At 45.7% G+C, this 72,089-nt stretch overlaps 1 protein-coding gene across 1 annotated transcript; it reads right to left on the reverse strand.

Annotated features, from left to right (window-relative positions):
* Window positions 1–2,617: 2,617 nt before the first annotated feature.
* Window positions 2,618–52,632, reverse strand: LOC117234831. The gene is given in 6 exon segments (XM_033496405.1): window positions 2,618–4,770; window positions 6,969–7,280; window positions 9,564–9,867; window positions 10,749–10,890; window positions 50,999–51,224; window positions 51,227–52,632. Coding segments are annotated over 6 exon segments (1,203 nt in total). The 5' UTR covers window positions 51,288–52,632; the 3' UTR covers window positions 2,618–4,612.
* Window positions 52,633–72,089: the final 19,457 nt, after the last annotated feature.

Here is a 72,089-nt window from a genome sequence, read left to right on the forward strand (position 1 = left end):
GAAGACTAATCTTAACGCGCGATCTAATTAATCGTAATCTTCAGGTTCATCGACCTTATGATTATTCCTGTGTGTCTCTGTTATATCGGTGTCGTTAAACTTTCTATTATATCGATTATCTATGTATACTTTCTACTAACGATTTAAATACCTTTAAATGGTACGATGCTTGTCCCTTGTTCATGATTACAAAAATAACTTTCGAGGAGCAGCGTTTCACGTTGTGGTCGGTAGTAGTGGTGGTGGTGGTGGTGGTGGTGGTGGTGGTGGTGGTGGTTGTGGTGGGGGTGGTGGTGGTCGGGATTGGTGTTACGGATGGACCGGAGGGTGCTTTCGGAGCGGATCGGTCGAAACGAAAAAAAAAAAAAAGAAGAAAAGAAGAAAGACAAATGAAGGAGAGAAAAATAAAAAAATATTGCAGTGAGTGACCTTGTCTATTTTCTATCGATAGTTCGAGTCTATATTATTGTTATACCGTATCATCTATCGTCCGTAAGAATGAGTACCATTCACATTGGATCTATGTAACTTTGCTGCATTGCTATTGCATTTATGTTTAATTGATTACGGGCTTTCATGCTGGCTCTGATTAATTCGATTAATTCGAGTCGATCGATAATTCGCCGCCCGGAGCAGTTCTATCGATACATCCACGATTCAAGACGTGTGTGCAACCGTGTTACATGGATCGTCGATCATGCCGATCGAAACGTAAACGCACTCTACTATTTGCGTCCCTTTACAAATGTACGTTACTGTATGTAATATCCTCTGAGACCCGCAAAGCGAACTTGTACGAGAAACGTTTTGTACAATCGTGTGTTAAATTACTTCTACTTCGTGTGAGAGGGTTAACGAATCGTATATACCTAAATGATATCGTGACGCTATAGTTGACGACCGATCTACGCAGAGGCGCTTCGAACGCTTTTCCTTACAACGGTGCAGGTGATTGTCTTTGGGTTTCGTTTTGCGGGTTGATCAGCGGCTCACAAACAATTCCACGTGTATACATGTGTGTGCGAACGAAAACGACTAGAGAGAAACTAAAAGAAGCTGTCATCGTAGCAGCTATAGTTAACGAAACGAAAATACGATCATTTGTGAGAAATCTACATGCTAAGAATCGTGGAATCGTAGGTATCGTCGCGAACTGCTTTCTCGTAATCGATCGCTCGTACGTGTACGAAATTGCTATTGCGGTTAACACATGGGTAAAAAGTACAAACTGTAGACAGACGAACGGACAGACAGACAAACAGACGTGGATCGGAGGCATGTAATACTTAGGCTTACAATACTGTAATGGATAACATTATACACGCATTTAATTTCCATCGTTTCCCTCAACATTCCCGGCTGATCGTGGTCATTGATTTCCATTTTAATTGTCGCGTATAATTAAGGACGATGAACCATCAATGAACGATGAAAACGAGTCGGTCAATCGAGCAGCCATCAGAATACATCTTTTCTTTATTATCTACGATTCGGAATTGGGGTCTCTTTCTCTCTCTCTCTCTCTCTCCCTTGCGCTCTCATTAATCTTTCTTACATTCTCTCGCTCTGCCTTATACAATACGTAATTCTCTCCGCATATTCGTATTTACAATAATTCGTTACTCTAGTTGCCGTTCGGTCGAACTCTTTTTCTCGTGGCCAACGTGAAACGATCATTTGCTCGTTGTAGTTTCTTCCTTTCGCATCCTCGTGCCACGAACGCTTTTCGGTCGCTGTGTGTGCATTTTTACGCGCGCGGTAACAACTATGTGCACTTATTGAAGCTCCATTCACACTGGTGCTCACGGATCCATTTTTAAGACCAGGTTGTATGTAATTATATTACATACAATCGGTAGATACGTTTGGTATATTGTGATCGGTCGATCGCCAAACTAGACGTCGGACGCAAAAACGATAATTTTGCATTCTGGAAGATGAAATGCGCGTAAATAAGAGTTGTGTAAGTACGCAAGCAATAAAATAGCGCCGTCGTAGCCGTGCGGCCAATCATCGAATGTATTGGCGGGAACGCAATTTTAAAGATTACAAGTTACGTTTATACGATACGATACGCGACATGCGCAAGATGCGCGCGCACTATATAATTAATTGCCGGTACAACGTATTCCGCGCGATAAAATTCGAGATACATAGTTGACGTTTGTCGTGTGATTATGGTAAAATTGTGTGATCGATAGAAATATGGATCCGTGATCGTGATCGAGCGAAACACGGGCTTACGGATACGTACAGGATACGTGCACAATGTTATATACGTTAATGGGCGTTCGTAACGTAAAATCGGCTGCGATCGCAGCGTGAACAGAGCTTGAACGTTAGCGAAGAGGGCGTCGTTATCGACGTACGCGACAAATCAGAGCGGGATCGCGTGTAACGATCGTGACCACTGTGCATGTATACATGTAATCCCGTACGTTTTACAAATAAATGCGATTTGCATGCGCGTACGTTCGTCAGTACGCGGATGTAAACGAAATCTGCGTGGCGGTGAACAATAAATAGAGTATAAAAAAAAAAAAAAAAAAAAAACAGGAGAATCATAGGGACAACTGAAAAGAACGATGTACATAGCACAAAAGACGATACCGAAATCGACGAAATGAAACCGACCATCGCACGGCCAATTTATTGAAATAGCGAGCACACGTCGAAATAAGCACTCGAACGCGCGTGTTCGACGTTTTCGAGCAATACAGCACGAGAAAAAAAAATTAAAGAAAATAGAAGGAAACAACAAATGGCAGATCCGATGATGACAGGGGTCGAGAATTCATCGTTTTGCTCGCGTCATGTCGTTTCTTTTATCATTACCCCGCCGAATACGCAATTTATTCGCTATTAAATTTGATATTTTTTACTAGTAAATATAGAATATCGAGTGTGATTATTCGTAGCGTAATGATAGCGGATAATAAATATAATACAGATCTATAGATAAAGTTCGGTATGGTACAACTATGATACAAAAATTGTTATTTCGTTCGCTCCGCGATCAGTCTCTCTCACGCATTACATACCATACTTTCGTTCGTTCGTTCGTTCGTTCGCCATTTTCCTTCGACGAACTCGGTCGAAGAGAGGAATTTTCGAATTTCTTCGCCGACAATACTTCACGTGTTCGCGAAAGTGTCACGATTGCGAGAATCGCGGGCGGAACTTACAAAAGTTTATCGCACCTTACACAGTTTTGTGTCCTAACCAAATGGGCGATCTTTGTGTTCACGAATGTTCACATACGCCTCGCAATACACCCACACACGTCATACTCTGTCACACTCGGAAATGTTCACTCACGCTGTATCGCACTCTTCCGTGTGTCATATATAAGATTTTACCTAGTATACGGCACTCTCTTAAATTCCTCTGCCCCGAAGACGAGGCAAGAGCCACTTGTACATATTCATTAGGAATTTATTTACACGCGTGCTAATTATCCTGCTCGCGACTGTTTACGCAAACCGAACGACCCTCCGCCACGACTGTTTCCTTCGATAGATTTCGATCCGAATATTGGCGCGACCATCGCGACTAATCGCGGATTAACGTTTGATTCGATTATCGCAATAAGTCACGTGATTGATCTGAAATCTTTAGTTAAACAAATGACGTATCTACATTTGCGCGGGCGTGATACTGAAAATATTAACGGAAAAACGAGTGCTAAGTGATACATCTACTAAGATGGCAAGTTTTAAATCATACTAACCTAGTAAGTAATTGGTTCTCTATATACATATAAGTTTCTAAGTTAACTTAATCGTTTGACTTTTCAAGTACGATACTAATTCTCAAGCAATCGAGGCATAGATGACAGAGGACCGTTCGTCAACCAACGTCGATGTCAGTCGTACGATATCATTATTATTCGAAATCCTCACGCGCGAGGTTATGATATTTAAACGAAACAACTTTCGCGCTTCTCTTTGACGGACGTATTTATTCACTATGCGGCGTATGCCACGCTCGAGGATATTTAGCACGCTGTCCACGACTTCGTTCTCTTTCCTCGTATTTCCAATAAATACCTAGAATTAGCGTAATGATAAGAAGGACAACCAATACGACTACCATTTATAGTAGTGATAATAGTGGGCATACTATAATAGTGTCTAATAGTAGCGTTTCTCCTCGTTTCGTCTTTCTTCGTCTTTGTAATCTTACTATCTACGTCTTCGTTCTTCGTTTTCGAATAGTTTCAATATGGCGTTGCTGCTCGTGTGTCGTGCGTGTCTCTTCTCTTGACATTTACGTTTATTTTCTTTTTTATTATTTCTGCCGACTCTTCGTTCTTCTTATAACTCGCATCCTCTTTTATTTTCATTTAATTTTTCTTTTTTCTCTAAACCATTGTTGTTCGTTTTTGTCTTCGTTCCCTCCCGATTAAATTTTCTCGTTCTCTTTCTCTCTCGAGGCAGTCCGACCATAAATCGTGCGCGTTTTATTTTTCATTTATTTTTCACGATTGAGGGGCGGCCACGCGAGCGCGCGCGCGCACGCGTGCCTCAAGAAATTAATTAAACGTAGGATAATCACAGAAAAAGGGGTTTCGACGTATGGGATATACGTTCTCGTCGGTAGTGTTGTCGCTTCACCGTAATAATTGCGGCATGATCGCGCTGATAAACAAGCTTCCCGTCAACACCATCACCAGCTGGTAGTACCGATCTTGAACACGGCTGGAACTCGCCCCGTTGTAGGTCAATTCTTCGTTCTTCACAACTTCGTTCGGATGGTCCGAATATTCCTCTGTAGACAGAAAAAATCAATTGTTTATTTCCGGACAATAGCCATTTGATCGTTTATCGTAGTTATTAAAAAAAAAAAAAAAAAAAAAAAACACGTTTATCCGCCAACTTAATTGATTAACGTGGATTAACAAATGGAAATTTTTAATTGGGAATTCAGTTATCCGATGAAACAGAAGCAAATAGAAGTGCTTCTTGCATAATTTGGACAATATAGAAATTAATACTTTACAGCGAGTAATTCCAAGATCCTGGATTTCTGTTAGCAATTATTAATACTTCGAGCTCTTGAGATTAATTTTATTTTTCTTTGTTATTTTTCCAATAAATAATCACGTTATTCTTCCAGAAAGGAGGTCAACGACGTCTCTAAATTTCTCCTGTTCGAAATGAAACTTCCATGAGCTCCGTGGGAAAAAGTTGCTTCATTACCAGGGCTAGGAAACGCGGCGATATCGGAGCGGAAGCTTCAACTTCCATCTAGGTTCCGGCTTATTGGTGAGTACTTGGAGATTGATGTACTTTTTGCTTCTGCTCGATGCGAAACGCGTCGTAACGGATATACATCGTCGGTCACGAACCAAGTTGTAAATTTCGTGGGACACGATTCGATTTCGAAGGGACGATTTTAATACAGTGGAGAAATTCGAATCGTTGTTACAAAGGAAGGCGGAACGGGGCCGACTCGAGTAATTTCAATTCAACACCTCCGGAACACGAATTCCCTGTTGCGTTTCGAGCCAAGCAGGTTGCCTCGTTAACGTCCGTGTCCTGGCTATCGATGGAATGCAAATGTGTGCATATCCGTGGCGCATTTTCATTTGGTGGTGGTGAAATTATCGTAGGTGACAACACAAGAAGGGCGACTAGACGACAGATGGTTGTCGAGAGAGTCACCTAGAATCGAGTCGCCTACCGCGTTCGATTGTTCTCCATCTGGCACGCGTTTTGGGGACCAAAGGTGTTCCTTCGTTTATTAAGTTTTTTACTCTTAATTTTGTAAATAATTTCCTTCGTTCGCGGTATTAACTGATCTAACTTTTATACTCGATACTTTTCTAATTATACGAGAATGAGTATAGAACGTTTGATCTGAACGCGAAAGATAAAGATAGGATGCTCGAGGTATGTTTCGGAAGTTTTACGTCCGGTCAATCAATGCAATTTTCAACGTATTACCCTTTTCGATATTATTTGTAGGATGCATTAGTAGCGATAATAAGTAGAATAAGACATGACGAGGGACAATATAATTTTAAAAGCTGATAAAATTTATTTGCTCGTTACTCGTTTATTTACTTTATCCGTTTCAATACGAGCAAACGATAAGCCAAACGAATTACGTAAAATGATTGTTTGGCACGCAGTGCACCGCCACGTTCAACTACATAACGGTAATTTAATGACCGAAGCGACGACGACTCTTCTCTTTGACTTTCGCACTCGCGTCCAGCTATCGTGAAAGAACGATGGAAAAGAAAGACTTTCGCGCGAATATGGACTCACGCTTGCTCCGATCGAAAAGAAGAAATATCAATTATGCGATGTTAATAACGAAGATGTAACGATATAGCGATGTAGCGATACAACGCGGTAAATCCTTTATCCTGAAAAAACGATTTACACGACGATAACGAGCGGTAAAATCGTCGAGTACGAGTGGTTTATCTTAATTTTATGCAACAGTAATCCCGATACGAAGCGATAATTATCAGCCGGACAAAACGAAAGTAACGATAAGGGACAAGGGATTTAGCGGCACAAGTTAGCGGCTAAGTTAGAAAACGCGTTCTCGCAAAATATAGGCGCGATCTGACGCGATTGTCGTCGACTATTTTATTCGATGATGTTCGAATTTCTCATTACTCTATTCGATAATTAAATTCGAGCAACTCGGCGATGCTCGCAGATACATTATAGACGATCTAATTCGCGTCGATTAATAAAATGACCCTCCTCTTGCATGATTAATTTCGACAAGATGCGACGACGACGAGAGAGATTTGGCGTAAGAAAAGAGAATGAAAAAGAAGAAAGCAACGAAGGAACACAGAATGGTAGAGAAAGAGAGAAGGATAAAGAAAAGAAAAAATGAAAGAATCATTGGCCGAGATAATGGTCGCGAGGAGCATCGAGAAACTCGTTTCGCGGCAAAGAGAGCAGGTGGCAAGAGGCGGTGGGGCGCTGTGTTATACGTACTGTTCTTCTTCTTCTGGCCGATCGAGGTCTTGGGCGGCGAGGAGGACGGCGGTCCATTGTGAATCGGAGGCTGATGCGGATGCACAGGGTAGATGGCCGGAGGGGGTACGTGGGGCAGGGTCGGCGCCGCCGTGGCCGGTTGATGATGATCGTGATGATGATGAATGCTGCCCCCTGGGTAGAATCGATCTGGGCCGCCGTTCTTGACGACGCTCGGTGGTGGCGGGGGTGGTATTCCGACGGCTCCTCCACCCAAAACTGCGGTGCTGGTCGAGCTGCTGCTTGGCACGGTGCTGCTGGTTACAGCTACGGCTGAAAAATGACATAGATCAACGTAAACGTATTCCTCTTTCTCTAACGTTCTTATTACATCGTCATGTTCGCGAGGCACGACGCGACGACGCGACGTGCTTTCGAGAGAACCGTACGTACGACGTAGTCTCGTCTGGGCTGCATCGTGCGGCCAGAGCTATACTTTGTTGCGGCTATTGAATTTTAGCGTGTAATCTCCGCCAGTGATTTTTTTCCGCTGGTTCACGAGTTGCGTGCAATTTTCAGCCAGTCTCGATTACTGTTGTTACGCGCGCGCGAGCGCCCGTCCAACATCGTCGTTCACCGGCATTTCCAGCCGGATGATTTAGGATAACGTCGCGTCGACGAGCGTTTCGATTTTAACTCCGCAATCGCGGTCCAAATCGCGCATCGGTTTTGCGTAATTTTCAACGGGGGGGATTCAACGACGGAGAACGCGACCGCCGTTCCACGATTGCTCGTAAACGGGACCGAGTGTCCGGTGAATCGACATCGATTTCAATTATCTATGTACATACCCGCGTTCGCCAGAGGTCGATATTTTAAAGCCGGCCCCCGAATCGAAATACAGGCGGTTATGATTGCGTCCGTTAAATTTTATTTAATCGCTCCGGCGATCATTCGCCGATGCCGATCGTACGTAATAATAGAATCGCGCGCAAACCGTTACAATCATAACCGTAAACGCGGTATCGTAAAAGTTTGATCGAACATCCGCGATGATCGCCACGGGAGAACGATGGGAACGTGAATTCTTGTTACTGCGTCCGATGTCCGTTTAAAACGTTTATGCGATATATAAAAGAAAAAAATAATCTTCTTTATTACGCGACTTTAAATCGAAATTTACGCAATTTGCGGTCGAAGTTCATTCCTGAAACCGATCGACTTTCGGCGATAAAGCAAAGAGAACAAAAAAAAAAAAAAAAAAAAAAAAGAAAAAAGAAAAAAGAAAAAAGAAAAGAAAAAAAAAATAAAAAAGAATAGGAATAAAAGATTGAAAGAAAACACGATAACCGTAATGAATGACAAATGCTTTATGTTCTCGGCCGAAATTCACAGGCACAAAGACCTCGGGGAGAATGAACTTCTACCGGTGGAATAAAGTCGAAGATTAATTTCGCATTTTCGTCGGCTAATTGCCGGCGTAAATGTCTTTCGCCGCGCAAAGCGCTCGCGGCGCAAAGCAGAGGAGCCAGCCTGAAATTTTCCGCGAGATTAACATTTCTCGCGGTTCGTGGCCGCTGATAGTAATCGTAGGGCATCGTACACGAGCGTCGGTGCTCACGGTCTGATCCCGCAACACGGCACGGTAGAAAGCCGCGGAAGGATTTCGAGGTCGGTGGAGAGCCTGCTGGAATCTTGAATGCCCGAGACACCGAACGGTGAAAGAGGGAAAGAGAGAAAGGGAGTTCAGAGTTCTCGGCCGGCGAAATAGCTAGTCATTACGGCGCATGAATCGTCTCCGACGAGTGTTGGGTCGGTGGTAGCGGGTAGGAGGCGGAGGAGGTGTTGGGAGGACGGTTGGAACGAATTAGGGAGAGAAGAGAACGGGCTAGAATGAAATAGTGGAATTTATTGTGTTCTGGGTCAGCGTTGGTCCTCTAACCGCAACAAATGGTGTGCACGGCTAAGAATTATAATTGATAGGGATTATTTAAGAGGGGAGGAGCACGGGCTGGCCGTCTGTACGAGCGGGAAAACAGAGAGGGGGATCGAGGGTGGATCGTGTTCGCAGCGGAAGATGAAGGAATCGGCGTAGACCGTCTGTCGTTACGAGTAGTCCTTCCCTTTGTAACTGATTAGGGGATAATGAATTTATGACACGGCCCTTCTTCCAATCGTTTCATCCACGAGCGTGTACGAAGGGAGCTCGCACGCTCAAGCGAAACCGTGAAGCTTTTAAACGTGATTTACACGCGAAATGAAAAGGCGGCGTAGACGACGTATACAACGACTATAATTTCAGATTATGATAATCGGACCCCATTAGAATACCGGTCGTACACGCGAAACGCGTACCTTTCGGTAGGACAAAGGTTTTCGCACGTCGAAACGATTTCGGAATAGGAATATTTAAGGAATGCTCGTAAATGGGACCGAAGGTGAAAACGTTGGCAAATTCGATCGTTTCTTTAATGCATGTGCATCAAACGTCTTTAAAAATGTCGCGTCGATGCGAATAGAAAAGAATATCTTCTTCTGGTTAAACGAACGAATCGATATTAACAAGAAAATGGTGATATTTGTGTCGGTGTTTACAATAAAACGAAGGATACTCACAATTGTTGCGCGATGTAGCCGAAGACGACGAGGTGTCAGCCTCGTTGCGGCAGCACACCTTGAAGACCACCTTCATGTTGTTACTGGTGCATCGTCCACCGATGCGTTTATGAAGGTCGTCCTTGGACGAAGTGCTGATGAAATAGTAATCGTGGCCTGGCAGGAACTCTAGGCCTTCAGGTTGCGGTGTGAACGGCCTGAAGGTGATCGTGAAGTACATGGTCTTATACGGGTTGTTGCAAACTGCTATCACCCGTGGATTTGGATTCGTTATCCGACATGTTTCGTATTCCTCTTTAGACACCTGTGAAACATACGATGCAGCTATAAGTTCCCGGTACCAATCGATTCGTCGCGTTAGTTGTTTGTTACGTACGAGTCGAACGTCCTTGAACGTTTTCTTTATCGTTTTGTCGAGTCTATACAAACAAAGATTCTTTACAAAGATAAAGACAAAGACATTTCTTTGCCATTCTTCCTAACGACTAGCCGTGAAAAAAGCTAATTTTCGTTCGTTCACTAGTTCCTCGCTACCTAAACCACCCGCCCTCTCAAGATACGATTAGGGGGTAGAAAGTATCTATCGTCGAGTTCGAACGAGACAATACGAGAAGGGTAGGATAAGATGATTAGATCTCGGCGATGATTGGCGACGTTTGCGTTGCAGCTTTTGGAAACTGCGCTGGAATCTCCGATAAAAGCAAGAACAGGGACGAAAGATTTTCACGATGCTAGCAACGATTTGATTTATGAAACTCTGTAATTTTCGTCTCAAGAACAAACATCGTTATCGGTCTCGTATATACGAGTTTCTCTAATTCGGGAATAACGGCGACACGGTAGTTTGTCATGAATATTTTTAAAAGCGGGTGAAATAGAGTTGGAACAGCCCCTCGAGGGCAACGCGATGTCAAGAGTTGGCTACGAGGCGGAAGTCGTTCTTGGGGGTCCGATATGAGCGAGTTAACGAACGAGTTTCGAGTAGCAGCAGCTGTCTAAACAGCACGGAACGCCCTTTGACAATTTTTTATTTCGCATAATGGGTCGACAGACGTGTAACTCGATTTATCTGTTGATCCCACTATGGATGGCGAGACCGGGGTACACGCTCGGACTCGTGACAATCTTTCTACCAATGTCGAGGGCAAGATTCTTAGCATTACGATTCGATACGAAAGTACTTACGTTGTAAATAATATACTTCTCCGCGTCCTCGTCATACGTTCCTGGCTGGTACACAGGACATATTATGTTCACTTGATCGTACTCGAACGCCGCGTTGTTCTTGTTCACGTCTATTATGTGGTCTGTGTTGTCTATTCGAAATCTGTAACAGAAAACATTAATCATCGATATATATCTAATAATTCGACTCTCGTATCGCTGAATGAAATATAGGAAATCGTATACGCATAGTAAATAGGCGCAAACGTTCATAGATACATACATACACGAATACAACGAGTAAAGAAGATCGAACGAAGTTGGAACAATAGTCGAGGGAATCATTTATATTTCCAACGCCTGGATCTCGACGCCGCTCAAAACGCATCAAGTAAAAAATTAATCGTCGGATATCATCGGCGCGATTAAACATATTAACAGTCACGTTTCACTCAGCGGTGTTTCTTTCGCCGCGGGATATCCTGCCGTTGCGAGTCGAGTACAATAGAATTCTGACTGGGTTTCCGCGTATCGGAAACAAGGCTATCCGTGAAACGCTCGCGAAATTCCAACGCCCCCGGAGGGTCCTCGGAAGGAATACACGGTTGCCCAGGGTCCGTCCGTCGGTAGCCAGGTCAGTAAAGAAAGAAAAAAGAAACGTCGCGGACTCGCCCTCGTAGGCAGGCACCCAATGTCAGATAGGCAGGCGCCCATGGTGTCGGGACCTCACGTAAGTGTACACTGTACATACAGAGAGAGAGAGAGAGAGAGAGAGAGAGAGAGAGACAGACAGACAGAGTCTCTACACGAGCACGCACACACGCACGTGCTTGTTTGTATGTATAGAATCGCTTGTATTACGTAGCTGAGCTCGCTGGATACTTGGCGAGGATGGAACGAAAGGTCGGCGAATGAGTAGGAAGGAAAGTAAGGAAGAAGGAGAAGAACAGGCAGAAGAAAAGGAGGAAGAAGCAGAAGAAGAAGTAGAAGAAGAAGAAGAAGAAGAAGAAGGTGGAGAAGGTGGAGGACGGTTGCTATATAACCGGTTCTTTCCAACAGCACTCACACACGCCAAATACACGCGTCTCTCCTACTCCACGTTGCACGGTGTATAGTAAAGTTTCCTGCTGTTCACACCGCCCTATTTTGGGTCTACGAATCGCCGCGCGAACTATTTTCTTGCTTCTCGCGGACGTTCCACTTGTTCCGTCCTGTATTTATTTTCTTTGCTTCTACCACGCTTTACGTACGCGCCGTACGCTACCACGAGTATATTTGTTCTGTGTTACATAAATTAGGCGCGCGGGCGTATGTGATGCGCGCGTCCACGCGGGAATGTTAAGGCACAGACTGAAATACGGTTTTCCCTGTTTTCTCAGCGTCCAATCGGAGACGCGTCGTTCCTTTCTTCGACGTTTCATTTAATTTTATCGCGATGCTCTCCGTCATACGACTCTGCCCTTGCTCCGTTAACGTTAGACTATCCCAGCGTTATCAGGTTGTACGCGCGTACACGACGCATTTCGTGGGACCGTTATCGATGTTAAATTCGCGAATACCCTTCCTTTTTCGTAAAACGCCTCTTGTTATTCCTCTTGTATTTCGCCTGTCGTCTTTGAAATTCTAATTACAGGCTATCTTTGACGAAAACCTTAAAAACTTTGAATTCCTTTTGTCTAGACGGCTTCTGCTCGTAATTAGACCTCTAGTTAACAGAGTCTAACTTAAAAGCATGCTATTTAAAGTCTTAATAGCTGCAGTTCTAAACTCTAAAAAGTTCTATACGTCTAGAAATGTCCAACACCTGCAGATCCACTACCCTTTATCTCTAAGACTTGCCGCTCGAGTTGAACTCTATTTACCCTTTCAAGTATACACATACGGTACTCTGGCAACACGTGTGTCTCGTATGCAAAGGCTGAGAGCGTCTAAAGTCTAAAGAGAAGCCTCGTCCGAGATGTACCCGTCGGCCGTACGCGAAGTCCGTGAAGCTCTCCGTGGCGGTAAAACGCGGGCGTCGAAAACGCGTCCCGACGTTTCGGAGCATTAACGGACAATCTCGTAAGTGGGCGTGTAAGGGCTCGAAAATTGGAAGGTAGGCCGGGCCTCGACCAAATTAACGTTTGGCGATAATATCCGCTCTCTCTTGGTGCCCCCATGTCGGTTCGTCGGCTCGGTACCCACCCTAAGCGCGCAACCAAACGCCAACAACCTCGGGAATCGAGGCACGCGCGCACACAACCATAGACGAAACCCATAGAAAGAAAAAAAGGAGAGAGAGAGAGAGAGAGAGAGCGAGAGCGACCGTTGCACGATGGCAATTCGTGTGCGTTACGCGTGGGTGTATAGAACATTTCAGTCGCTGGCTGGCCATTCACGAATTTATTAGACACCGTATACGTACGATCGTGGCCCGAATTACTCGCGATAAAAGCACGGCGTGGCTCCTTTTGGTACTTTGGACCGGGCAGCTCGGTTTCCTCACGAAGGTTGATGTACCATGGCCGTCATGTTCCCCGGTCGTCGACGCGTTAATGGCCGCGATGCGCGGTGAATTGTGATGTATAAATTTACCGGGGCATTCGTTTTGAAGGGGGGAAAAAAAGATTCGCTTTGTATCTACCTTTTATTTCGCGTTCCAACTGTTCCAGTGAACGAGCTGAGATAAGAAGAATACGGTGGGAAGGAGAGAAATTTAAATAACCGAGATCTGTCTGAAATTTGTCCGTGACGGTAATTTGCTCACCTATCTGCATCGTCGGAGATTTTCTAATTCTTGTAAAAGATCTCTTTTTTTTTTGCGCGCGCGCGCGCGAACGTTGATTTCGAATTTTTCATCTTTCATTTCATTTACGCATAATAAGATACATATTCAACGGTATAATGAGATATCGCGTGAAACTTAAAAGTTGTTACTCGATTGTTCGTTTGGAACGAGACATCGATAGCGTGTCCGGTGATTCTATGCGAGAATCAGGTCCCCTGAGAACGATTAACAAACTTCGTTTCTTGTAAAAACTTGTTGCTCCACGTCGAACGGTGTATGTTAATTACGACATGCAACACGCGTCGCTCTCTGGTCTATTTGTTATTTTAATCCTGGTACGAATTATATCCGATGAAAGGCTGTTATTGCATGTTACGGTACTTAGAACGTGATCCTTTTAAAGTCGAGGACGAACATCTTGCTACTCTTGCTGGTACAGCGAGCATAAAGGCGGTCTTGTATTATGATCGTCGACGATGTTATTGGTAGCCTCGATGTGTGATTTAAAGGTTTCCTCGGCGGGAATGGTGTCATTTGCATATACCTACGTATTCGTAGGATCTTCGAGGACCCTTGCATTAATGCGATACGTTGCTTTCGTTCTTGACAGTTCTTTTCTGGCCTTAGGTAAATAGTCGGTATGAATATGTATGGGGTGTCTTCGATGACCCCTCCGAACCTAAAAACCTATACGGTTGCGAATATCGCAGGTTTGCTTAGAAACACATTTTGCTTTTACTCGATACAGACGATAACGCTATTTAATCATAGTTATCGTTGCTCTTCTTTTTTACGAATTTTTTCGAACGCTGATATCGGTATTTCTTTATGTACATTGAAAGATCGAACCGTTCATAAACCATGTTGAAGATAGATAGAGAAAACTGATAGTATAAGAAATATTATTTTTAGAATTTATCTTTGGAACACACGATACTTTATGTTATTCTCTTGTGCTAAAAAAAAAAAATCGAGGAAGTAAGATATCCATTTTCTGAGAAACTTAACGCGCATTATATCTAGGTAAAGATGAAAAACCTACAAAATGTCGTAATCGAATTTCGTAACATTTTACATGAACAAAAATGGCGCTTAAAATTTTTGCATCTTCTCAATTTTTGCCCACCTCGATCGTCGATTTACTCCGTTCACATTCCTAATTTCCGTCGATCGTATAAACACGTGTATCGCGGATATCCTATTAGCAGTCTAGTGGACCGTGTTGCTGCTAATTGCATTGTCGACTAAACACCTGTAAAATCCGCGAATTTCAGCGAAATTATTCGAGGGCCAATAACTGTTCGGCATATCCTACCCCGAAAACCGTCTTCATTAATTTCCACTACTGTCTGCTCGACACCAATCAACTAGCGAATAAAACGTGCGCGCAAGGGTCCTCGCCTAATTGGAACAGCGAAAAAGTGGGCGTGTACCGATCAAGGACCTCCATCGTTTCGGGACCTCTGGAAATTCTCGTCGATCGTTCAGCCAGACCAATTTTATACGTCACCCTTTCCTTTCCCAACTTCGTGTCCCAATCGACACGGTTCATTGGTCGGCGAACATATCCGTGTCTAACTTTTTTCTCGTTTCTCGACGAACGTTGGATCAAGCTCTATCGACACCTTCCCTCTTTCCAGCCATAGGAGAAGAAAATTAGCCACGATGCCTAAGAGTTATTCCAACCACGTGAATTATGCGAGATTCTTATCGACGTAATTACCGGCGTTCTTCGAGGAATCTAGGAATCTTGGAGCGTCGAGGAAGCAACGGAAACCGCGGGAATTCGCGTCAGCGTGTAAACGACACGCTCTTCTCGCCAACGAATCCTTTAATCGTCGATCCTTGACCCGCGTTTCATCGCGTTAGGAGAGGGGAGATCCACGCGTGCATGGTATTATCCTAGCGAGGTGAACACCAAGCAAGGAACGTTTCGCAAACCGTTCAACGTCGTCGCGTCGTCCCGTGGAAGACGGGACAAAGAGTCGGTGAGAAACGTCGAGGAAACTATACCCACGTGTGTTAGAATGTGTGCGCTAGAGAGGAGGAAGGAAAAGCTGGAAACGTATGACAGGGATAGTGCAAGCTTGGAAGAAATGGGGTGCGAGTGAGAAAGGACAATTGGAAGAGAAAAGCGAGAGAGCGTGAGATAGAGAAGAAACGAATAGAGAAGAGCAGGCTTATGCGCTAACTATAAGTGGGATATTCTGGCAGGAATATCAAAGCTGCGACTGCATCAAAGAGGGCGCACAGAGGGAGTAGGAAAGGGGAAGAGAGAGAGAGAGAGAGAGAGAGAGAAAGAGAACTGGAAGAAAGCAAAACGACTATGAGGAAGCATTCTTGGACGTTACCGGCTTTGGGGCCATCGTTCGACTCTTTCATTCATCATGTTCATTCCTTAGACAAGCATTGTACCCGTATAATGCATATTTTTCCCTCTTCTTTCTATTTCGTCACCGACTCGACGCTCGTGGTTCTAACGTCTGCGTGAATTAGTATTGAAAATTGACGGCGTGACTGAGAGACGTCAGGAATTATTTGAAAAAGTCGAAGCTTCGAACGATTCCTGATTTTTTGATTGGTCTCTTTTTTTCTTTCTCTTTCCTTATTCTCGGACAGATAGAATATCTTCGATCTTGTTTGTTTCGTGATAACTCACAGTATTGATCCAAGCATCGTCTGCCGATATCGAAAATATCGAACATTTTAAATTTCTTTAATTATCACAATACGTGATAACCCAATGTTCAAATCTTAAAAAATCCAGTGATTACTTTTGATAGAGTCGATCGAAACGGTAACATTGAATAACTTTGGAACGTAGAGGAAACATCAATCGCGTTCGGGGCAAAGGTGTAACGTATCGGTTCTCTCGTTTGCACCTGCTTGTCTCCGCGACATCAAATACGCTCCATAATTGGTTCCCCTCGGCTGATCTTATTTTTACATCGTGCACACACTAAGCCTTTGTTCTTCCGGAGCTGGCAACCGCAGCCAGTTCTTCAGCGTTGAAAATCGACGTAAAACAGCCGCGAGACTATGGACCGAGTTTATTGTCGTCGTTTTTATGGGCGTAGATTTAACGAGTCCGAATGAACGCGAACCGTCCTCTACCAAGTTGATTTCCTCGATTCAGGCCATTGCTACACCGAAATCATCGTTTTATGCCTTGTAAGGCGTAACTATTTCCTCGAAGATTTCAAGAAGCTCTCGTAAATCAGCCCGAATTTAATCGTTGCCCTAAACGAATTCTTCTCTCCAACTGTGTTTTATAAAGACTGAGAGCCAACGATTTCGGACGGAATCCAACTCAATTCTAATACGGAAAGTTACATCTCGTAAAAATAGTATTCGAGCCTTTAAAGACGAGGCTACCTACCACTTTTTATAAATTAGGAATAACAAAACCAATCAATGATCGAAAAAGTACTCGATGATCGAAGAATACTTTGATCAAATAATATATTTCAAGGAAAACAGTAGCTTTATTTGTAGTTTCATTTGAAGAAAAAATATTTTACGACGTTTCATATGCATCGACGTAACAATTCACGTCAACGCAACTCGTCGGCGGTAGAAATATAAAGGCGGTAGCTGCGTGCACTGGATTTCCGTCGATCTATTTCTATCTCATAGGGGTCAGAAGCATTTTTGCCGAAACGTGGCCTGGTTCTTTAGCGGGGGGGGCCCCTTGAACTTTTAAATAATTTATAAAAGAGCACCGCTTGCATTCCCGCGGCTTTCCCTACCGTAACGAATTCCACGGTCTCGTGCCGTATTTATAATAACTTCCTGCAAGATGGTCCAGTATACAGCGCAGTCGGTCCATTTAATGCACGACATTAATGCGTTATGTAAAAGCAGCGCGGGTGATTCTCTTGTCGACGTCGCTGGGTAAGACCAGTCGTCGTGGTTGTCTTCGTCATCGTCTTCGTCGTCGTCGTCTGCGTCGTCGGCGGCGGCGTCTTTTCGTCTCTCCGTGCCATTAGAACGTGCCGGCGTTATTATTAGTTAACTTCAAATATTTATCGTATTCTTCCACCGACCATCCGCCCCCTCCTACCCATGAATTTTTCTCGTCTTCGATCTATTTTCGTATCCTGCGGATAATTCGAATCGTTTCCTGTTATCGTACTTTCTACGGTTCCTGAATTTTACATATCTTTTGTCCTGTATCTTCTTATCATCGTGGACAATTTTTTACGAATTCGTTTAGAAATTCTAGCTCAATAGACGCCACTCACGCAGCTAAAAATCGTATACAAAATTATTTGATAGCTGTTGATCGAGCGATCAGAGCGATCGCCGCAACTTTTTTCTTAACGGTGCCGATAATCTATCGGATTTACGAGCGCGGGAAAAGATAGGGGAAGAAACGATTCGCGTGAAAACAGAACAGGGAAGAAGACGAAACGAAAGTTAACGAGGCGCCTGGTAATTCTTCCTTCCCTCGGGGCAAAATTTTGTCCCGGCGCGAGCTCGCCCGTTAAAGAGCTCAACGATTGCGAATACGGAACCTGTTAGCGTTGATAATTTCACGGGATTCCGTCGTGACTGTTCTCATCGAGTCGCAGTTAATCGGTTGTTTCGTCGACGACTTTTATACGATCGATCGATTCACTCTGATTTTGAGAGAACTGTGAATATTTAAAGATACACGAAATCGTGACATGTCGATTTTCGAAGAGAAAACGACGAATCGTCCTCTGTTTTTTTTTTTCTTAAAGACACGACCGAAACCGTGAGGTTTGCGGTCGAAGCGTGCGGTTTACATTTACCGGGTCGATCGAATTTGCCGTCTATTTTCAATTGCGGTCGATTTCTGACACTGAAAATTGACAGGCATCTTCGCTATGTACAATTACGATTTATGATTACGTAGGTATCTTGTTTTCTTTTTCTTTTTTTTTATTTTGATCGATGCATTGGAAATATGGTAAGTGTTTAAAGTAGATTCGATCGGTCGGATTGTATTTCGATCACTTGTCACGAGGTTCAAAGGAGCGGTAGTTTAAAAGTTAAAAAGCCCGCTTAAAATACAGCTCCATCAAACGGGTGGTCGTTAAAAAATCGGCGCTGTTTCGCGAAGATAAATCTCCGAGAGAAAATATAGCGCGTGCTTTATGAATGTAAAGGAGGGGAGGACAAAGTGATTATCGTCGACGAGAGCATTTAGGAAATTTACAACGTTCGAAGACATCAGCGACGATTCTCCGTTCTTTCCAATATCAACTGTATTTCTTTTATTATTTTTTTTTTTTTTTTTTTTTACAAAAAAGCCTCCTAACCGATCGAAATAACCGACACACGATCAAAAGAAAAAGATACATTACCTACGCCAAAGGAAAAAATTTCGACATCTACGGCACGATCTTTTGTCCCTGGAGCGCTCCAAATTAAATTACCACGTGTTATTCGAGATCGCAGACAATTCGAGGACGTTCGAGGACACGGGGTGAGGAAAAATCGACGAATTGGCGATTCTATTCGAGGTGGAAACTCGCTCGGGGTCAACACAGTCGATCGGTGGCGTACGAAACAGACAACACAGGATTCTGGTTTGCTGGCGTAGCGTGTGGCTTCTAACCGAAAGTTCATCGATCCACGCGTACCGCGACGTTGCGTCCTATTAAAAGCCGTGCACGGTGTACAAACGTTCTCGCCGTTCCACCTCCCTCGCGAGGCGTGGAATGGAGGCACTAAAGTGGCTAGACGGAGTGTCAGAGCCGGCCGAAGATCAGAGGGCCGCCGTTGAAAGAAATAGTCCGCCGGGGACATTATACCGCAGCCACGTCCGCGCACGTGTTTTCGGGGTTCCGTCTCGTAGCGTCGATTTATCAACCGCGTCGAAAGCCGCAACACGATCTTCTTCTCCCGTGGTCTGGCCGAATTTCCTTCAAACAGGTGACGATGCTTTTTTCTTTTACGTATCGTGTTCGTTTAATACGAATTTATCGGAGGACGGTGTTGCTCGACGATTTATAGGTAGAGGAGAGGCTTTGAGTTTGGAGATCGGATGTAATCGTGTTTGCTTCGAGTCGAGAATATGGAATTTGGAAATTTGGGTAGTGCGGTATTTGAGTGGGTAGAGGATATTTGTCGTAATTACGTCTTGTTCTCTTCCTCGTCTCTGTTTATTCGTTTTTAAGTAGGTGTCGTTACGGATGATCGTAATATTTGAAAAAAATTGGTTAGCGTGGTATTATATCATTCAATGAGCAAATTACGGATATTGGTAAGTTCTTGTTGTGCAATGTCGAGTCGTTACACTCGTGGTAAGAGATTAGTTTAGATTTCATTTCAACGGCAGGTTGTATACGCGTCAATTTTATTTAGAATTATCGCCAACTAATTACTAACGAGTATCAATGACGAATAAAATTTCGATGCGATGTGATTTGTACAGTAGCGTAGAGTTGCCACAAGGATTACGTATATCTATAAAAATATTCCAGATACCTCTAAAAAATCGTACATTTTAATTATGTTTTGCAAACTAAAGCCTATCCTGTTTGTTACGCCACGAGGCTTACCACAGGCTGTATTTTCTAACCGTCGCTCGCGGTTCTACAGTGTGGCAGGCAGACCGTCTTATCTGCTCGCCGGATCATATACAATGTATCGACGAGAGCGTAGTTGTCGCCAAGCAGCGAGCTCTAGAAACGTCGATTTTTGACCGTTACGTTTTTCACGCAAGAAGAGGCATACGTGATGATAGGCACGAGCGGTGGCGTGACCCGAGCATAGTGGGGGTCGTCTTCCAAATGAGACAAAGGAATAATCGAAGGGCGATCAGTTCCTTCCGACGAGTCAAGCGTGACACTTTGACAAATCTGACGAGCAAACGAATTTATCTAGAGATATCGTAAAGTCGAGTCAAAGTTCTGTAACATACTCATCGTATTATTGTAAAATATATTATTCTATGTTAACCTGTTAATACAGTGTTACATTCATTAAACCACCTCTGTTATCTTAACCGAAACAGGGGAACGACTATTTCGCGGCGTCGATTGACATAATCGTAGCGAGAATTTACGCCTCTCGCTGACGCGTTTTTCCTAGCGACCGCGTCTCTCCGCGAACGGTCGTAATACTGTTTATCTAAAAATATCATCGAACCAATCTTAGAATAACTATTAATTAAATAAAATAAAATTCTTATTAAATAAAATAATGGAAACTGAGAGACGTTAAGACCGAAACATTTCCGCTATTCTCGTTTAGGAGCCGTACAAAGTAACCTTCGAGTATAAAAATGTGGAAACAGGCTATGATTTGCCTATTAGTCTGGTTTGTGTACAAATACGGAGTAACATCGTGAGTTAAACCATGGCCGAGTCTCGATACGATTCAGATTGTCCCAGAGCTCGTGTAATTTATGTGCAACGGCATGCCACTCCTTTGTAATTGGACTAACGGCGTAAGTAGAGGAGTGTCTGTCCCGATCGGAGATCAAATGCTCGTCGTTGAAAGAAAATAGTAGTCGGTCGGAGTCGAGTCTGAAACCACGTGGTTCAGGCATCCCGACGGCGACGACGACGACGACGTGCTTCTCGGAGTTCCGTGCTGGCTGGCTGGCTGGCTGGCTGGCGGGCCAGAGATTTATCAGTCTCGGCGTTTCGAATGTGTCGAAAGCGACCGCAGTTTTCACCCTTTGAACCTTCGAGTTGCAGCCAACTCGGTTAATGCGGCGGAGAAGGTACGCGCGTTGCCGATGCGGAGACGTAGGACGTAGGTAATAGAGCCGTGTGTATCGCCGACTCGTTAATTAATTTTAACTACCAATTAGCGTTCGTAAGCCGCTTCACCTTTGGTTACCATTAGTTCCCGAATATTTTTCTCCTCGAGGAACGAACCACCGGGATAGCCTATAAACGTCGTCGTTTAGTCAAATTCTTTCTCGAGGAATTTGTGTTTCTTGAAAAAATCCGCTCGAACATGAGAAACCTCGTGTGACGTGAACAGCTTTAACCCTTTCACCACGAACGTAATAATCATTTTTACTTCTATATATAAAACAGTTAACTCTCTGTGGCAAACTATCCATTTACGTCGTTTGAAAAGCCTTAAAAATTGTCCGATACTTGAAGTTTGTATCACATCGGTTGAAAAAATATATATACATGTATACAAGTAGGAGTACGAAGATACGAAAATCAGGTTTTAAATCGAATATCTCAAAGGTTAGAAAATTCGATTCGAAGAAATGCACGAGTGTTAATGACCCAGGTTGCTTATGAACGTTTAAACATGCATATATATCTTTAATTAACGCAAATCCCTTTCATCCGTATACCAGAAATACCCTTAGCCTCGAAAACTACCGTAGCGAAAGGATTAACACAAAGTATTAATTACCATGATTGAAAATTTAGCGACCGATCGCGACCAACAGTATTTAGCGAAATTCTTCTCCGAGTAATTTTTGTTTGTTTCTTCTGGTCGAACGTTGTAATCGTCGTGAAAGCAACGAGAGATCGAGCGACCCTCCGTGACATTTAACGACGATTTAATTTTACGATCGCCAACTTTATGGCGATCTCGAGCGTCGATTAGACGGAGCCACTCTTCGGTCAAGTACCGTTCGGTATATTAGCACTCGAGTTTGGGAAGAAAACGTAGAGCTTGCGGCCTGACCTTGCTACGTTATAGCTTCTTCAGTTTTATAGCTGATACCAGCTTCGGTGTACGAGGGAGCCGATGAAAGGTTTACGATTATGGAAATGTTTGTTCCTACGACGGGGAAACGCAACGTCGGGATCAGTTTTCGAACAGTCCGCAGCCATACGGTGTTATGGCACGCCGGATACTTTGTTTCGATATCTTTCCAGGTAGCGGCGCCTACTTGGAAAATATTCTTATACCCATATAATCTCCGCGTGCTCATTTTTTTTACCGAGCTTCCGAGAACGCGTAAACATTCGATCGAATAGAAGAGAATGAAATAAAGATAGAGGAACCCATATTTTACATAGTGGAATACAATATTTTAATTTTATCTTCTAGAGCTTAGATCATTAAACTTTAACACCTTTCATTATGATACTTCGACCATCGTACCTCCTATGAGGTGAAAATAACGAAAGTAACTACTACTTACGTGTAAGTACATATAACCATATTACTAAGGTACGGAGAGAAAGCAGAATAACATCGATAACAATCGAACGATTTAGAAGGCACATTGGTTATGCGCACAAATTGAGAAGGAAGGGGAAGTGTGCCGATGCCACCTTGGAATTTACTATTTACATCGTTCGCTCATAAGCACAGAAGCTTATGAGCTAAACGACGAACTCTGTCGTGGTTAATGGGTCGATGATATAGGAAATTCAACAGAGTCGCGAGAATTGTCGTGTATTCTGGTAGAGAAATTAAGAATTAAGAAAAGAAGGTTGAACGGCCATTTGTCGTTTAACAATATACCAATCGTGTACCCAAGCAATGAAACGGAGAATCTTCCAAACAATAGACCCGATTGTCTTCATCGCAGTCAGAAAGATTGCAAAACGAAGCTCCGTGATACCTCCAACGCAAGTCCGGTACACATCTTCTCCGCCCTGTTATTGCTTCGAAGTTATCCGAACAAAATAATCGAGCAATAGCAAACCGGCATCGATCAAACGCGTTATCTCGTAGACACGATTCCACGATGCTTGTTATTAATCTGTCCCTCGGCGGTTTGATCGCGAGGTTCGGCGCGCGTCCGTTTAGAGGATTTCCTTGACAGAGACAGACCGGCTGCACGGTATTTGCACCTTCGACGAAGATCCGCATTGCGCATTGAGACATTTCTGTCCGGCCGATATGGAAGATAACCCGTGTCCCGGTGCACGTTCGGGGTCAGGGCCCCGTTCCTGGGTCAGATCCACGGCCTGGCCATCGTGTTGATATCCCCGAGATAGCTCCCATTGTTTATGGACATTGTCGTGCACAGGTACGCGGGCCCAACGACAGTTCGGGGTCACTTCCTAGTGCCGTGACGTTTCACACCAGCGTGACACATCGCCGGAGATTCTCGGCATACGGTCACGAATTCGCGTGACTCGCGGAAAATCACCATCCCGACTCTTTCTAGCCGTTCGTCCCTTCCTCCGAGCTGTTTCGAACAACGACACGTCCTTCCAGAGTCTTCTTCGTTCGCTCGGCGTCGCGTCGGTGAGAGATGTATATAGCGTATATCGCGGCTCCGCCGCTTCGTCTGGGAAAACGGGGCGTGTAACCAGCCTCTGTGTCGCTGATTTGCGCCACGTCAGACGCGCCATGTGTGTATACACTTTGGCTCTCCGACTTTTTGCGACGTTTACAATTGCGGCGTTACGGATTGTAGGGTTATCCGTGGATTACCGAGAAGAGAATAGAACGTGTTGCGAGATATAAAAGGTTAACGAGTTTTCCTTTCAACGTGAAATGGAACTTGGAGGAAACCAATTGTAGCCAATCGTATATCTCAATTTCGCAAGAATCACATTGAGCCAGTGTTTGCAAACACGACGCGAACAGAGCAGGCACCGGTAGTTTCAACGTTCACGAAATTTCAAAACGGTCCAATCGTCGCTATTCGTTCTCGTCGATTGCCTGGTGATCCATGTTTCCACTTAACGCGATAACACTGGGCCGATCATTATCGAGATTTTCAGGCGCGTTAAGTCGGTTCGTGGCAACGGAGCATTCCCGTATCAGGGAATATTTACGATTCATGGGGTTTGCGTCAGTCTGCCGAGAGTCGATTTGCTGTTCGTAGCTGCGTTCCCCTTGCACGGTCTTGCCGACGTGTAAACAAACAGAATTGTATGCGAACGGCATATGTTGGAGCGGCTCGTACACGAATTCCTCGCGTTTGTCGTTTGACCGAGCATCGAATCAGGAAGTTGTCATTATCGTTTACTCTTCGACCGCGCCAGATCCTCTTCGCGGCAGATAACTTTTTCTTCGCGACTCTCTGTTTTTTTTTCGTGTCTCATCCTCCTACTTCGTTCCGCCTCTTTATCATCTGCCTCGTATTGCCTCTCTGTCCTCCCTGTTCCGTTCTCTCTGTCAACAACTCAAGGATTTCTTCGACAAGTCCTCTGCACATACATCAAATCCCTTCTCCCGTTGCCCTGTGTGTCCTCGCCATTCGTTTCAAGGAAATAGACTCGTCATCCCTTTACGACGTGCTAAGCAGTCGAGTAAACACGAAGGCCTTAGTCCTCGTTGAGGCTCGGAGGATCTCTGGCCAAGGCGACGACTTTTACGTTTACTGCTTTCCGCACGTGACTTTCCTGGCGAAATCGTGTTCGCGAGCTACAAGGTCCACTGGCTGATACCTGGACGCACCACATGCGGCGTCCTTTGGGACAAAGGGACTTCTGGGATAACTAGGATGCCTTCGGTAAGGACGAGAGGAAGGACGAGGGGCAGGGGCACTGTTTAGTTAGAGAACGCGGTAGAAGAAAATGTCCGTGCCAGTACACGCGAGCGACAAGTGGCGTAAAAATCAACCTTGAGGAACCCTCTTTTCTTTTCGTTTCTCTTTTATTTCGTCTCTTCCTTTTTTCGACGCAAGCACAGACACTCGAGGCAAACGGATGTGAATAGCTAGGCCTGCGGCCGCCGGGTTCAGGGCGGAGTTACCTTCGTGTATGAATCCCGTCGTTACAGAAGACCAACGGTGCAGGGATTCCGTGCGCGCATTGGTATTCGTCTTTGTTCGAACGACGATGACGCGCATTTATCTCGAGCTCTAGGAAACCTTCGACGAGCCACCGACTAAACGAAACGGACGAAAAAGAGCTTAAAGTCGCGTGAAACGGAAAATCTGTCCGCAAGTGTAAATGGAGGATTTAATCGCGTCGAACGTTATGCTCCATCTTATGGAAAGCTTCGAAGTCGATAAAGTTCATCCGAACGACCCTCTAACTCGTTTTCATCCGCGCTTTTATCCTCGATATATGCATCGTTGAGTCGGAGACTCGTGTCGTTGAATCACGATAGGGTGCACTCGCGATGTACGCGGTTTCTTGTACGCGTCGTCTCTTTCAGTTTGGAGCGTGTTTCACAATTTGTTCCTTCCCTGTCGTAGTCAGTGGTCCCCTCGCGTGTTTCCTGTAACATTTTCCCTTGCGCAACACCACGGAATGGCATCAGCGCGCGCGACTTTCACCCGGTCCCTCGTGCCGGCTGCTGCTGGTAGTACGGAGCCATAAAAGTAAATCGGTGGAACTCTCGAAGGCCCAAGGGCGGAGTAACCTCGGCATAAATCCTGATGTTCTAGACAAATGGGGCCTAACGGTGCGTATATACTTCGGGAGATTCTGCGCGCTTGCACGAGCCACCGCCATCGTATCGTTTCGCTTCGCTTTTGTCCCGACACGCCAAGAGCATCGGCTTCTTTTGCTCTTTGGTTTCAAGGACCCGCGTAGAAGAAGAAGAAGAAGGTTACGTATACCTGACGAGAATTAGACGAGGAAGAAGTAGAGAACGATGCTCTATGTTGACCCGGAGATATTCGACGAGGATACCTGACGTCTTTTCGTGTCTTTTATCTTGCACGATTTTCTTGTTGGCTCCCCCCCCCCTCCCCTCTCCCCTATTTTTCTCTTTTCTTCTCTTTCTTTCGACCATCCTGTCGAGTTTTCAACAAATAATAGACTACTTGATTGTGAATATCCTCGATTAGGGTGTTAGGATGGAGAAAATGCGACCGAGAGGGTCGTCATAGTCCATGGCTGATCTGGATCGACACACCGGGAAAGGTTCTCCATTGTGAACCAGATACCAGAGGCAGCAAGGGATAAAAAAGAATTATTGCGGACAGAAGTGCAGCGTTTTGTTTGCTCGGCATTGTCGCCGTGGGTTAATAGTTGGCAGGGTATTTTGTCGTTTGGAGATTCTTTTGGTGGAGTGCTTTCCAGTCGAGTACTTTTTCGGAGCTGGCTGGGCTCTGCGTAACAGTTTAATGTCTATGAATGGGGGATTAGAGACGGTAATGATCACCGAGGATCGTTTTAGAGTTTGTAAGCTTATGCTCCAAAACAAGTTTAGAGCCGCGGTCGCAGCACGTACGAACTTTGAACGAGGATTTTTGTGTATACAGCTCGTTTATATAGCTCCTTTTGCTCGCAAATCCCGACCTCTGATAATTTCATTTCATTCTTCGTCTCTTTTTGTATATCCTTCGTTATTCTTTCTTTGAATTCACGTTGAATCGTACTATTAGCGGCGTAACAGGCATAAATTACACGCGTACATAAAAAAAACGTGTCATGCGAACTTTACAAAAGTTTGTGAATAGAACAATACGCGTACTCGTTAGATAAAAAGAAAGTATGCCACGTAATGGCAAACGTATTCGCAAAATTACACAACCGATTGATGGAATATCAGAGACAGAGAATTATGTAGCTGTTTAAAATAACTAAGTGACCGTGATATTCTGCTATTACTTGAAACGTTACCCGGCTCCTTATTGGAGCGACGTAGCGCAAATTCTAATCGTGACATGGTATCGCTGGAAAGGAAGCGAAGTCGTTCGGAGGTAAACTAATGAACAATGTCAGCTACGATCGAATCATCGATACTTTTCTAAATCCCGCGACCGGCCGCAGAGATTACCGATATAACACCGGGGGTCGTCCCGTTCGGACGACAAGGAGCCCCCATCGTTCGTCATTAGACGTCCAACTGTCTGTCGACAATACCATGGGGCCACGGTCACCGACGTCTAAGAACGTTCCACGGCATCGATCTTGCCGGTCTCGAAAATTCAAAGAATCCGATTCTCGTTTTCGGAGCTCCTAGCACAGGACACTCACGGGTCTCGCGAGTCTTTCTCGCCTCTTATTCTCTTCGCACACCTTCTTGCACACATCCAACTCCCACCCCTTGGCATTTTTCTTTTCTCTCGTCGATCGTCCTTCTTCCTCTCTCGCTGCCGTTCTCTCCTCCGCCTTTCGAGGATCGACCTACGGCTGTTCTTTTGGAAACCATATATTTTTCGTTTCACAGTTCGCGGCGCCGTTGAATGCCCTGCCTCCATTCAGACGAGGGTGCATCTCCGTAGCAGCCGCCAGGTATAAATTTTGGCGTCGGTTCGAAAGACCAGGGTAGGAGGCTAGTGAAACAGAGAGAGAGAGAGAGAGGGGGGGAGAGATAGAGAGAGAGAGAGAGAGGAAGAGTGGGGGTGGGCAGATGAAGGGAAAAAAGGGAGGAGAAAAAGAAAAGAGAGAAAAAAAGGGAAGGAGGAGGAGAAAGATCGGTCCCATGGTAATCGATTACCTCCCCCGTATCCCCAGAATCCCATATAGTGACCGGCCCCATGGCACGAAGATTGAACCTTCGATAGCCGATGCTCCACACTCTCTCTCGCTTTTCTCTCTCCCCCCTCCCCCTCCTCCTCTCCCCCTTCTCTGGATCGATCTCTGTCCACGGGCCCCCGTTACTCGTCTATTTTTCTCCAGCAAGATGCACGAACGCGTAATTTCCAACGGTCTGAGAAACGAGTTGCGCTAATTAAACGCGCACAGATTTGACACCTGCCGTACCTTACTTCGAGAGGAACGCGAGTCCTTCTGTTCTTCTTTTAAGGATTAACTCGGTGTTGTTGGTACTCGGGAAAATTTGTACGTCTCACGAATAGACACTGTCATTCAGTGTCCGGCAAGATTCAGTATAATCCCGCTGATGGATGTGAACTTTTGTCCACCGTGTACTACCATTTTTACAGTTGTGTTGGGTTTATTAGAAGTGACTAATCAGATCTGCATTCTTCCACCAAAGGTACGTGTTAAACCTCTTAAACTCGTCGAGTTATCGCTTCCCTGTCGTCGCGTCGTTTATACACCGACTCACGATGAGTTAATCGGTACCCGGGTCATGCGTCGTAACGAGCGTAATTTGATATTGCCGCGACACGTTTCTACCGGGCCGTGTTTCTAAATTTTCGAACCGACATGATTGCACGACGCGCGTTCCGATAGCCCGAACCTGCTTCACGGACAAATTGTAAATGTTTAACGAACCCGATCCGCGTCGTTCATCGACAAAAGACAGGCCAATTTAACTTTATTGCAACACCTTTTATAAACATGGTGTTCGGTAATTACCACGACGAACGAACGAGCAAAGAGTTGGAAGGAAAGAGACGAATGGAAGGGTAGGACGAGGCCGAGAGAGCAAAGGGGACCTTCGCTTTTAATTCGGTGTCAGTTATGATTCAGTGTAGCTTGACGATGAACAGAGGAAGAGGGGAGGGCGAACACGAGGAGGGAACATCGCTCGAGACTAACAAGCTTATCGTACATCGGCAGATTGTTCCTTCTCAGAAGCCAGTTATCCTTCGGCGTATTTGATAACGTTCGACGAGAAATATAGCATAAGCCCGCGCACAGCCGTGAGATTACGGATCCGAGATATATTCTTATCAAAGCAAAGGTGGAGCTGGCCAGATGCGCGATTTCCAGATCCTTTGCACCAGGTTCCTCTATCTCTCAACATTTTGCACTTGGCTCGACACTGGTCCAATCCTTTCTACATTTATAAACTGATCAAACTCGATAGAAATTCTTTCTTCTTAGCAGAACGTTTCGATCTGTCTATCAATTGTCTATGTTCCATGCGTTTGACTTACGTAGTCGCAGTCGTGAGTACATTCCGCTCGATTGTAATGCTTCTGGCTATTTTGTATACTGTCGCTCTGAAAATCCGAATTCGAAATTTTAAGCTATCCGGTATCATCGATTTCACGCAGTTGTTTGGACACGGGATATACCGCAAAAGCCGCGGAAGAAAGCCTCAAGGTACACACTGGGATATTTCGAAACGCGTATCGCTGCCTTTTATTGAAAAGGGGCAGCAGAAGGCGACGCATAGAATCAAAACTTAAGATTCGAGAGAGAAAACACGAAGGAGAGAGTGAACGAGAGCGAGAGAGAGAGAGAGGGGGAAAGGATAGTTGGGTGCACAGGGTGCAGCTGCTTCTTTTTCTGGATTCTTGCATCTGCCTCTGCCTTCTTGCCCCTCTGCGTCGGTTCACCAGGTTGTGGTCATCCTCGTTTCGGGCCTCGCGGCGCATTACGTGGCACATTTTCTTCGTAGTACGCGTTACATATACTTTCTCTGGAAGACTCGCCCTTCCAAGGACCGGGACTCGATCTCCATTCTTGGCCTTACGTACGAAGAATACCCGGGACCCGCGTAATAACATCTTTCGCATTTCGGGATACGTGTAATATACGAAATATATTCATGAATATTTCGGCTGATCATACGGTGCGCGGGCATACTGTGCTCGCCTATATGTTTTAAGAAATTCAAAGGAAAAACGTCGCCGAAAGGAAAGTTTCTCTCTTTTTGAATGGACGGAGAGTGGACGGGGTTGGGACTGCGTGGACGATCCTGTTGGCGTTGCCTCAGGTCGGCGCAGTGCAACGATAACGAAAATTCCAGGATCGAGTGACTGACGGGGGAAAGAAAAAAAAAAAATCGTTGCCGAGAGATTAGGGCTGATCGGAGATTAAAATGAAACGGTAAAGGGTGGGCAATGGAGTTATTGACTTGTTAATTTATTACCGTGTAGATGTATACAGGTTCGTTTTATACGATGTAAGCATAATTCCGGGGAGGAATAATTCCTTATGCAAAGCGTGCGATCTTAATTGCAAATACTCCAATGGAATCGGTACACTCACGACTCTGATTGAAATCGTTCTTGTCTATTTTTGCGAGACTACGTCCACATAAATATTATATTACGAAGTAGCTACGCTACAATACGCAAGATGAGATGATTCGATTCTACGATCGTATCTTCTGTTTCTATATTTAACCGTCGGAAGCTGTCACCGGTTTGACCAAGTTATATAACATGGTGGTACAAAAAAGTAAGAGGGCGAAATTTCACTTCCGAATATATACCAGTTCAAAGGACCCGGCTTACCAATCTTGCCCCCTGTCCCACCCTAACGCGTAAAAACTCCCTACAATCTCCCTGATACGCCTTCGAAATCGAACTAATCACCGACAACCCCTCGTGACTTCTTTCATCGGACGAACCGGCCAAAACTCATTATCGAAGTTTCCTCTCAATCGACGCGGTTCGTTCCTGCTTTTTCTTCGGATAGTCACCCAACTGTTACAAGAACGAGACATTCTTTTCTCAAGAGGATTGCGTTTCAACGTTTCAACGTTTCGACGCATGCTGTTTACACTGTGCTGGAGAGCACTTTGTATCGGTGCGTGCGAATCGTGCGCACCATAAGACGGTCGAAAGTCGACGAAAAGCAAGAGGAACCCGAAACTTTCGATTCGTGCATTGTAGAAGAGGAGGGGCACTGCGTTTAACCTCCATTGAATGGCGCAGCGCGCAAATCCCCCGTCGCCGGAGTTCCATTCAGAAAATGCGGACATAAGTCGCTCAGCAAGCACTTCAGCTGCACGAAAATCTTGGGACGGTAGTAAACACGCACCCGGCCGATCTTCTTTATCTCCGTTGTGCCCCAGGGTATACATGGACGAGGAAGTTCCGCGAGAAAAGACCCGGACGAGAGGATGACAAACGCGACACTCGAAAACCAGTTTTCGAGGACGCGTGAAAGTCGGCGTGCCTCGCCATGGAGGAAAAAGGATTTTTACCACTTCCGCCGTGTACGTACGCGTTCCGGTGCTTTCTGACCGTCTCGACCTTTCGCAGCATCGCTTCGTACATCAGAATCGCATTAGGCCGTGCCACGTTTCTGGCACGCAACAAGACGACGTTTTCTGGCGGATCGTTCAAGTGGACCAGGGTCGAGAGATGCACGAACGGGGCTTTCGAAATAGAACGATTTCATTTAACTTCGACGTAATCGTCCAATTTTCGTGTCTCGTTCTTGTTCTCGTTTCTACAGGCGCAAAGACTTTCGATGTGCGAACGACATTGCTGGCATAGGTTTCAAACTAAACGGTAGACACGTGGAAGATTAGTTTGCAGCAGTAAACAGACAGAAGCGAGAGAGAAGGTTTTCAAATGAGATTCGAGCATCGTTAATCGTTACTAGATACGATAGACACTCGCGTTTTGTGGAGAATGAATAATTTATTATTAGAATTATCAGAATATAGCGTATTTGCGTGCGCTCGATGGTACGTTTGTCTATATCATCGTTTGTATGTATGACTAATTAATTGATCATATATATATATACGTTAAAATTATTCATACGTAATATATATCAAAATATATCCTGACGGGGAATGGCAATTTTCATGTTTCCTAGAATTTTCAATCCGATATAACGTTTCCGACTAAATGAAAAGCGTGTTAGATTCTTCCAAAATTCTATCGGTCGAAATTGCAGGAAGAATTTTCAACGATCGTAGAGACGTTACGATAATTTGCGGAGATTACAGGATACGCGGTTCTCTGACGTTGTTTCCTCGAATCCGGAGAAATACTTAGTTTCCATTGTCTTGGCGCGTTCAGGGATCGTTTAATAAGAAGATCTAGGAAATAGCCACGGAAGAGGAGAAAAAGGAAACGAGGGGAGGAGAGAGAAGAAATAAAGCGATACGACTTTATTAGCCCGAGGATAGGGGCGCGTATTGCTCGAAAGTGCAACTACGTAGGATCGCGTATCGAGTTATAAGTACGAAAAAAAGACGAAGATGAGATGGCGAGGACGTGCGAGACGGAGAACGAGATTTTTCGTCATCGGGTAACGTCTACGTACGATGGGGAATTACAGTCAATCGTCGATAAGTTATCGATAATTTTAGAAGAACGCCGCTGAAAAATAACGCTGCTTCGCATTTTGCACCGGGCATACCCGACAATTTGCCCGATATTATGGACTACTCATGCTACGGCTTTTCAACACTCGTGGCTGTCGTCGTTACCGTTACAGATACGATATCCAGTTTCGTACGATCAATACGTTTTTATAACCCCGAATTGGAGGTTCGGAACGTGGATTCGAAAAAGGTGCGAACACTGTAACCAAGCACTTTGCTCCGATACTCTCACGAGTCTTCCATACTTTTTGGCCGAACGTGATATTTAATATAAATTAGGTCCTGGTCAACGATTGCGATATTATACTATAGTAATGAGAATAACGCAATTCGATATCCTAAGAAATACCGGAGTCGAAGGAATATTAAAATTGTCGTAGCGATTACTTCGTGAAAAACTCTACATCTTTACTTTCGTATATCCGTGACCTGGAGAATAGTGGAAATATTGAGAGTACGAAGAGAATAGAATTTAGTGAAACAAAAAAATTCGAAGCAAGGAGAGGTCCATATTATTGTGTCCTTGAATATAAATTATGTTTTGGGTTACAAGGTTTAGAAAGAAAAGAGCTATAGGTAGATTTCTATCGCAGTTTCTTGCAGCCTTCAGCTAGAGCTACAAGGTTAACTTTTTGGTAATGTCCTTTGCTATAAATATATGAACGTGCTCCCTATCGTAGCTTCTTCTATTGTATTGTAACACTGTAAGAGTAACGGTCTGGATCAGCACATATTATACTCATACTTATTTCAATATATTTTTCTATTACAAATTTATCCAATCGTTCTTCTATCAGTTAACCTCGACAAAAATTACAAAATATTTAGCCTGGAGAGTTTAAGGAAACTGAAAAGTCTGTTTTTTCGTGGGAAGCGCGAGAAATATTTTATCTTGGATGCTCGAAAGCTTTATTCCTTTGGAGATTACTAAATATTCTTGGAAGCACGCGATCAACCTAAATGCCTGTAAGAGATACGTGACCTTCGAGACAGAAAGGATTTCGATTATTTCTTTTAAAATAGAAGAAAAATTGCTATTAAAAATATTTAATAGATTTAGAATTACATAGGAAGAATTATTCGCATATAGAGTTTAATTGCGCTACAATTTGTCCGAGGATAGATTCTGTCTAGTATTCCTGAACTATATAAACCGTTTGGTAGTGATCGGTGAAAGTATCTTACGTTATCAGCACTCGTCACTTGCCGCCGTCTAAATGACAGGCAAAGAAACGAAATCGACGGCCGGAAGGAAGGAAGGAAGGAAGGAAGGAAGGAAGGAAGGAAGGAAGGAAGGAAGGAAGGAGGGAAGGAGGGAAGGAAGCTTACGACAAGAAAGAGCTTCTCCTCTGATCTAAAGTAGCGACACAATCTTCCCCGCGGACTCGCCCATAATTAAATATTACAAATGATGGCGCATCTGGAGTCGGCCTGCTCCTTTTGCGTTTTTTGTCAGGTCGAACTGAGAGGGAGGACTGTACTCTTCCACGCGATAACGATCCACGATCGCCCCGAAGGGAACCGTTCCGGCTTTGCGAGAGCGTAACTCGCTCTCGCTTCTCCTTCTCTTTCCCGACACGCTTCCAACAGACCCCCTTTTACGCGCCTCTGCCTTTAAATGCAAAAAGTCGGAAGAAATTAATATCGAACCGTGTATCGAAATGACCTTTCCTGCTCCGTCATCTTTTCGCGCTTCGCTAATACACTTACAGAGAAACATTTCCTGTAAAAACACGTACATGGCGATGCCAGCGTGGATTTTTTAATTTCCAAGATTAATAAGTAGCGATTAGTATAATTTGATTGAAAAATGCACGAAGAGTCGGTAGTTGAGTTACGCAAAAGGTAATTATCGATTGGTAATTTTGTAAGTGGATTGATTTCCTTCGTGGGAGTCGTATGTACTTTCGCCGAGATTATGAAATCGCGATCTGGTAACGGTCGTCCTAGAAAAAGTTTCGCACGTTCACCTAAGCATTCGTTGGCCATTTGGTGATCACGATGATCGTACGAACACCGGTGTAATCGCTTTAAGAAGCGATACAGAGCATCGTGTTTAACTGTAACTGGATGTTGTAACCGTACTATATACCATTTGGAAACCAAGCAAGATATCGAAGAACATTAAACGAGAAAAGGAGAAAAAGAGAAGAGAAGGTCTTGGTGCAGCTGATTTCTTTCGTATATAAACTCTCCTTCAAGTTTTTATACATTTCAGTTCAAATCTCTTCAGTTGAATCTCTTTCGAATCTCTCGCGTAATTTATACATCGTTATTGTTGCTATACAATTTATGTTAAAAATGTTTTTGTTATTACGCTCGTATCGAATAATAAATCGTCGAACGCGAACAGCGGATGATCGTTACAACGACGAGAATAGCTAAGGTGACTCGTTAACTGCGTCATAATGATCGCTAATGTTCGGTATTATTTTGTATTTTGCATAAAATAATGAGAATGAAAAATAATATGATAACGATAATACGGTGATACAGTGCGAGTAATAACGAGCGTACGGGAGCATAACAATTAGACGAAAGCTATCTGATTACTTCCAAACATTTTATTTGGCCCTGGTAACGTCATTACGGTGTTCGTTAAAATCGCATCGCGCAAAGCTTGGAATTACTTTCATTGCGCGCTCGTGTTAAATAGGATTCGCCGTTAAATTCGAAATATTCTGTTCCACATAACGCGTACGCACACGCAGTCACGCATATTGTCAGGTTACGCGCTTAATTACGCGAGTCACGTACCGTTGCTCCACGCGCCTATGGAATTCTATGCGAGGTCCATGAGCGTTTTGCCGAATCAAGGATCATCGACAACCTCGGAATTTCCACATGGAAAATTTACGAGACGTCCGATCGAGAAAAATCTAATTTCATCGCATGTAAATTATCCTTTGTTCGTTTTACTCACGAACGCTTGCGGAATTTCCGAAATTCTATTTTATCTCTTATCGTTCTTCTGAAATTTAATTACAAAGAAATTGCTAGTTTTACGTGCGATTACACGTTGTATGATTCCAAATTCGACGTTTACGAAATTTTATTTTATTTCTTATTGTTTCCATTGTATCGGAGGATAGAGAAATCATTATTAGACTTACATCAAATTACTTCGTTGTACGATCTCAAGATACCGTCAGCCCTACATAAATACCTGTTTACACCTATGTCAAAGTACACGCAGTCCTCTAAGAATGTCATCTTCAAAAGCGAAATCGTTGTTGCAATCTCTGGTATCGAGTTTCTCCAATTTCGATAGGAACAAACGCGGTCAGTCTTATTCTACAAATCCATGACATCACTCTGTCACGAAGATACGTTCTTAGAAACGAACATCTGGAGCGCTGGACAATCACAGAGGCCATCGCACGGCTGCATTCTCTGCCAGTCTCTAAACACGCTTCGATATAACTCGAAACTCGTCCTTCGTCGTCAAGAAGTTCATTCTACCCATACAACGTATGCGCGACATGGTTAAACCAGCGTCGAAACGAACAGGTTTCCCGCGAAAGATGCGAATGGACCCAGGTGCGAGGCGATCCTCGCCCCGATCGTTCCAGCCTACTTCCTATATCAATGTCATTCGCGACCTCCATTCGACGTTTCGCTTTATCAGCATAACCGGAAGGGAAACAGCGAGAACGCGCGCTTATCGGCCGGCACTGATTTCTAGTTGAACGTTACTATACTCCGCAGCAACTCCGAGTAACTCGATCCCCTGTCCGTAGGCAACCGGTGTTGCGTTTATTAATGATCGCGCGTCGCGAGAAATCTCTTTTGCGCGGGTGCGTTTAATTACAATACTTTTGCTTTTTCTTCGATAATCTGCCGACGTCGTGAAACGAAACCATGACAACAGAGAAAAGTACAGTTTGATCGTATTAGGTCGTCCAGAAAGTTTCTTTCGTTTTATAAGGAAATCGCATATCATCGAAACTGTTGTTTCGTTGGTTGTGAGATTTTCGATGAAAACATCGATCTCGAAAGTATCGAAAAGCATAGTTTAGGTTTTTGGTATGTCGTTCCTTCTAACCACGAAATAGTACAACAATTATTATTTTCCTTATGTTTTCTCTCTGTTTCCCTCGAGGTAATCTTCGAACGTAATGAAGCAACGAATGCAAAAGAGGAATAAGAAGAGATAAGAGAAACGGGGGAACGGGGGAACGGGGGAACGGAGGAAAAGGAGAAGGAGAGCTTTGACCTGTTTGCTAGGTTCGTGGTTTCGAGGTACGGCGCGGCTAGTCGAGATCCATCTAGATAAAGGCTCGCGGGGCAACGATCCGTATCGACCGACTGGAAGGACAATTGGAACTGAGATTTCGTAACGGCGACATAAACGTAAAGGCAAACGATCGCGGCACGACGCCTTCTCCTTGTAGACACAATCCGGGAATGCTGCTGTATCGTTCGTTCCGGCGTGCTCGGATACGAATTAAAATTCTGTGAATGCCAGCTCGTTCGTGAACGGTTCGTTAATGGTACGCGGTGAGCGGTGTCGAATCGATTTTTTTCGCCGGACCTCCACTTTATTCCCAAGATGTTCTCGGGATGCGAACAGGGAGACAGAGAGCGAGAGAGGCAAAGAGAGAAAGAGAGAGAGAGAGAGAGAGAGAGAGAGACTGCTCGCGGATAATCGAACGCCAAATCACGTTTCCCTCGTATATACTTTATCGTACGCTCGGAATCGATTCTCTATCGTGTGACTAATTTCTGTGAATTATCCTGAAAGATGAAAGACACGTGAACAACGAACAACGGAGAGACCAAACTATAATTTTCGTGGAGCGTACGGGCGAAGAAAAGGAGAAGTTTCGACGAAAGCTGCGTGCCACCGCGGGGTCCAATCCCACGGCGGCATGGACGTTGAATTATCGTCGAACCGTTAACAGGCGAAGAAATAACGAAGACTGGCTGCCCGGCGAGTTCTCATCAGGACATTCACGAAATTTCTCCTCTAGGATACGTGTATATATATATATATGTATATGTATATGTATATGTATGCACATGTGTGAAACAGAGGTCAGGTTCAGGCTGCTGACGTAGCGGACAAAAATTCGATACGATCGTAGTTTGGTGGGTCTGTCGGTGTCGACAGCGCTTTTCCTTGTTACGGTGGTCGGTAGTCCGGCGGAAAACACGTGTTCCAGCTACAGGACGTACAACAAGAGGGTTGTTCCATTCTCCTTCTGTGTTTCGGCATTCCTTGTCTCTTGTCGAGCACGAGGAATGTCTTCCCTCATCCTCGTGTCATTGAGGAACACCGGGAAGATGAAAGACGTATCCTTACGTCATCATCATTGACGATCACGTTGGAAAAGCTGGACCCTGATCAGCCAGATGCTGGACGAAGGGAACACGAAGCGGAAGAAGAAGCAGAAGACGAAGATGAAGAAGAAGAAGAAGAAGGAGAAGAAGAAGAGACGAGCACGAGAGCGAAGAAGTTGAGAGAGGGAGGAGCAGCGAAGAGGAGTGTAGGGAGATACGAGCTGGCACTGAGAAGGGAGAAAAAAAGGTGAAGGTGCAACGAGGTAGAAAGCAACCAGTTCAGGTCCAGGTATTCTATTATGCTCGGTTATCTAGATTATGGCATTCCTGCTTCGAGGAACCTGGCAACCTGGGGTGGACGGAATGGGGTGTTTCAGGATACCCGACTTCGCTCCGATCTCTCCCGTTCTCTCTCCTTCTGCGTCACGGTTTCGTTGCTTCGGAGCACCCATTAATCCTCTTCTGTCGGGTGAAACTCCGAAATTAAAAAAAATATATGTGTAGATATGTACGAAGGAGGATCTCCGGGCCAGGGAAACGGTCGGACACGAGGAGGCCAGGGACCCAGGTAGGCCGTTCCGAGGCGATCCCTCGATTTTCTGACTTCGAATCGTGGAATTTGTTATATCCCATTGAATTACGTTAAACCTTTTTTTAAAACCGAGCGGTTCTGGTCGTTCGGTATAACCTTTGTACACAACTCGGTCCTCTTTCACAAAAGAGTCGTTCGTTAGGTTGACGTTATTAGCGAGAAACGCATCGACGGAACCTGGCCGTTTCGAAGGTGGCGCGATTCAGCCAAATTATTTATTTGTCAATGACGATCCGATAACGTCGTATAAATTGATACGGGATACGTTCTTCGATATTCAAAGACCTATCTACGCGGATTCTCGAGGAAATATCCGCTCTTCATCGTGCAAGTGTGCGAATAGGTAAACGCGTGTAAAGGAGGAGTCCGGACAAAACGGTGAGCCGAAAAATCCAGCAGCAGGTAGCCAGGTCCAGGTGTTACGTTGCCGTATCCTAGGTTTTTACGTTTTTGTTTTTAAAACCTCCTATCGTGTTACACTAGTAGATTCCTTAGATCCGCGATCAGATCGTTCCAACTCGGAGCACATGGCGCCTGGCTGTAACTCGCGCGCAACCAAAATTTTCAGGCGGCCGGCGGAACAAACATTTTTAGGTAGATCGTTTGTCGAGATAAACGAACAAGGAGGCGCGCGAGCCTTCTAAGACGAAAAAGCACTCTCGCCAGGTATTTCCATTGTCTTACCGTGTGTGGGTATAGGATCTTGGGAACTCGTGATTAGTCCGTTCGCAAATAACCTCGTGGCGCACGGCGCCTCTAGCAAATCGTATTCGTACAAATAGACCGAACCCGTGTCAACACGTCGTTCCATTAGCAGGCAAAATTCCGGCTGTTTAGGGTGTGTCCACGTGAATCCACGATTGTGGAGACCGTGGCCATTAGCGCGGATCGGAGGAACACGACCGCGAGAGTACCGGTTTTCTCTACGTCATCAGATAACTCTGTTAGATTTCTTTGTCTTGTCGGGGAATAGATAAGGGAATATGGAATCTAACACGATGATTAGAATGGACGACGAGAGCCGGCTAGAACAATGGACGGGGCAAAGAAACTCCGGGAAACACGATGCTCGTTGGAGAGATTAGAGGCGTACAAAGTACGGCTAGGTATGAGGAAGGAAAATTCTATGGTTTTTTTTTTGAATCGAGGAAAACGACGTACACTTTCGAACGAGTAAATAGAGGGAACAGATACGTCGATGCCGATAAGTAAGGGACGATTCGTGGAGCCGCGGCAACGACGGAATTCGAGGTATTTCGAATCGAGTGGATTCTATGGAAACGCACGAAAGTTTCGCGATGCTATCTTCGGACGTGTTCGGTTTCGTTTCGGGATTCCTGGATATCTTGCTTTTTGAATTAATTGAGGATTCGATAGGCCGAACTTTTCGCAGGATAAGTCTAACGTTCTATGCGAATTTTGCTATGTTTCTTAACAAAAACGTACGATATCTCGTACGGATAAGATATTAATATACCCACTTATTTTTCAAATTCAAGCTAAATCTCTTTCTAAATATCGCATCGTTGATCCCTTCGTATCCATGGACGAAGCGTTTCTCGGTGTAAATTTCGAAACTGATCGTTACCCTTATCGCTGGACTTGGCACCAAATGAAAAATCTCACTCAGAGCGTAGTACGATCGATGCGAAAAGTCCTATATTCCTCGGCTTGTTATTTCGAGAAGAACGCCGAAAGAGACGGTAGATAAACGCATGGCATCCTGAGAAGCTCGCGGAAGTTGGAACAAAGAGACGTAGATCGTCGAGGATCGTCGATGAACCTTCGTTAACGAGTAACAGTATCGACATGTTTGCTCTTCGATAACCGCTATACCTAATGAAAATCCCGAGAATCCTGTTTTCCATTCTCATGCAACGGCATCATTGCGGAAAACATCGCGAAACTCGCGACGAGATGGGATCGAACGATCGTTTCGGGTGTAACGAACGACAGCGGCGTCGCTCGGAAAGGCAACCGTGCCCGTTCCTCGAGGTGGATCGATTAATGAGGACCGATAACGGGGATGATTACTTCATTACGCGTCGCCGCTTACCGTCCGGTAACGCGAAAGTCGTACCCCGTTCGTCGAAGGTATGTCGAGGACTTGGAGGCGGAACAGCAGTGAACGCCAGCAGCGACGGCAGCAAGGGAGCGGGCACACGGTGCCAGGCGGCAAGGATTTAGTGCGACCAGGTCCTTGAAAGAGTCGTAAATGAGCGGTCCAGTGGTTTCTTGCCTGCCCCAGAGATGGCGCCGGTTGTATCGTTAAGAAACGCTTCGCCAAGGCTTCTACGAGGTTCGAAGACCTTCCGAACTGTTCCATCCACTTTGCAAATTATCCTTGCACCCACTTGCACCATAATTTACAAAACTAAGGAGTTTTTTTTTTGTAAATGCATTTGTAAGAGAGATTTGCAAATATTAGATTGTCCGAAATGTTTCTTTCGTTTTATAAGGAAATAATAGACGCGGAATGGTTTCTGTTTTATATTAGTTTATTGAATTACGCACGAACATAATAACAGAAATAGAACGAAATGGATCATATCTAATTCGATAAAATAACGTAAAACAGAAATTGTCGTCCGTTTATTATCACCGATATGAAATCGAAAGAAACTTTTCCGACAACCTAATACGTATAATTTTGTTACTGTTACGGGAGATTTATTGGTATCGGCGAGTTGTAAGATTTTAAAGATAAAATTAATATCCTTTCCGCTCCTTGATCCAGCTTTGTACGATCTTATAGAGTAAAAAGACTTTTTGAACAGGTTTAGGCGAATTTTGAAGCAAGAACGTAGGGACGACCCTTCCAGTTGGACATTACTGGAATTGTGGTTTAACACCACACCAGAAGATCGACAAATTCTTAACGATCGATTACGTTTGATTAGTTCTAGGAATTGCGTGACTCACGTTGAGCTAATAAAACAACTGTTGGTGCCACTCGTGTTTTGGGGGAGAAACAGGGTAAACTGGTAGAATAATATTTCGGGTGGACTATGTGCGATCGAATACCTGGTTCCCTGTGACGAAAAAGTCTTCGATAATTTCGAAAAGCTAGCACGCGTCGTGCAGAGATCCCATTCGACACACGGAAAGAACCGATTAGAAGCTAGAAATCTAAGAAAGATTAGAATATGTAGCTTGTAACTATCGATCGGCGTTCATGTACTCTATTCGTATCTGTGCCGTATCGTATGCATTGCCCTTCCGCGAAGTCTATAAAAGTAGCTGTCTGCTAGCTGGATAAAAATAGATAGCCATATCTACGTTTAACACGGAATAAACGAGTATTACTCGTGACCTCCTGTAACGTTAAAACAGTCCACGTACCAAGAATCCGTCGTAGAATGGTATTTGCGATAGTCGCGTCATCTATCACGAAGCATTATTCAACGTTTCCAACCAAGATGTTGCTTCGATTCCATCGAAAGGCTACGAAAGAACAAACAACCGCGCGTATTATCGACATTTGACGAAGAATTTGTGGTTAGAGGATACGTCTTCGAGACACGCGCAGCTCCTTACGGACGAAGAAGCCTGTAACAGCGTTTGCACGTCGGCCGAGGCGAACGACTCACGAACGGTGACTGTGTAAATGTAACATCGTTGCGTGGCGTGGCCGCGTGTACGCGAAGAAACACGTATGCACACGTGACCAGCGCTGCGTACATCCCTGTGTGGACGTGAATGCACCGCTCATTACGGGATAATGGGTTATTTCGATCCTCCTCGAATTACCGAGTCGACAATGAGGGATTCGATTCGAAAAAGCCTCGCTGCTGTGCCCGCGCTCCCTCTCCTTTCTGTCTGACGGAGCCGCGAGTCCTTTCAGGGTCCCAGCAGCGAGCGATGGATTGGAAGCGAGATGGCGTAAAGAAAGAAAGAAAAAAAAAAGGACGATAAAATGAAAAGGAGGAGGAGGAGGAGGAGGAGGAGGAGGAGGAGGAAAGAGAAACAGACGAGGAGCGGCTGGTGGCAGGGGGAGAGAGGGAGAGAGAGCACGGTCAGACGAAACAGGCCGAAAGAAAGGCACGAAGAGTTTTGGCCGGTGGCTCGAAAACCGAGGAGACAAATGAGGACGAGCGAGCGAGGATACGTCGGTGGAAGGGACCGTGAGGCAGTTGCTCTCTCGTTCGTTCTTCTCCTTCGTCCTCCTTTTTCTCAGCGTGTTCAACGTCTCTTCATGGAACGCGCACCGCAGGACCTCGAGGTGCAATCTCCTGCACGGTTTTGCAGACGAAACGTGCACTTATACGCACTCATCATGTGCATATGCTTCTCGTCTCCCCCCCCTCTCTCTCTCTCTCTCTCTCTCTCTCTCTCTTTCTCCCACGCAACACGCAAATACGCATGTTCTTCCGTAACATCGAGCGAGTCTCTCCATTATTCGAAGCACGGAAATCATCGACAGCTCGACGACTCTCTTGCCGGTGCGGTGAAACGGAAATTGGTATTTTACGAATCCTTTCGCGGTCTCGAGGATGTCCAAGCGACGCGGCAAAATCGTTCGACAAAAGGTGGAACGGAATTTAGGACGTAGGAAACTGGGAACAAAGGGTACGGTTAACGCGATTGGTATCGATTTAACATAGCCGACATCGCAGTTTTTCTTTTTGGCGAGGAGGGCGATTTATGACTCTGTCCTAAATTCTCCGAGTTTTGGTCCGTTCTCCTATTGGTCTTTCACGCTCGAACGAAACGTTTCTTTCATTCGGCACCGATGAATTTGATTTCTACGTAAAAAAAGAACGTTACGTTACACGTTACGACGAAGGTCCCGAAAGCTCTGTCAGTTGGAAAAGTAATTAAGTACAGATAAAAATAAAGCCGAAGGATACGGCAAGCGGCTTTATTAACTCGATCCAGTACGGCCGTCGTTTCCACTGAATTCATAACCGAAGCGAAGCCCGTTAGGTATTTTAAAATTCATCCTGGAACGTTGCACCGGGCCGCGAAACGCGATGTTTCAGAAACCGGACAGCTTTTCATTCTCGTTCCTAACACTCCGTCAATTACGATCGATAATTGAGCCGCTATAGCCGCGCCCGGGGCCCCATTAAAATGCGTTAAAATTCTCAGCAAACGAAGGGAGTACGAGGCTCTCTTCTGGCCAGAGACAAAAAACGAACGCGTCGATTACGAGCTAATTGGGCCAACGCGGGACGACTTATCCCGCGAGTTCCCGTGGGAATAAAATTATTCGTCCGTTCGGCGCACACCTACGGCCGAACAAATATGCGGCTTCGTCTTCACGCAACCCACACAAACGCCACGTGCCTCCGTGAAATACTCGTGTGTGCATACACGCTGCTCGGGCCCGCAATTATTTTAAGTGTATAGCGATATCCGAGCAGCTATTAATGACGTTCCTTCGCAGATGAAATCGCGTGCTGACCAGGGATAACGCGTCCAACAGCGTGTAGTGTATACACGTAGGCGCGAATTAATTGGTATAATAATGATCATTACGGTGCACCGTCTACAATCAAACGATACACTTTTTTTTCTGGCGGACAAACGTGTAACGTAGTCTCGTGCAAATGTTCGCCACCTGCTGAGCCGTGGAAATTTCTCATTGCGCGTATCCGTTCGCCCTTCAGGTGACGAAACCTATGGGAACGTCGCGATTCGCTACGCCCTATCGACTGACAAACGCGGACGCGACCACACTCGGGGGATCATCCGGGAAAAATGGAATGCGTGGGTAACGCGAAATATCGTTCACGCTCCGTGCTAGATGATGGCTATCTGTCGACGCACAATACGCGATTACTTCGTAAGTCTGATATACGACCGCCGGTCCCCATCGATCGCTCCCCTACCCTCGGTTCTTCTTGGGCAAATATTAATTTCCACAGGCGGGAAAATTGATTTTAACCGCTGGCAGGATTTTGGGGTGGGCGTACGCGGTCTGTTCGTTGAAATTGCAACGTTACGAAGAAATTTTGAGAACGTACGAAGCTTCGATCGAGCACTAATTCGCGTATTACGCTGTTCTTTACCTAGTAAAGATTTAGGATATCGTGATATTTATCCTACCGTAAACTCTGACGCTATTTTCCCTCTTCCTTTCTATCCCTCTAACCGACAACCCATCCATCGCGTCCATATCGCGGCAATATAACGAGGCGCACGAGGAATTGGGACATAAATTCCTGTGGTACGCACGCGTTTTACGGATTACGGTGTGTCGTACACGCCCCGTCAACAACATGTAATCGCATGTAAGTCCTAACCACGATGTTACAGGAGTTTTTCGCTGTTGGCGAGGGTGCCCCTCTTCTTTTTCCCCGAGTATGGACCAGAGACACGGACAGCCGTAGAGGGGTTTTGTAACAGGAAACAGCTGCCGTTCGAGAAGGACATTTTTCTGACGATTTTACCGGGGTCCCTTTTCACGGATGCGATGGGCGCCGCCGCCGCCGCCGCCGCCGCCGCCGCTTTCTCTCCATCTTTCTTTCTGGACGTGTTTTCTCGACGCGTCTGGTTTCCAGTTTCCAGGCGATCCGTAGCTATTGGTCGAAGGCTCGGTTCGCGTTTAATTAACCGTAACGCGGTCTTCGTAGCTCGTAACGCCCCGACGTACGCTTTTTCTCCCTTACGCTGGTGACTCTCGAGCGTAAGGCATCCGTGTATTGTTGCCGGAGCAGCAAGCGGGAGGAGAGAGCACCGGTTGCATGGGACACACCGAGTAATGATGTACACGCGTGCTTACGCTAATAATGATCTTTTGTTTCTCGGCCTCTTTGCGGATTTTTGCGAAAGATATTTAATACTGATAACGCCAGGATTTATTGCCAGCCGCCAGAGTCTGCTGGAGATAAACGTGCCTCTTGGAACAGCTTCTCTCTCCTTCTCCTTCTCTCTCTCCCTTTCTCTCTTTCTTTGAGCTACTCACAGGGACACAAGGGGTGGTGGAGAAAGAGGAACTTTTTCCATGGTTGGAACTCTCCGAGTCGCTTCGCCAGTAAACGCTAACGACGAAGAGAACGGAATATTCCTTTCGCTTACGGTTCCTCGACATCGAGAGACGTGGCCACGGGATTATCGGTGTAACTCGCGTTAAATTAGTGGATATCGAGTTCGGTTAACGACAAATCGTACGCGCGATTCCACTTTCCTTTTGCTGTGCGTCTTTTATTGCCTAATTAATCACGATGACTTCCTCTTAGTGAGACAGTCGCGTTACAAAGCGGTAATAGTCTCGTCGTCGAAAGTAAATCACGCGCGAGTGGATGGATGTAACTTATAATTCGTAAATCAGTCGGGAGAGTTTTCCGATCGGCGTTTCGCGCCACGTTTTCGCACTTTTTCGCGATCATAAATCGTTCTCCGCGAATACCACATAGAGGTGTATAAGAGTGTATTAGTGGTGGAAGAATTAAGAGAAACTCTCTCTCTCTCTCTCTCTCTCTCTTTGATCTGTGCGAGTCGTAGAACGTTAAACACGTGGTAACAGGAAGAAGGCGTCCTGCAAGTTCATGGAGATATTTACGCGCTGTCCGCGTACTCGTAAACGTCACCGGTGTGTCTTGCGTCTCGTTTTTCTCGCGTAGACCCGCGTTGACGCGATGCCACTACGGCCCGTTAGCTTTTAACGATGAATAATTAATTTGCCGCTCGTTAAGCCATGCGCCACATTCTCCAGACACACGCGATTTAACGATGCTCGTAATCAGCTGATTCGACAGAAACATTTCCTTCAAATCGAGTTTTCTTCTTCTACAATTACTTCAATCATAGGAAAATGACGCGCTTCTGTTCGTCGTGGTTTCGTCGTATTTGTGTAAAGACGAAGAAGCTCCGAGGCTTCCTTCCGTAATTGCATGAAATACCATTTTATCTGTTTAAAATAAATTCGTCGTCTTCTATTTTCAATAGCTAAACTACCGATCGCTCGACCGTCGTTAAATCAGGAATAAAATGTAAGGTTATTAGATGAAACGATTAGACTGGGATACAAGCGATTTTATAGGTCGTTATTCACCCGCTCCGCGAAGCGGATTTCAATTTTCCTGTAGAAAGGGCGTCGCTTTAACGAGAAGGGAACCGATGACTTCAGGCTGGCGGTACTCGCGAATGTAAAGATTTCACACTGTTCGTAATGATACTTCGCAGAGCGAGCTATTTGCAGCGTACCATTTGACTTCTGTGCAATTTGCCTTCAGCGTAGTTTCGTCGTTTATTTTCCCACGCGCGATTAAACGAAGATTTCGTTTTTCCCGCACGAAGGCCGCAACGTGTCTTTCCTAAAGTTACATTTTTTTGTGACAACAGAATTTTAACAGAAATTCTTGTTGCTATTTTCGTCGGAGTTAGCGGAGTAATTAGGATCGGTCGATTCGTACGTGATCTCCGGGTTGTTTCCTATCGTCCCGTCGTGACGAAGGTGTTTCTTTGTTTCCGCGTGATTCGACACGGCAACGGCGTGCCGGCCGTCGGTTATTTCCACGAATCGGGCAGCGAATTCTCGATCTTCGGTACGAAGGGTACTAGTTTCCTCGGGGAAACCACTGATTTGTGGCTGCTGCAAATCGATGTTGCCTTAATACTCGAAGCTATAAAGCGCCACGAAACGAAGCTACCGAGAGCCGGATAATAGGAATCTTCGGTGGTTTTCAAAAACGAGCTTCTTGCTGCGTGTACACCGGCAATTTAATAACGGTACCGAGGCCGTGTTAAAGTGTAACGGTTTATGAGATCTACACCGCGCCGAAATTAAGATTTTTCGGGGTAACGCGCCACGCTGCACTCTAATTTTAGGCCGTGGCGCATCGTTAACGCTCGACTTGCTAAAACCGCCATTTTCGTACAATTAGCAATTTCTTCGCGTACATATTTATTACGCATAGATATTTCGTATGTAACGAACAATGATGCTGCGGTTAACATGCCATCGCGTATCGGTTTCGCGGACGATACGTTCGATTCGCGATTGTATCGACGAAATCCGTCACGCTTGTCGCTAGCATTACGCGTTAACGGCATAATTCTGACAGTCGTGAACTGCTTCGAAACTGCTGGTTTCTCAATTTTTCATACTATCGCTTGCAAAGCGACAAGCGGTTTTCATTGACCGTGATTTTTCGACTCGAGTTGCGAGATTGCGAGCAAATTAAAAGTAACTGACGAATCGATGGAACAGGTGACTGTACGGAAACGTTCTCTTATCAGATCCAGATATATCGCTTCCTCTCCACTGTAGACTATACAATATAATATAATAAAAAAATAAATTTACACGATCAGATTATTTGACACTAGAGCTCGATATGTTTACGCGAAGCTAGGTAAAGTGCGAGACATTTTTGACACGCTGTGACGAATATCGTTGTTCGAATGCCATAAAGTGTCAGGAACGTAGTACATATCGTACATAGTACAAACGAGTGTCATAAATATATTCTAATACGATAATAATAATCGTCTCTCAGGTCTCGATAATACCGGCACCGTTATCGTGAAATATAAAGTACAGTTTGATACTTTGTCAGCACGTTGGTCTTGTTGCAGAATTAACGACGTGGCCGATCGAAAATACGACAGGCCGTGTTACGCGTATGTGCGAAACAAGTCGAATACGAAACCGTAAGCGCAACGACAAGCAGAAACGCTTATTGCACGGGCCGTTCCATGCCTTCCTCGACCCGATAGAATCGTCTAGCCGTGCGCGCGCGCGCGCTCCGAAGAGTAGAGAGTTCAATAATCTGCCGCGGCAGATCTTCTTGTCCGGCATTGAAGTCTCCAGCGGCGCTGCAGCATCTGCTGCCGCGATCGTGCCTCTGTCGTCGTTATTTCGCCAACGACATCGTGATCGTTTAAAATTCTTCTTTAAATCAATTATCTCCGCGAAACTTGAACGAGTAATTGATCCCATGACGATTTAGATCCATTGCCGCTCCGATTAAAAGAACAGTTTGAACGTTTCGTCGTCTTATTAACCAGCAGAATTATCTTCCACCATATTTTCAGCGAATATTAAATCGTTTTAACGTGTTCGACACAGGCAAGTAAAGAGATGCCAATCGTTTTTAATACGTTCCACCATAGTTACAAAGAGTCGAATTCTCGTCGAGAACACAACGAGGTAGTAAACGTCAAGGCTGGCGCGCTCTGGCCCGCCAGTAGAGAATACACTTGCCAGCGTAACATCGTGGAATGTAACGTCGCGGATTTATGATAATCAACGAGCCACTGATCTCCGTGCTTCGCGTGACAGCTTTTTTCTCTCCGCACCCCCTCCCCCCTCTACCCTTGTTTTACGCTGAATTTCTTCGAGCGAATTTCGATTTTCCAATAAGCGGCCGAGATTTACACCCTGTTTATGCGCGCGGTCTCGCTTCTTCGACGAGAACACACTCTTCTCTCCAGCAGTATATTTTCCCTCGTTTTTCTCTCTTTCTGCCCTATCTTCTCCGTTTCCTTTTTGCTCGCTATATACGTGTTACTTCCTTTTCGATTTTTTTCCGTGCGGGACGTGTTTTTTACTGCCCTTCGTACGTCCCTTGAAAAAGACAGTCTGACAACGTCCTTCTCCTTCGCGAAATGGATTCTCACACGTACGGGCACGCACACGTTCCAGAGTCCACGTCGTCCTGGCTGTAAGTAATGCATGCGCGACTTCAAACCGATCGTCAAAGTCAGCCGGACGTCGGGGCCTTATACGAGAGAGGAGAATAGGGTGCCCGGATTTCGTTGTACGATGCGCGCTGTGCACGCACACACCGATGCGCCGGGCAACTTGAATACGCGCATTCAAGTTCTCGAGCACACCGTGCACGATAAAAAGTTACGTTAACTTACCGTCGAATATCCACGCGATACCTTTCGGGGCGTTCCTTCGAAAATTTCGTTCTACCGTGGTGATTTCGAGATATTCCTTACGGCAGAACTTCTACAAAATATCCTTCGCGATCGTGCAATCGAATTTCTGGTAATTTTTCGTCCAAGTTCGACCGATCTTCGGGCCGCGTCCTTGAAAGTTCGATGGCGAGCAAAAATTTCGTTTTACGAGCGTTCTTTCTCGGACCGAATTAGTTGGCGGGATGTGCGGCGACAACGATGGCGAGATCGAGAAAACGATCGGCCAGAAACTACAGACGATCGAGAAAATTACGAGGCTGGCGAGTTTTTCACGCTCGTCGAAAAGGAGGCGAAGCGAGCGAAAAAAGAAACGATATCGCGTCGATTATAACGTTGACGCGAATCACCAGCGTGTTTCTTGTCCAACGCGTATCGTGCGCGAATTTACGCATTCACCGCCGCACCGGCGAGGATACTAAAAAGTAGTGCGAACTACGCAAATTGCCGGGCAAAACCAGCCAAAGAAATTGCTCGGCTAACAAGCTGCTTATAAGGACACACCGCTTCCTCGAGTAACAAGAAAAAAAAGAAGAAAAAAAAAAAAGAGAAGAAAAAAAGAACGGGAACGTTACGAGCCTCTTACTAGCACAATTCGTCGACAGGGTACTGTTACGGTAGCCCAGGATGATTTTCACGCGAAATCTAACCAAGTTACACGCGAATTTTCGGTACGTTCTTGTACACGACGAGAATATGATTTTTTTTACCGTTGTTTCACACACGAAACGAGTTATCCGGGACAAGTAGAAAAATACCGTGACAGATTAGATTAACTACGTAATGTGGATTTAATTGGCAGTGTGGTGAATCGAGCCTGCCGCTTCGGTTTGACGAGCGCCACTTTGATTTCGCTCGTCGTCCGAGCAGGAAGCGAGCAACAGAGAACGTACTTATAGATTTTTTTTCCAGATAAAATAACGAGCCTCGTTACCCGGCCAGATTTACACGTTTCGCGTGAAACTATGCTTATGCGCGATACAAAACGCGTGACGCGTAAATTCTGACGAGTATTATACACCTTGAATTACCGTAGCTTCCTTCATTCTCCACCCTTTCTGCATGGATATGTTCTAGTTCTCGCGCTTTATAGCCGATCGTTTCTCGCGCACGTTCGATGATCTTTCTCCACGCGAGAAGATCGGTCGAGTTGGGAAAAACAAAACGCGATACTTGGTAAAATATTCGTTGACAAAGCCGAATAAAAATTCCCACGGATAGCGCGTTTAGAGGTAAGCGCAAGCGTTAACCTATTGCCCTATAATATACAATCACAGTCGCGCCGCAAATTATGGTCTAAACGCGATTTAATATATCTCGACGTTTTTCACCTGTCACCGGTGTTCGAGCAGTTGTTATATAGGCGAGACCGACGCACGGAACCATTAAAAGGAACCGTACGGATTTAACGGTTTAAAGTCGCAAAGAACATCGGTACCGAATAAAAACGACGCAAGGAAGTTGACACTCGCTAACGAATTTTACAGCCAGTTAGTCAAAGTTCAAGCACTCCTGTAGAACGAAGAAAATTGATCGGTCACGCGGCTACGCCGAAAGCAATTTCCCGTGGTTCTAGCTGCTGGAAATCGCCGTTTCTTCGCTTTTATCGTCGGCGATTTGGACCGAGTCGACGTCGGAACGATCCCCATGGCTCGGTCCATTTCGCGAGCGCATTAAAGCGTGGCCGGCGTCGCGATGCGCCCCTGTAATTTTGGCAGACACGATACCGCGGCTTCGTCGCGATAAAAGCTCCGCCGCGCCGGAAGCGCAGGATCGTTACTCAAAAGGCACGACGCCGCGAAAAATCGATTCTCCGGCGAGCATCGCTACGAGACGCGTTTGGCACGCGTGCCAACGCGTGTACGCGTGTACGCGTATTTGCGCGAGACCCGACGAGCACAGCAGACGCCAACGAAATGAATCTTTCACCGTCTCAAGGTCTGGGAAGAGTCACGTGGCGGAGGATTTTCCTCGCGCGGAGCAGAAAATTTGTATTTGGCTTACATGGAATTGGTGGTGTTCCAGTACATGCTGATCGTCTTTGCGCAGTTGCTCACAGTGGAGAGTAGAATCGTTTGCAGGCAGACGAAGAACACCAAAGTTACAAAGGACGTGGAAACCATCGTTAACAACGTGGACGAACGAGCAGCGCGCACCGCGTCACCACTGCTCACCAAGAATACAACAATCAACAAACAACCACGACAAAAACAAGAATAACAAACAACGACACCTGCACTTTTCTTGTTGTCGTCCACAACCACCTTCCACCACTGTTGCACGGACACCACATCCACACTTCACTATTTTCGTTAGAATCGGTTCTCGTTTTCTTTTCTTCTTCTTCGTCTTCTTCCTGTCCTATCTCTTTTCTTTCCTATTTTTCTCACGTCGAAGATCGAAATTCTGGGACTCGCGTATCCTCGTTCGTCCCTCTTTATCCTCGATACATTCCTCTCGCGACTCTCAGCTTTCGTTCAACTTTCAACGACCGACAAATCTTCCCACGTTTTTTGCACGCTCCTCTGGTTCGGTGCGTTCTACCGGAGCGTCTAACAGATCGAGAAAGTCGTCGAACGTCGTTGACTCGACGAGTGGCGAAATTCTTTGATGAAATCGTCGGTGATGCGCGATTGGTCGTTAGAATCGGCGAAATTTCTCCGGTGTTCTGTTTCCAACGGTGCCCACCGTGGTTCGCGTTCCATGGGTCCACCCCGTGTTTCTCTCACCTGGAGCGCACCTTACTGGCCCTCTCATTGGTCTAACTTTGCCGGAATCCGATAGAAACGACGACGAACTGTCGATAGAGGATTCTGTCTAATAGCTTCGTCGAACATGCGGCGCATCGGAGAGATGATTTTACGATAAATCCACCGTTCGATAGATGGAAGGCTGTCGTTCGCGGACAGTGAGGGTATCCGACGCTCAGCGACGGGATCACGCGAATCACCGTACAACCGTGAACCTGCCAAGCATCTCACCAGCGACCCTTTTCTCTCGGATCGACGTTGCTTCAGATGAATGAAAACCTTCGGCTAAGTAACTATCGAAGATTTCTCACTGTAAACGCAAACTCTCACTGAACGATAAAAGCACCAGTGTCTCCTCTGTGACAATCCTGGCAGCTACCAGGAACAAGGAACAAGAAACTCTAGTCGTCAGAGATCGCACCGTGAAATCTCACGGATGGACCAGCACCAGAAATCTAGCGAAACGGAGCGGTGCCCTTTTACACCAGGAACACACCCCCGTATGCTTTCTCACGCACTTACGATCCGCACGGGTCGCATAACCAGTGAAACGGAGCGACGCTCTCTCACTTGTTCGATCGCGAGATCCGAACCGATATATCGGTTTCTGTGTAAATCCAGGAAGACGATAGAACACTGAGAAAACTTCTTCGTCGACTTCTCGCCTCGATACGATCGTAGGCCGACACGCGTTACTCGCGTCGAGGAGCGACTCGAGCAATGGTTTAAGAGGCACTCGCTGCGTCGAGACGAGCCCCGTGAACGCAGAGAGAACGGTACCTTCCTGCACGGTGTCGCGGACGCGTCTGTCGGCCGAGCGGACTGTCGCGGCCGTTCGTCTCGCGTCGGCAGACTCGAACGACGACCGGGGGTGTCGGGGAGCGCCGAACGTTGCCGGAAACGCACGAAGCCCGAGGACCCTCGTTCCCTCCGTGGCTTCGCCGACGTGTCTTGCCTTGGTCCGCGACTACGCGGTATTACGCCGCCTGCTCGCGAGACGCGAGTTTCCGAGTGGCTCTCCCTGCGAGCGTGTTCCCGTCGCTTCGCTTCGTCTCGAAGCTCGGTTCGAAGCTGCGGATACGGAGAGTGTCGTCGGTACGCGATGCGAGATTCTCGTTTCTCGCACGAGTTGCAATCGTCGCGACCACCCGTGTGGATCGCACGCGGTGAATTTTCACTCTTTGGTCCATCGCGTCGCGCCAGAAAAGCAGTTCTCAGTTTCGAGTTCGTAGTTGTTCGAGTTTTCAACCGAACTCTCTCGGTTGACAGGTTTATTTGTAAACCGATCGACGTTGTTCAGGCATCCATGTATATCTTCGAAGAGAAGGTGCAGATCGATGTCGACGACGATAGGTGATTTCGATAGGAAGGTGGCGGAAGGTTGGGTAGGAGTTCGCGGGCGGTTGGGCGCGGACCGTGAACGTGAGAGTATTTGATCGGGGCGGCACGAGGAGGAGAGGCGCGAATTTCGGACAAATTTCATCGCAGCGAGCTCACGAGGTGCGGGAATTGGATTTTTTTAAAAGCAATTTTCCCGTGGAATTACGTTTCGTGGGGCGTTAGTGGGGGCGGGGGAGGGGGGGGGGCAACTCTACTCATCGCGTGCCATGTTTGGCCCGTGAGGCCCAAGTTTTCGAGGTCGATCGAACACTATTAAATAAATTCGCATAATTACCGCGCCGTTGATAAGATACGTAATTTCCTGTTTAAGATCCTTGGTTATCGTTGAACGCACTCGTTTAATATCGCCTCGTACACGGATGCACGGGGTGTTTCGGTCGTGTGCAAAAAACTTTTACCGTAGTCTCTGTAGTTGTCGAAGGTGTACGATTACCGAAACTTTGATCGCGATCGTAACGATCTCTTAAATTGTATCACACTTTCGACAGCGGTAAAAGCTCAATATATAAATTCTCAATTGTACGTTGCCGAGGTTCGAAGTTAATAATTAAACGAGTTATCAATTGCCAGTTGAGTATCGCTTTATAATTATTTGCCATTCTATTTCTCGGATCTTTCTAGTTTCCTGAAAAGAAACCTATTCTGCGCTTTATTGCGTTACATATCGATAGAAAATATCCAAGTATTTAACTTAAACAGTATTCATTCGCAGTTTAGGTCGATTGTGTTTTAGTACTTACTATTCCAGTGAAGTTTAGAAATTTGAAGTTTACAAAGTGTGACGTATTTTTTATTTCAAAGTTTCCAGTGTTTTTGCAATATCGTAAGCTCTTATTTCCAGCTACGATATTGCGCGTAGTTATAAAATTGCCAGTGTTGTAATTTTCGTGTTATCATTCGATTTATTCGAGAGATACGTCAACGTATTTAGACGAGTTACTACGTGCAAGTAGCTTATTGGACGTAAATCGGTCGAGATAGAATGTCAAACGGAATTCGGATCGTGGAGGGTTAAACTTCTATCATTACGTAAGTAGTATCAAGAAAATCTATCCACGTAATCCTCCCTTGAAATAATCTCTCAAAAAATTTCCCAAAATTCTGCAGACGCGTGTCAAAACACCTCGTTACGTATCCGGCACCGACTTTCTAACTTAAAAACAAAAGCGATTCGTTTTGAGAAGTAATCGATTCCTTTTATCGACTATACCGACCGTGACTCTTTTATTTTTCGTGGCGATTTAGACGAGACCCTCCGCAATTTAATGAAAACGGCAACGAACACGATGATCGAGTTAGGGAAAGTTCGTGACAATGTGTTTTCGTTTAATCAGGGACCGGAGGATTCCGGGGTGTCCAGAAACCGTTCTGAGATCGTCGCGGCCGGCGTTGCGGCGGTACGCGCCGGCAAAGACAGTTTGACGTTCATTAACAAAAGCAAGCGGCGTGATAAATAGCAACGCGGCCAGTGTGGCGCGGAATTGCGAAACTCGGATGGAATTTAATTTCCAGAACGACGAACGGCGGCCCTCACCGTGCACGGCAACATTGTTTCTATCGAGTTGGAGCACACTGATTACACAACCGTCCCTTAAGCCTCATTACCGTCGCTGAAAATTTCCATACAGCTGTAGGCACGAGCGGGCGAATGCAGAACCGCGCGTGGTAGAGAGGAGGCTCGTCCGGATCACGATTCGCCTCGAGTCCTATGAATTAGCGTCCCTCGTCGTTTTCTTTTCTCCCATTTTTATCATCTAGACGCGCGGGGGCTTTTAAAAGAGCGAGAGTGCTTTCTTGACTTACGATCGTCGTTAGTCCTCTCGTTTCCTGTTTCAATTTCGGCACGCGCCCTCATCGTTTCTCTGCTCTTCGCCGCGTTTCCCTTCTCCGACGTGTGGCGCTTTCGCGTCTTCCGAAGATTTTAATGTTCGTCTAGTTTTCACGAGACTATTCGCGGGTGCAAATAATTCCTCGTGCTCGGTAAAAGGGATGTCGCGTAGAAAGCTTCTTCTTGTCTAAGTGTCTATCAAGCTGAGAGAAAAAGCAGTCTCTTTTAGAACAAGTAATCGATAGTGGTTCGTTTCGTATGGAATCTGTAATAGGCACTTTCCTTTGTCTGCCATGACGATTTCGTTTTTCCTATGATTCTATGTTTAAACGTCTCATCCGTGTATGTAGATATTTTCCAAATCGTGGACTTACGGAAGAGGACGAACGCAGACGTTTAAACAGACTACGTATTACGTTCAGATCGGAATACATGAATTAGAAAGAAGAGAAAGGACGATAGGGCGCATAGTTTGCAGCGTGTATACGTGCAATCGCGTCGAATGTGCTCGAGTACGTGGCGCCCTCCACGTAAGCCAGACACGGTGATCATCCTCTGCGTTGCTCTGCCGTCTACAACCATCTTCTCGAGGGCATGGTTGTTGGTTCTCTTGGATCTCGAAGAACCGGTATCTACCCACGGATAGTCATGTCGGTCATTAGTTGGACTAATGTAACGCTTCAAATTCTATCGGGCCACGGCGCCGGGCTGCATTGCATCCTCCCACTAGAAAGTCGATGAATCGTTAATATAGAACAAGGAACACGCCCGATTCTAGAGAGATTCCGTGCTTTTCACTCGGTCCATTTTTTTTTTCTCCCCGAATGGAATATAGATTATGCCGAACTGTAATTTCTTTCGACCGTAACTATTACTCTTCTTTCTTTTTTCTCCGCTTGTGTTTTTATGTTTCAGCGTTGATTGTTAGTCGGACTAGGTATGTTTTGAATTAATCGACGATGGAGAAGAGTTGATGTGACTCGTTAGTTAAAGAGGGTTCCCCGTTGCTTGTTTTCTCCGGGTTTTGTGACGGAATGAAGCGATCAGGAACGATAGAATCGTCAAGAGAGTGGAAGTGGAAATACGGACAAGGAGTACAACGAATCGATTATAACCGCCGGCTTGCTTTTTCCCTCGTTATGGGTGATTAAACAATCGTGTTTCGTCGCGTCTGTTCGTGTCTGCGGCCAAGTCTCGAGTGGCTCGTTAATGTTCGATGGTGTGTCTCTGTTTTATCCCACGAGGCTATGACTGCTAATATGCTTATGTGAGAAGAAAGTCGTCGCAAAGTGTATTCGTCGTGTAAAATGCCAAGGAGAAATTTGTGTAAAAGTGTTGAACGATAGGTTACAATAAATCAAAGAATCTTTGTGGAACATCGAGCGTTGTTTATTCTATATCCATTCTGTTGAAAATCCTCTTCCTATTCACAGCTTTTCCTAACGACCGTCTTTCATCGAACTATTGTATTCTTTCTTTTCCGCTACTTTTTAATCAGCGTATCAACATCATGGGGAAAGAACCTTAAAAGCAGCGAATAAATTGTCAATAAAAAGTTGAAGCAGTCTGTCGAACAATCTATAAAGCAGATGGAATTCTGTCGTTGCATGGAAAACTTAGCCTAAGAATCGCTTTCGGTGGACCAATAGAATACGATTATTATCATCTTCGTACTGTTCGGTCGATCGGTTTATCAACGTTCCAAAGAACCTAAACATAACTGGACGAATAAAAAGAATCTGTATTCAACGAAGGTAAAGAAAGGAGGAAGAGCCGAGTTTAGGATTAACCAGGGTATTAATAGAGTCAAGTCACGTTCCATACCGCGATATCCTTAAATCGTTTTCAAACAGAGAGAACCGATCGAGGTCTCGCGATCGTTGATCCACGATCCGTTTGTTACACATCTTCGCTTACCGGCTACTTTCTTCCTCGTTATCGTTCCTTTTTCTCCGGTGTATGCGGCTTGATCGTGCACGATCGACGAGGAAAAGGCACGAGAGAGCTCGACCAAGGCGATGAAGATATCAAACGGATGCACGCCGGATAAAGAGGCGAAGAGGTACTCCAATCGGTAGGTTGTATAAATACCAGCAGTCATGGAGACGAGAGTGCTTCGTAAATATTGATCGTTATTCTTGCGGTTCTCGCGGACTCGAGGAAAAGAAACGTCGTTGGATAAGCCAAATCCTATGTACACACGAGACGAAGGATGCCCATTTCGAGAGCCTTCTGTCGAACGATTGATCAACAACTGCTAGACTCGTGGAAACCGCAGGCATTCCGGAAGGCAGGTGTGTCCGCCTAGTTTCGGGAGAAACTCTCGCTCACCGTTTATACGGAAAACCTGCGAAATGTTCGGTTTGTGTTTCCATCCCGAACCGGGATTCATGCTCGAACAAATTTCCTACCGAGTTTATGATCGAACGCTTTCTTTATTTGTCTCCATGTTCTCTCTTTCTGTCGATCCACGCGCTTGTCTCTTTACAAATTTTTCAAAATCAACTATTTCTTGGAATATTTATATCGGTTGCGAACGCGATACTTTTCGAAGGAAACTCGATTTTATACAATTTAACCGGTCGTTAAAGTACCTATGATTTCCCAGATGATTTGAATCAGGACGAATTTGCCACGAATTCACCGATCGAGTTCGTGCCGCGCTACGTAATCCAGAAACATGTCGCTAACGTAGAAAAGATTCGGTGAATCACATGATTCTTCATTTTGACTTTTCCGGTACAAGTTTTACGTCTACCTATGTCATCGGTAATTTAGCTTTTAATTTTCAACAAAAAGTTATATATACCTAAATCGAAATCGTGACGACGCTGGACCGTTTAACCTCGAACCGACGCACGGTTCGCCGACAAAAGCATCGGGGAAAGTTTGGAAACGAGTGCAGCCCCATAATGAATTTTCAAGTGGTGGCCGTAAAAGGAGCCTGTGGGACAGTGAAAATCCTGCGCACACATTAGATCCTACCAGCAGGAGGTTTCAGGGTTCTTCGTTTCTCGAGGGTCTATCTATCGAGGCCCGAACGAATCCGCAGTCATTCGGTAATGCAGGTGCAACGATCCGGAAATGGTAATTCCATGGAAAGTCCCAGGGCGGAATACCAAATCGGAAAGTTACACTTACACTTGGCCGAACGTGGTGCATCGGTGTCGATAATTCACCGGTGTGTGGCTTGTATAATCACCTAATGGTCCTTGAGTTTAATATTCCCAGCCGGTTTGATTATTTCCCCTACTTCTCTGTTCGCCCTGTCGGGGTCGAGTCGCGCGAATCAAGAAAGTTGCAGCATTATTAATGCATCGGTATCGATGACGTTACCGCTGGAAATAAATCACCCTGAGGCGCGGACCGATGATAAATTAATCCATCGCTGTTGCAGCGATTTATTACACGGATTTCGACGATCGATCTCGCGATAGCGGTTTTCTAGCCGGCTACCAACCTCTCGCGCGTCTCCGCATAACGATCTCATGGCGTAGGTACATAAGTAACCATTACCTCGATTCGTTCTTCTGGTTCCGTGGTTTCCGCGTCGATCGTCGGAGCACCGATTAATATCAGCGAAATTACGAAAGATCGTTTTCAGGCCCGACGTCCTTGGTTTTTTAGAGCCGTTGGCCGGTCGATTTCGCCGAATTATCATATTTTAATAACTTCGAATACCGAAAGCGACCGATTCGAGGAGTCGTATCGTTGCTCGATGCTTCGTGATTCCTGGTTCTCGCGTTGTGAAACGCTTAACGCCCATCGATCATCATTATTCAACGGCGTTTGCCGAATTCACCAGCTGTGTTCCAACGTGCTCGCACACTCGTGTATACCCGTACGTCTCATCGAGTCGAATCCATTTCGCTTCATTACCGATCCATCGCGGCGATCCACGTTGACCCTGCCTTGAACTACGATCGAACGCGCGTCGTCTCGTCGAATCTCCTGTTTGCGATCCCAGACGTCCGTCGAACGCGTAGACGCGTCTCTACCTTCGTCAAACGGTTTATTTCTGCGTGCAGGAATAGAAAGACAGGGATCCGATCGAAGATGATCAAAGATGAATCTTCGGTGTATAGACGATATCGTCGGGGTGTTATAGCCGGTGGGAGCTAATCGATCCGGGGCTTCGACGAGATCGACACCTGTGTGTGACTCGAAAAATTTTCGGCAAGGTGCGTGCGCGGCGATCGTGAAAGATCGCAGAGATCCATTAGCCATTAGCGAACGTTTACGCGCGTCAAGGTGTCCGCTGGAACAATGGGAGCCACCGGTATAGGAATCGATTTCTACGGCTTTCTTTTATCCTATCCGGTTTCTCGCCTCTCCGGATGAGGGAGGAGCGTTGCTTTTCGCTATCTTTTTCGCATAATGCATTAACTCCACGGCAGCCGCGGGTGTACGGATTTAATTTGTAAAACGATCGACTGTCCTTGCCGATGAGGCCGAGAACACTGGCGTCGAAAACTCGCGAGATCAGATCCGATCGTCATCGTTAAGAATTACTTCTTATATTCGTAGTCGTAATCGTTAGGAAATCTCTTTTCAGACGAGATCGCATACATTTTTAACCGTCGAGATATCTACGCGACGAACATCGAACCGATCGAATCGATGTACCGCTTCGGTCAACGAGTTTACGAACCGAATCGTTTATGAATTTGTATCGTCGTAATTTATGCAGATTCAGTTTCCCACGGCTTGCCACCGATACACCACCTTTCCAGCCGAATCGACGCATCGCTTTGAAGACTTTCCCTCTTCTAAAAGTCTTAAAAATTACACGTTTCGAATCACTCGCAGCGAAATACTCCTCGATCTTAATCTGCGTTTTAACAGACAAAGGATATCCCGGCAGATCTATCGTCGAGACAGGTCGGCTACGCCACTGAGCGTATCCTGGAATTCGACACACGGGCGATCTCGAGGCGCCGAGACAATGGTCCCTCCCCTCATCCCTCATTGTTTCGACCACGTCTGGAATCTTAAAAGACTATCCATTATTATACTACCATCGAGAGGAGAGAAGCGAGAACCACCTCCTTCCTTCTCTGTGGCCGCGTAATAATTGAAAGCGACACGAGACACCTGCCCATACGAAATCGACGCGGGAATGCCCGTGGAAAATCGTACCGCGGGGCCGTCTCCTCGGACCCGTTCTCGCTTCCTTACGTTTCCATGGCTCGCGTACTTCGTCACGAGCCGCACTCTCGCTCGTAGTACGTGCTTAACTCGCGTCATTACGCATTTCAATGGCCGACAAATTATGCTCGTGGCGCGCGTGTGCGTCCGGTTTGTTCGCGCGTGTCTCTTGAATCCGCGGCATGAGACGAAAAGAAGGAGAGAGAGGGAGAGAGAGAGAGAGAGAGAGAGAGAGAGAGAGTGGACATCGATGTGGAAAGCGACGGCTCCTTGAATGGGGACGCCTTTTCAGGAGTTCCCGGGTTCGAAGATACACGGGTTCGAAGGACGGTACCGTGGATTCCACGGGAATTGAACGGCCATAATACGGCGGACATACGTGTGCGGGCTGCATAATCTTTGGTAAAACGCGCCGACCAGCATAATGCCTGTTGCCCACCGTAGGTGTACCACATTACAAGGGAGGAAGGTGGCTGCACTTTATCTAGGCTCTCACGCGCGTCTATTTGTGTCTACGTTTATACACTGCGTAGCGTATACGTATATATACAGGAGAGAGGTGGATGCGAGAGAGAAAACGGGGAGGTTGAAAGGGAAAGAAAGAAAACGAGAGGTACGTACGTAGTGGAGGATAGAGAAGCGGTGAGGCAGAGAGAGGTAGTTAGCGGCGTTGGTCGAGAGGAAGAGAGACGGATAGGAACACAATAGGAAATGGTATTCTATTATTCCAGATGGGCATCGCGGTATCTCTCTCGCTCTCCGAGGAATGCCGCTATGAAATCATTCTCCGATATTTCACCGTGGCCTCTTGTTTCCTCCCTTCGTCCTTTTGTACACGTCGCGTAACCACTGTCATCGGCAAGTAAACCCTAAACTAATGTCAACCCTCTTAGAATCCGTAGCCGTGGCTGCGATCATTCATCATCCGGCTTTGGTAATCCTCTTTCATGCGGCGGTGCATATTAATCGCGAGCTCGATCGCGCGCACACGTGTCGTTTGTAATCAACGGGATTGATAGCGTTTAGATTGAAAGGATTAATCAGCTGACGGTGAACCTGTCTGCTCGTCGCAAAGTCTAGAGAATTCACGAGGACGGTGTCAAAGGAGGTAAGAGATAAGAGATAAAAGAAAAAGCCATGGTAATGAAATCGATTTCGATGGTAACGCGTGGCTGTTGTTTTATTTATGAGCGCTGGACAGGTATTTCGAGTCACGAGGCGACGCTAGACGATCGCTCCTTTAACGCTTTCGTTTTATCGTTACCCGAAGAATCACGGTTAACCTATTTTCTTTTTCAACCCCTTGCACAGGTTTCGCGAGGTATATTTAAAATCACCGTGGACCGTTTCCTTCGTTGGCTTTTTGTTTTCTTTTCGGAGACTCCTCCACGAGTCTCGCTGTCCCTGCGGTTACGAGGGAATAAGAAATTGCGGGCAATGATTCGGAACAAGTCCCCGTCCATGGTTCCACGGTGGCGTTTTTTCGTGTCTCGTCGTTTGTTTGGCCCGTTACTTTGCGCGCCGGCACACAGGAAATATGCGGTCCACGGAATGAACGCCTGTCGGAGAGGCGGGCCCTATGCTCGTTTGTAACGCAACATTTATGCTTTCGATCCCGTAAACTTTGGCAGATACGCGCGAGCAGCCATCGTTTTGCCCCGTTTTTTCAACTGCATCCGCTCTGACGGGATTATCGACTTTCGGAGTTACTTTAAATATCCCTTTTCACCCGTTAACACATTTTTCATCGGAGATCCACCGTTGTCACCAAAAATAAGACTTTCGCTGCGGTAAGGATATCTCTTTCATCGAACGTTTAAGCTTTAACTTGGATACGAAAGCAAATTAAAAGCTATAATATTCGCTTCTACTAGATATTAATCACAAATTTTAGACGGATTCGTAGATTTCTCGCGATAGGTATGACGCGTGTCGATAATCGATGTCGCGAGGATTACAAAATTGATTTCGGGATGATGGAGACCTTCTCGATGAAAACCAAGAGTAGCATAAAATTATTTCAGAATGTTTGGTAGCTTGAACATCGTTCGAGGACATTTTTAGAAATATCCAAAGATAGCTTTGCGCGCGACGTTGCTTCGCACTGAGACGGCATTACAAATGTTTGGCATTCAGGGATTAACCGTAAGACATCGGAATGGAACAGGGAAACTAACGGAACTCTCGTAACTTCTACCAGAACGGATTTCGAATCGATTCCTATTTTTCCAATTTCCTATTTTTTCGTCTTAAGGCAACAATTGCCTTATTTTCTTCTATTTTAATCGTCTAAAAATATCGTCATCCCTCGGAACCAAAATAAGATACAACGTTAACACTTTGACTGCCACGTTGTTCATATATGACCCGCCACGGTGGTCATTGGTGACCGGTGTGCTTGAACTTTTTACGATCGTAAAATTTGTATGAAAATTGACGGTTAGGGCATTTTGAATATAACCGAGAAATAGAAAAACATTTTTGTTAGAACATCAGTAAAAAAAAAAAAAAAAAAAAATGAGAACAAATCTTGCATCTAACGGTTCACTGTGTTTGCATCCATATCTTTGAGGGGTAATCTACGAACGTTATTATAAAATATTACATTAGAAAATAATCGTAAACGCTGCCTTGTAATCATATAATTGAAGTTAGAAGCGTGCACATAGCTTACTATTATATATACAATAACGAATGCGAATGGTTTGTTGAAATAAACGAAGCCTCGTTACAATATGTCGCTATCGAAATTATTTTTAAAATTGACGACAATTAGGTACGGGGCTTACACTATCGTAAATAATTGCGCAAACGATAAATCTCATCGAGAAAGGAATAACGATCGAGGCACACTTTGGTTCAACATCCTCGTTTGCAAGCGTAACGATCGAAGATGAACGTTGAACAGCTGAACGTTTCAACCCGTATAAGATTCGAGTGGCTCGCTCTTTCGAATCTATTATGCCGAATAAGTATCATTCCGTGTGTGCGACAGGTGTGCAATGCGCTAAACAAGAGAGTTCGATAGCTTTCTCGCAGAAGGCGAGTCTAAGCCCAATTTCACCTGCTACGAACCTGTGCCAGTTGTCTCTCAGACACATACGGAAGTGCGAATCCGTTGGTCGACGCTTAATACCTGTCTGCGTGCCGATAAATCGTGCCACGTGCTCCGTTTGCTCGAAAAAGTCACGCGGATGTACAAAAGAAGGGAATTATACTATCTAATTCTCGATCTTTTCTCTTCTCTTTTACAAACTTCCAAGCTACTTGCTAACCTTCGTTTCGTAATTTCTCAAACAAATTATTTTCTTACGCTATTAAGCTACAACTTCTATAAAACGAAGGACGTAATGATATAGCGACGTAACGCGTAGTTTCGAGTACTTAACTTTTTGAAAAAATCCGCTTTTCGACTAAACCAGTCATTCGAGTTCTACCAGACATCTCGGCGATACCTCGTGAGTTATCGCGCTGCTGTCGAAGTTCCGTCACTTTCGTGAACTTTTGCTCGAGAATCTAAACAAGCATCGTTTCCTTGGAAAGCCTCGTACTCGTAAATAGAATTCTGAATTCTGCAGAGCAATGTCGAAAGAGTGAACGGGAGCTACTTTCCAAGTAGCCGAACGAACAAGCGATTCCGCGACAGGTAGCGATCAAGCAGCTCGGTGGTTGGCAAGATTTACAGTCGGTCGATACCATCTTGAACGTACCGTCGTTCGCCGTAAGTAGTTAAAAACAATTACGTTAATTGTCCGCGGTAGCAATTAACCGGGATCGGAAGCGAAAAGAAGAGCGTTCCCTTTTCCGCTGGATCCACTGGTAACATTTGCCCCTTTTTACGGGGGGCCCAACTCCAACTTCCATCTTGTCGCCTCGATCTCTGGTAAAAGTTCGATTCGCCAACGGATAACGACCGAGAATTCGCACTGCAATTTTCCCTGTTCAGGGATTCCATAAAGAGGCACGCGAAGGGCGCGTGTGCGCGCGTGCAGCGAGCTTAATGTCGGTGCACCATGACCGACTTCGTTTTCTTCGCAGAGTAGTAGCCTTTGTGCTCGCCCACGCACAACTGATTTAGCTTTAATTAGCTTAGGCGCATGTTAATGCACGGCCATGAGAATTTTGTGCTTTTACCTCTCTTTCTCCTTGGCCCTTTGTGTTCAACGTAGAACGTAAGTACTTCGAGACGTGTAGAGAACAAAGTCGAACGGAGGCGGTGTGTCGCACGATGGCGTAATATAATGGCGATCGACGCGACGGAATATCGAACGCTTTCTCCCAGTATCGATAATGCCTCGATTTATTGACCGGTGTTTAGCCGGTGGCCCAGATTCCTCTGGCTCGGCTGTGACCGAGTCGCGAGCTGCACAATGCGAATTAGCTTCGCACGTTAATAGTCCGCGTAAACCGTGGGCGTGGTAATAAGTAAGGTTTATGCCTTCTTTCGGCTATAAAGTCGATCGATAAGGCGAAAAACTACATCGCCACGGTACGCGCGGTTCTCTTTTACCGTTCCTCTACGTTTGATTCGTAATGGCCGGCTCGCCGATATTTATCTTCTTCCGCTTCGAGAATCGGTCTGTCCTTATCTGCCAAGGAAACGAACGCCTTTTAGCGCTCTACTGCGTATGCAAATCGATCGAACGATCGTGGTAGCGAACTTGGCTGCTAGCATAGCCAGATCTAGTAAAAGCGAATCGTCTCGCGGATGAAACGTCGAGACTTTTTTTGCAGTTTCGCGAGGCCGTAAACAGAATCGAACGACGTTTGAAAAATACGAGCAATTAGAAATAAGATATAAGCGTTTACGAAAGGAATAATCCTGTTTGTTCGGTTGTCGTTTGACGATATTTATCAGAATATTACAATGCGTCCGTCGGATGAACCGCGATGCTCGCAGGGATAAGCCGAAATCCAATTGGTTTCGAATTATTGGAGTAATTATGGTGTTTCTAATTGCGATCGTGATAATGATGCCCGATTCTAAACGAGTGATCGTAAATAAACAAATGACTGAAAACCGAGGTAGTCGGTGCTATGAATTAGTTAGCTGTGTAGAAATTAACGCGTCGATATCGAATCGCGTTACATTGTTACGTTGTATCAGGTGAGAGAGCCGGCATGATATATCCTATAATAACAGCAATATTCAATTGTCAGGATAACGTTTAATTAATTACATCGGCGTGGAGCGAACCTCAACGAGATACACCGAGTTTCGCGGTGCCACGCACGTTGCGACTGTTTGAAAATATTTGAGCAGAGGACAGGATCGGTGAATCGTACGCGGTGAAATTCTGGCCGCAACGAATACCCTGATGGGGCGTCGAGGTGGATGGTAATAAAACCGATCCGATGGATTTGTTTCGACCAGAAAATTGGATCAAAGAACGGTATCATTATGAATTTTATCGAGCCCGCGCCAGCTGTTCGCAGCATATGCACGCTTCATGAACTAGAAACCAATCATTCGGACTCGTTATTGTCGCCGGGAAAAACAATATGCATAGGCGGCATCCTCGTTGAGGATAAACGAATCGACCGTCGCGTCATCTGGGGCTTTTGCGCGCAGCAAAAGTTACGCAAGCCACTAGCAATCGCAGGTGGTGAACGTGAAATTGGCCAAGTAACGAATAACCGATATACATGATACGTATATTAGGTTGACCGAAAAGTTTCTTTTTGTAAGTTTATTTCATTTTGGAAATAATACACGCATAATGTTTTCTGCTTCGCGTTAGTTTATATTTAGTTTTATATTATACTTAACTCTCAGGCAAAAAGTGTGACGAGTCATTTTTTGTTTTTTTAGCGAATTTAAGATTCCGCGGACTGTGTTAAAACTTAACAGTGTCACCGAAATATACGTCGAAAATATAATTATATAAATATAAGGAAATATATATTGCTTCTACCTACTTAGATATTAAAAAGAAGTCGGTATGTTATCAAAGTTAATGACAAATATTCTAACTCGTAAAATCCGAAGGAAACGAATCTGTTAAAAACTCGACAAATCGATCGTACGCCGAAATCGAGTAGAAGGGAAAGGAGAAGACCGCAATCTTCTCTACTCGACAGTTTTACGCGAAAGCGATAAGTGGCCGTTGGTTGGTGTTCATAAAAGGGAGTAAAATTTTGTCCTGTTCGAAGTACCCGCAGCGGAGGAGCAAATCCTGGTGCGAAACGATTCCCGGCGTGGACGACGTTAACTTGGTTCGCGTTTCGGCTGTTCCATCCGACGTTTACGACTGGATGGCGATGGGCGCGTACTCTTGGAACCGGTTGCTACCGAGCGCGAGCTGATTTCGTCGGTTCGAACCGTTTATGATAAAATAACGCGAATCGTTTCGCAGGTGGGTAACGTTTTAAGAGGCGACGATCGGACCACTTGCCACGCGGCCACGTTTCCACGGAGGATGTCTCGTCGTGAAATCGCGCATCGAACGGTCACGAGCCCGAAAATAAAAGGCGAAATTGAAATATCGTCGGCGTGGTTTCTTATATAAGTTTCACCTCGCGGCGCATAAATTATCCGCGTTATTACGCTGACAGAAAGTAGAGGAGATAAATTCGCCAGATAAATAGCGATACGCCATAAAGCGAGTCGTTGTTTTACGAGGCCGGGACGTATCTATAATATTCAGACCGTATTTCACCGGCCGGTTAGCGCGACGAAAAGTCGACCAACTTTTTAACAGCGCGAAAGCTTCTCACGGGACCCGCGAGATCCGCGTGTGATATGCTGATCACGTAGCCGTTGGCCGCTGGCGTGGTGTTTCTTTCTGTCTTGCGTTGCCTCCAGCCCTTTTACGTCGATAACGTTTACGTTAATCTCTCTTCTCTGTGAACAAAGTGCTTCCGCAAAAAGTTCCTCGCTGTTTCTATATAAATCGTAACGGTAACAATAGAAGTTGAAAATAGTGCCCGTTGAATTGTCGCTTCCAAGAATCGAACGAACCGCTTTCACCACGGCCCATGCCGAAAGAACGAAATATTTTCACGGCTACGTGTCCGCGATTCTGAAGCAACGTGGTTGATTCGACTCCTCTGATATCGCGAAGACGAGCGACCTCGAGACGTCTTTCGTCGTTGGGTTCCACGGACCTTCTCCGGCTCGTGTTCCACGCGAACGCGCGGAGAATCACGAATTTTAGAACGAATACCATTCGGAACCGAGCTTTGTGGCCCGTGTTCTCCGCGATTATTCGTGCCTGCTGTCGAAATACGCGCGGCCCTGACCGTGGCCTAACACCTTCTTCTTGTCTTCGCGACGATTGTTTCGTACGTGACGTGAAATCAATCGCTTCTCGTTGTCGTTACGCACCTACACATCGACTTGGGACGTTTTTATGCATCGTTTAAGTCCCTTTAGTCGAGCTTGTTGGTAACGTCTACATTGTCTGGCTACTGAATGACGACTGGCGTTCCCGTTGAATTTAAATATTCAATTGGTGACACTTACGTGAACCTGTTAGCTTTGTACGTTTACAGAATTCTATATACATAGTTCGTTCAAATTTGTCTCTTTTCGAGCAGGTAAAAGATGTAGTAGTAGGAAAATAAAATTCCCAAATCCTATGGGAATTCGACGTTCTGAGCGAATAAACGATCAACCGTCTATGATTAACGTTCTATTCGCTGTTGGAAAAAACATCGTAATTAAATTAATTACTCTTCTTTCTTACTTAGGCCTGCAAAGTTGCGAAATAGCAGGTAAATTAACAGAAAGAGAGTATTTGATAGTATTTTTGTGACGATGCGAAGAACCAACTCCGAGAGAATATATAGCAGAGAATTAGCAAAGAGACTTTTCCAACTATCGACTCCCGACGTAAAAAGCATAAGAACAAGTAGCTGTACGATTCTCACGAAAGAGCGAAACGCAGGAAAGGGTAATCGATAAATTAGCAAGCAGGGTGACGTGCATGCCGGAGCACACAACGATAACAAGGTGGCGGACAAAGAAGAACCTTGGTAAACCTGTCCGACCCTTTTTACCCCAGATTCTCGGGGTTCATGAGACGGAGCGCGCAAAGTCGGCGGAATTTATGCATCGACGGCAAAAAAGCCTTCTCTCTTGCTCCCCTTTTCTCGCGTTTCTCCACCCCTTGACACACGTGTTCACCGTTGTAGGAAATCATCGCAGATGTACTTTTCCTCGTTCCTGGAATCAGCGTGCCGCAGATGTCGTTTTGAAACAAGACGACGAAAGAGAATCTAACCGGATTCGTCGTAACGCGCGTACACGCGCGCGTGTCATGCAAAGTTCACGTACCACGAGCATCCTCTCGATGAGAGACGATTGCGTAACGAGGTGAAGCGGTTGGACTCGAGTCAACGTCGGGTTCAACGATGCTCGAAGGCTCGAAAAACCTCAGAAGGGTGAGAGAGGCGAGCTGCCTTCGCGACGAAACGCGTCGCTCGATCGACCTTCTTAACGTCGATAGGAAATGACTCACTCCTTAACGCCGCAATGATATCATTCTCTGGTCGTGCGACTGTCGGAACCAGAGTCAGCCCGCTGTTTCACGAGATCGCGATTCGATACGCAGGGATGTCGATGCGACCTCTCTTACGACAATGTGTTGGCTGAGTCGTTATCGAGGGAGTTTAGGGGTTTCAACGGCTACGATATCGATTGCTTTGTTCTAACTTGGGGTGATTTCAATTTATCGTAGGTGGATATTGAGAAGAGGGACGAGGAATTGCCCTTTCGCGATGCAGAGAATTTACGTTCTGTGGAGGAGTAGAAGCATAAGTAATCCACCGATGCGACGAATCGTGCGACTCGAAGAATCGTCTCTTACGATTGTGTTGGTAATCTAGAAACGAATACGTACGATACAATAAATAAACGCAACTTAATTTCCTCGATCGCCTGCCGAGAAAAACGGCCAGAATTTACAGCGAACGCGCACGCACCGTACATCCACGGTGCTTTCATAATACGCGGAAATTTATAGAAGAAGTGGAACGAAGTAAAACGCGTAGCTACGTATAAATGCAGAACACACAGCGCGGAACACAGAGCAGAGAAAAAGGTCGATCGCGTTTACTCGCGAGCTTTATGATGCTATTTGTCGCGGCTAATTGTCAATTAGAAAGCGCGACAAGCGTAAATTATTCATAGAGCGGCAAGATTTAGAGGCCATTGAATCGCGGCTGAGTCCGATGGTGCGCTGCGTGCGCGAAAACCAGAGCGGTAGACCGTCGAGAGAGGCCGTCCCGTGTATCTACATAGAATGGAGAGGCCTGTACCTTTGGAAAGCTCGGTCGAAAAATAAGATAAAGGGCGGTTACTATCGGTTGTAGAAGGGTGAGCTCCGGGCTCTATCGTTCGCACCGATCTCTATTGTTCGTTAGATCGAAGCCGCGGTCTAATGGCGGGGAATTCCCTCGAGCTTCTCCGCGGCAACACCGAATCTGGGTCACGCGGCTCGCCTATCGAGAGCAAAACGAGATAAAACGAGATAAAACGAGATAAAACGAATGCAAAACCGTGTACAGCCGGTCTAGCTACGCGGAGACTATACCGGCGGCGTAGGTGTTTCTCATAGGCGTCGCTAGGAATGCCGATCGTACGATCTTTGTAATTATTTAGGTCGTCGAGGCTCGGATTGTGCAACGCGAAAACGAGACGAGCGACTCGAGACGACATTTAAAAAGGATCGTCGTCGTCGCCTATACAGGCTTTCATCGAAAAACCATCGACACGATGGATGAACTTTTGTCGCTGTCCGCCATTGTGGACGCCGTGAAAGCTCGATCGTGATCGATTAATCGTTGGTCGTGTCTGGCCTCGTGTAAGAAGGCGCCAGGGCGTCTTGCGGCAACGAGCAAGCAAATTGCAAGCAGTTACGATACGAAGGAATAACCAGATGGTTCGAATTTCATACTGAAAGTCATCTTGGTTTTCTATAGAACGAGAAGGAGATCGAAAGGGAAAGGGAGAGTGGTAGAGAGCACGGCGTTTACGGGCAAGGGGAGCACGCATTTAATAAATTTCTTATGTAAAACGGCGATCGCTTGTTTGTCAAAGTTAATTGGCAACTTTCTACGCGGCGCGAGCAACTTTAGAGATCGAACGAGGAGCTGAATTGACGCGCGCAATGGCGATTCAGCGTCCGAGGAAGATGGTTTTCGCGCGATCCGGCAATAATCTCTGCTACTGTTTGTTTCTACCGTTCGATTCGAACGTCGTTCGCCAGCTTGAATTTATTCACTTTCCATTTTACAGATATCGCACAGCCGAGAACCAACTTTCTAAAAAATCTTCGAGTTTCGTTGTTTCCTTACGAGATTTCAAATTTACGAGATTATTAGACTATAATCTAGCGAAATTATTGTCTCTAATCCTTTTCGTAATAACGAAACGTACACGCGTATAGCGTACATACGTATCCCTGTTTAAATCTCACGTAAATTACCCAGAAGCGAAAGGATTCGATCGAGGCTAAGCTCGCGGACGACAATGTATCTCGCGTCACGAGCGCCAGCGTAACGGGTGTCGCGTCTTTTAAAAGAAGCCGATTTCTTGCGAGTCTCGCTGTGTGAAACGGTGGATCGTGCGCGTCCGATGGCCCGAATCCGTGCAGCCGGCGAACGAGCTTGGCTAGAAAGACGAGAAAGCGCAGCGTGTCTCCAAAGATCGCCGGTATATCTTGCAACGAGATGAGGTAAGCGAGCGATTCCGGAGCAAGAACGATCGTAAAAGCGGCAGCAGCCGGCAACTAGGGCTTAGAAACAGCGAAAAGGAGGAAGACGAGAAGCGACGAGCGAGTATACACGAAGTGTGACGATGGTGTTAGTCTGAGACGCGGAGGAGGTGGTGGTGGATGAGGAAGAAGTAAGTAGATCTACATAAGAGATCATGACTCGAAGCTAGCCGAGTTTCGCCGCAGCCGAGAGAGGAGAAAGTTAGCAGGAACTGCTTGAATCTGCCCGATTGGCAGCCTCCTTTTCCACGGGGCCGGCTATTGTAGTCACGAGCATGCAACTATAACGGCAACGATAATGCTCGACGACAACGATGACACAACTACAAAGAGGACGACGACGAGGAGGAGGAGGAGGAGGAGGAGGACGTGTCTTTTGTTTCAAGCTCTATTCCTATCTTCGTCGATTCTCTAGCTGTCGTATTTACACGGTTCTCGATCATCCTTCGTCTTCGTCTCTCCGTGTCGTTTTGCCGTGTCGAGCTCCCGTAGCGACGCCTTCGAATCGGTTTTCGCAATCGATCCAACTGCCAGCTTAACCCCGGCTGATCCTAGTCCCAGGCCATTAGTCGCAATTAGTCTCAACGATGAATTTTCTATGAGCGAATAATCAGCCACGGTGTACACGTAACGTGTAGCAACGGGTTGTCCCTGTTGCCCCGGCAATTACACTTTCATGATCATGAGAGTGGAGACGCGAGGAGACGCGGCACGCTGTACGCGGAACGTCGCGAAGAAATCGATCCATCGAGAGCTAGCAACAACCGAGTCTCGTCCCTCCCAGCCACGGCTTTTACGCTCGTTTTCGAAACCGACTGGCGGCATTCTCGATACTCCCGGTTCGAAACCGATTTATCGGGAGGCGGTCCGAATCGCGGCTCTAAGAATCGTTCCGCTTAACGAGCCACGATTACGATCATGCAAATTTTCTTAATTAACGGCGACCCGTCTCGTGGCCGGGTGTTTCAAAAGCGAAACCGTTTCGTGCTGGTCCGTCTCGATTTCAATTTACCTCTGGCCGCTTGCCTCGACCTATTGTCCACGAACAATTCGCCAACACGGATAGATCGCGCACAGATCCCCACGATATCTCACGCCTTCTCGCCGCCGTCAATCTCATCGCACAGCGTCACGAACACTTTCGACGTTGCGTAAAGCGTAATCGTTCTAATAATCGACGATACTACCGACGCGTCCGATCGCCGGAAAATCGAGAAGAAGCAGAAACTTTCTTCCCAGAAAATTGCTAA

The sequence above is a fragment of the Bombus vosnesenskii genome, unplaced genomic scaffold, assembly GCF_011952255.1.
Source record: "Bombus vosnesenskii isolate JDL3184/JDL3185 unplaced genomic scaffold, Bvos_JDL3184-5_v1.1 scf7180000013309, whole genome shotgun sequence".
Lineage (NCBI taxonomy): Eukaryota > Metazoa > Arthropoda > Insecta > Hymenoptera > Apidae > Bombus > Bombus vosnesenskii.